Source organism: Castor canadensis, chromosome 2 (assembly GCF_047511655.1).
Source record: "Castor canadensis chromosome 2, mCasCan1.hap1v2, whole genome shotgun sequence".
NCBI classification, from domain to species: Eukaryota; Metazoa; Chordata; class Mammalia; order Rodentia; family Castoridae; genus Castor; species Castor canadensis.
Window position 1 is genome coordinate 6,882,493 of NC_133387.1, and position 72,089 is coordinate 6,954,581.

The 72,089-nt window shown below is 40.4% G+C and overlaps 1 protein-coding gene, 2 non-coding genes and 1 pseudogene across 4 annotated transcripts in view; 1 reads left to right on the forward strand and 3 right to left on the reverse strand.

Annotated features, from left to right (window-relative positions):
• Positions 1-10,590: 10,590 nt before the first annotated feature.
• On the reverse strand, positions 10,591-10,650 carry LOC141421075 (small nucleolar RNA SNORD42). Its single transcript, XR_012445763.1, has one exon. It is a non-coding gene; the product is annotated as a small nucleolar RNA SNORD42 (small nucleolar RNA).
• A 16,969-nt stretch (positions 10,651-27,619) lies between these two features.
• On the reverse strand, positions 27,620-30,050 carry LOC109698797 (GTPase IMAP family member 1-like; annotated as a pseudogene).
• Positions 30,051-49,916: 19,866 nt separating this feature from the next.
• Positions 49,917-49,976, forward strand: LOC141421076 (small nucleolar RNA SNORD42). The gene has a single exon (XR_012445764.1). It is a non-coding gene; the product is annotated as a small nucleolar RNA SNORD42 (small nucleolar RNA).
• An 8,112-nt stretch (positions 49,977-58,088) lies between these two features.
• The window catches only part of Gimap8 (GTPase, IMAP family member 8), a 19,749-nt gene continuing 5,748 nt past the window's right edge, over positions 58,089-72,089 (reverse strand). The window contains exons 2-5 of one of the 2 annotated variants that reach the window (XM_074060840.1): positions 69,563-69,975; positions 65,858-65,903; positions 62,445-63,074; positions 58,089-60,147 (exon numbers count right to left, since the gene is read on the reverse strand). In XM_074060840.1, the coding sequence (XP_073916941.1) occupies positions 59,462-60,147; positions 62,445-63,074; positions 65,858-65,903; positions 69,563-69,975 (1,775 nt within the window). In that variant the 3' untranslated portion in view covers positions 58,089-59,461. Of the gene's footprint in view, positions 60,148-62,444; positions 63,075-65,857; positions 65,904-69,562; positions 70,215-72,089 lie in introns of both variants that reach the window. The other variant, XM_020183193.2, reaches the window with a different exon arrangement.

Consider the following 72,089-nt stretch of genomic DNA (forward strand, 5'->3'; position numbering starts at 1 on the left):
AGGATATGAGAGGGCCCTTTTAGGATCCTGGAACCAGTCTCATTCTCTCTCAAGGGGCAGTCTTCCTCCATCCCTTTTCCTCTATGTCTCCACCAGCCAGCATAGGGAAAGTCAACACATTCACTTGGCTGTACCCTTAAATATTGGAAGTGCTTTGATCCTGCTAACCAAAAAGAGATGGCAAACTGTCTACACAGCCCATTCAAGATGATTTACTCTTCTTTGCATCCTGCCTAAATTAGTCTCTTGCCAGATGCAAAAACCCTGAGGTATTTTTCTGGTAACTCTGAGAAAACTAAACTTAAACTAAGTAAAAATTATTTTAAATGGTTCTATTACTAATAGTGCCTTATATGTGTATCAAAATGTTAAAAATCATTTATGGAGTTAAAAGGGTATAAATGTAAACATCTATAGTTCTTTTATCTAAGATATATTCTGTCTAATAAGGTCTTTGACATTTCTGCTCTTCATGACAAATGCTAAAAGTTCTGCCCACTATCTCCACTCCTATTCAACATAGTACTGGAATTCCTAGCCAGAGCAATTAGGCAAGAAGAAGGAATAAAAGGAATACAAATAGGTAAAGAAACTGTCAAAATATCCTTATTTGCAGACGACATGATCCTATACCTTAAAGACCCAAAAAACTCTACTCAGAAGCTTCTAGACATCATCAATAGCTATAGCAAGGTAACAGGATATAAAATCAACATAGAAAAATCATTAGCATTTCTATACACTAACAATGAGCAAATGGAAAAAGAATGTATGAAAACAATTCCATTTACAAATAGCCTCAAAAAAAATCAAATACCTAGGTGTAAACCTAACAAAAGATGTGAAAGACCTCTACAAGGAAAACTATACACTTCTGAAGAAAGAGATTGAGGAAGACTATAGAAAGTGGAGAGATCTCCCATGCTCATGGATTGGTAGAATCAACATAGTAAAAATGTCGATACTCCCAAAAGTAATCTACATGTTTAATGCAATTCCCATCAAAATTCCAATGACATTCATTAAAGAAATCAAAAAATTTACTGTGAAATTTATATAGAAACACAAGAGGCCATGAATAGCCAAGGCAATACTCAGTCAAAAGAACAATGCTGGAGGTATCACAATACCTGACTTCAAACTATATTACAAAGCAATAACAATAAAAACAGCATGGTACTGGCACAAAAACAGACATGAAGACCAGTGGAACAGAATAGAGGACCCAGATATGAAGCCACACAACTCTAACCAACTTGTCTTTGACAAAGGAGCTAAAAATATACGATGGAGAAATAGCAGCCTCTTCAACAAAAACTGCTGGGAAAACTGGTTAACAGTCTGCAAAAAACTGAAACTAAATCACATGTATATCACCCTATACCAATATTAACTCAAAATGGATCAAGGATCTTAATATCAGACCACAAACTCTAAAGGTGATACAGGAAAGAGTAGGAAATACTCTGGAGTTAGTAGGTATAGGTAAGAACTTTCTCAACGAAACCCCAGCAGCACAGCAACTAAGAGATAGCATAGATAAATGGGACCTCATAAAACTAAAAAGCTTCCATTCATCAAAAGAAATGGCCTCTAAACTGAAGAGAACACCCACAGAGTGGGAGAAAATATTTTCCAACTATACATCAGACAAAGGACTGATAACCAGAATATATAGGGAACTTAAAAAACTAAATTCTCCCAAAACTAATGAACCAATAAAGAAATGGGCAAGTGAACTAAACAGAACTTTCTCAAAAGAAGAAATTCAAATGGCCAAAAAACACATGAAAAAATGCTCACCATCTCTAGCAATAAAGGAAATGCAAATTAAAACCACACTAAGATTCCACCTCACCCCTGTTAGAATAGCCATCATCAGCAACACCACCAAGAACAGGTGTTGGCGAAGATGCGGGGAAAAAGCAACCCTCTTACACTACTGGTGAGAATGTAAACTAGTACAACCACTCTGGAAAAAAATTTGGAGGCTACTTAAAAAGCTAGACATCGATCTACCATTTGATCCAGCAATACCACTCTTGGGGATATACCCAAAAGACTGTGACACAGGTTACTCCATAGGCACCTGCACACCCATGTTTATTGCGGCACTATTCACAATAGCCAAGTTATGGAAACAGCCAAAGATGCCCCACTACTGACGAATGGATCAAGAAAATGTGGTATCTATACACAATGGAATTTTATGCAGCCATGAAGAAGAACGAAATGTTATCATTCGCTGGTAAATGGATGGAATTGGAGAACATCATTCTGAGTGAGGTTAGCCTGCCCCAAAAGACCAAAAATCGTATGTTCTCCCTCATATGTGGACATTAGATCAAGGTCAAACACAACAATGGGATTGGACTTTGAGCACATGATAAAAGCGAGAGCACACAAGGGAGGGGTGAGGATAGGTAAGACACCTAAAAAAATTATCTAGCATTGTTGCCCTTAACGCAGAGAAACTAAAGCAGATACCTTAAAAGCAACTGAGGCCAATAGGAAAAGGGGACCAGGAACTAGACAAAAGGTGAGATCAAAAAGAATTAACCTAGAAGGCAACACTCACGCACAGGAAATTAATGTGAGTCAACTCCCTGTATAGCTATCCTTATCTCAACTAGCAAAAACCCTTGTTCCTTCCTATTTTGGCTTATATTCTCTCTACAACAAAATTAGAAATAAGGGCAAAATAGTTTCTGCTGGGTATTGAGGGGGTGGGGGGTAGAGGGAGGGGGCGGAGTGGGTGGTAAGGGAGGGGGTGGGGGCAGGGGGGAGAAATGACCCAAGCCTTGTATGCACATATGAATAATAAAAGAAAAAAAAATCATGTATGGAGTTAAAAGTGTATAAATGTAAACATCTATAGTTCTTTTATCTAAGGTACATTCTGTCTAATAAGGTCTTTGACATTACTGCTCTTCATGACAAATGCTAAAAGTTCTGTCATTTAGGCCTGACATCTGACATTGGCTAGATTAACATTGTTTTATGTATATGATATGCAATTGAGAATTAAAACAGGGACTATTTGAAATTACTTCTAACCATTAAAAATTTTTGGGTTACTTACTTTACCTAACCAAAATTCAAGGTTTAAGCTGTGATGCTGCTTTGTATGTTAGGTGTTTTTGTGTTCTTCAAGTATATAAGCCTTCTAAAATAGAGTTATAACAGACACTTTACCAAGCTGGTGTCTTAACTTCTTTTACAAGTTAGTGAGTATGTTTCCACATTGTTATAGGAGAAGTTTAGTAATACTCTACTATTATATTAATTGCTAAACTGTTAGCCATAGTTATTTTAAGTTTTGTCATTACAGTTATAATCCTGCTTGGACATTTACAGACAAGCCCATGAAAAATGACTCTGACAAGTGCTTAACTGACCACCAGGACAGACATTCATTAGTACTGAGGTCATTTTGTATTTCCCTTATAAACTTTATAACTGTTGTCTGTTGACTTTACAACAATTTAAAGGTGTCAGTATATCCCCTATGGGACAGACAATTAGATCTAATTAAGTTCAGCCTATGAGCCATTTTTAATAAATCTCTTTGTTGCTTAATGTGGCCAGAAAGGGCACATTGGCACTGATTTTTGATCTGTTTGATGTGTTACTCTCCCTCCTCCGTGTGACAAATTTGACTTTCTGGGAGAAGCCACTCCTGGCTCCGGTGGACAAAACTGCCAAATTGGCAAATCTTCAGAGACGACTGTTCAGAGAAATAGTTTTAGAGGACACGACCCCCATATGTCAGCATCCCCTAATTTCTTGGAGGAAAAAGTGGTGTTCAGCCACATGAGACAGTTCAAAAGTACTACACAAATGAAGGGACTTCTCTAGATCTAAACGGAGTCAATTATGCCAGAGCTCTAAAAGCCAAGAGATTTTAAAAGGGGGGTCTTACCCATGTGCTCTAATAGTTAAACCTTCTAAGCTGCTGACAAAAGGCAAAGTCATGTCTTTGGCCAAGGCCTTCTGTTTAAGCAAATTCAACGTAACTTTCAATGGGCTCTAACTTCTGCTTAGGGACACCGGGAGTCTTCTTTCTGTACAGAACTGACTCATTGATGTCTACCCTCTAATTGAGTGGCACCTGCCCCCAGTACATGTGGCCTCTTACGTAGATATTACCTCAAATGGTCAGCCCTTATCTGCCCACTACAGTGGAAGTCCAAACAGAGGGCCAGCTGAGTTAAAAATAGCTATAGGTATAAACACGTATAGGTAAAGTAACCATAAGGTTCTCTGTCACTTTTCAAAATGAAAAGTTAGATTCTTTATCCTTCCTGCTACACCTGGCAGGGCCCCTTCTGATGCTCCAGTCATTGTTTATGTTTGGGTCATGCCTTCCAAACGAGATTTAGCTCTTCCAGAATAAAAGCCTCTAGGACACAAATCATGAGGCAACAGAGCTAATTGATCTCTGCAGACAAACGAGATCTCCATGAGGAACCTCGACTGTGCTGGACAATAATTCTGACACCTTGTGTCCAAATGAGTCCCAAGGAAAGAAATAGGAGAGACAATTTCCCCTTGTAGGTAGGGTCTGCTGCCTATTATCAGCTTGAAGCAGATACCAAAGATGGGCCACCCCTCACTTTCAGCAACTCCCAAAAAATTAGTCTTTAGAATATTGTTTCTCAGGGGGAATTTGAGGCAGGCAAAATTAGAGAAAGTCCAGTCTCACAAACCTTAATATTGCGTTTAAGATTGACTGTGCTCTGGCTCAGGGGCCACCGTCACCTGGCCTAGGAACAGCCCATACCCGTCCCCACTCATTGATCATTGGATGGGAATCAACTAGTTCTGCCCTTCCCATGGGTTTTAAAAGCAACTAGAAAAGAGAAGCACACTCTCTGCCTCCAGACTCCACATGGGTCCCAACACACCCCCTTATTATTTCCCTCTTAACTTTGAATAGACTCCATTTACATGAATGGTCCTGCAATGGATTCTTCCTGCAGGTCACAAAGAATTTGAAAGTCTACTGATCACAGACTGCACCAGTGCCAATAATACTACTAGAAGCAACACGAACCTCACAAGAAACCACAGTGGTTTTTCCTCTTGCATTTCTCAGAACAGAGAGGGGTGCACTAAACAGATGCTAGGTATAAAATCTAGCAGTAGCAGGAATGCATTTCTCCCCTAAGCCACACACATTTCCTGTTTATCACTATTCACTTAAACTGTCCTCACATAGGTTGTGGCAGTAGGCAGGCCTGTTTCTTGACCTGCAGGTTATAGGGCTAAGTTAAACTTTTAAAGAAGAATTAATACCAATACATTACAGGACTTTCAAAAAATAGAAGAGGGAGTACATCACAATTCATTCTATGAGGTCAGTCCTATCCAGAGAAAGATATTACAAGAAATGGAAACTGGAAAGTTTCCCATATGTATTTAAATATAAAAATTCACAACAAAGTACTAGTAAATCAAATGTTGCAATTTATAAAAAGAAATGTGTTCTGTGTACAAGGTGTATGTGCTTAGGATTTATTTGAGTTAATGCAATGTTAGTTCAATACATAAACACTGATGTCACGTTAACAAAATGGACAAAAATCACACGATCATGTCAATAATGTAGAAAAACACTTGACAAAATCCAACATCAGTGTATTGTAAAAACATCGACAAATTAGAAATAAATAAAGTGATGTTTTCAGCTTTACCTTTTTATGCCTTTCCATTTTCCTCACAGATTCTGGACTCCTTGGCTCTTTAAGCAAAGCTCTTCGTATTGTGGCAGGCGTTTATCTTCTCTCTGTTGCAGTCTTTCTCGGGTCGTCCATGGAAAGGTCCTGCCCTGCTTCTGCCTCATTGCTTCCCCGCAGCGGCTCTCCCCACCTTGGACAGCTCCCCCCACCCCTAGACATACACACCTGCTTTGGATGACTCCACCATTCTGTCACTCAGGCTTATGCACTGGTGCTATGCCTCATGTTCTCAAGGGAAGGTTTCTGACTCAAAGGCTGACTAGTGTGCCCCTATTTGGTTCTATCCCAATTTCTTCAAACCCAGGCAAGTGCTTATTCTAAGCAAGTGCTAATAGGCTTCGTGGTTTTCACTCCAAGTGCACGGCCTAAGCCTTGAAGAAAGAATTTCTTGAATTAAATTATATCCCAATATCTGATGTGCCCAGGGCTCTCAGTTTATAATTTGCCACTCAGATGTCAGTTGAATATCCCCGCACCCTGAGGAGTTGGTTAAATTTGGTTCAAACTATAGTTACATAATACGTAAAATATCAAAGTTCCCTTACTACATTTAGAGTTACCTTTGTGCCTTCTTCAACCTTTCTTTGGGGTCCTCCTCCCCATAATATTAGGTACTGTTTCTAGATTGGCCCATGACTCTGAAAGGTTAAACTGTAGCATTTTAACTATTCCTTCTCACGCACCATTATTCACATTCAGCGCTCTTTCCTTCCTTCTCCCCTTTCTGTTTCTGCACCTTCACTGGAGATTCTGCAGAGTTGAGAGTCAGCACTTACCCTTCCTTCCCTGTCTGGTCCCTCTTCCCTCTGCTCCCTGTCTTTTAAAAAGTTTGCATTTCTTTTGTTCATTTGTATGAGATTTGGCTCCTTAGTGGATAATAATAACATTTCTCACAGCCATTACACTGAACATGGGAAAGACCAACTTGATAAACTTTATACGTGTCCCATACTCTGAATATCGGATAAATTAAAAACAGACATCAAGTAAGGGCCTTAGTGTGTTCCAGGCACCCCTTAGGCTTAACATCAAAGCCCTCCTGCACTGATTTGTGGCATCCAACTTGGTTTTTATGAACATCTAAAGGCTCAGTTCTCAATCTTCTACCTCCTGGAGAAGGACTTTTTCTCCCTTTGAATTTTCTCCACTGACTTTTGCTGGTGTTTGCTGCTATTTCAGTTCCTTGCTTTCAGTTTCTTTCTTGCTTTGGCATCTCCCCCTCCCTCTCAAAGTCCCTTGATGTCCCTTGAGAGAAGAGGTTTTGTGCTCTGCTTCCTGTTTTGCAGCCTCCTGCTTTTGTCTTTGTTTTTCAACTGCCTCTGTTTTTCTTCTTGCACAGCTTTTAGCCTTCTTCTTCTTGTTTTAGGATTAATGACTTGTTCATTTCTTCTAATGGGACTTCTAAAGTCATTGCCATATTGGATCCTGCTTAGAACTATCTGATAAGTTACTGATTTAATGGAAATACTACATCCAGAATTTTCTGCTAGGAACACTGGCGTATTTCTGCATTTGATGACACATTAGTCTTGTGCAGGGTGGAGCAAGCACCGCTAACAAATAACACCTGGGTTGTAGTCATCTGGGGTCTCAGTTGAGCTGTAATGCCATGTGTTTCACTCACATGGTTGGAAACGGGTGCTGGGTGTCACCTGGGTGTCAGCTGGGGCTGCTGTGTCTTCCTGTGGTCCTAGGTTTTGTAAGCATGGTGCCTGGATTTTGAAAGGAACCGTTCAAAGCTTATTACAAGAGGCCCCTAATATTTTCAAAGAGAATTTCTTGTTCCTCAATTTCCAAAAGAGAGAAGATTCAAATTATTCACTCTGCGTTAGGCAGCTTTCCATTGCTGTGACAAAATAACAGTGAAAATAACCTTAAGTGGAGAAAAGGTTTATTTTTGTTCATGGTTTCCTAGGTTTTAGTCTATAGTCACTTGATTCTGTGGGTTTTGGGGCCTCTATTGAGGCAGAACATCATGTTGAGGTGAGCAAAGCTGCTCACCTCACAGCCGGCAGGAAGCATGAGGCGGGGAAGAAAGGGGTCCCAACATCCCCTTCAATGGCACGCCCCATTACTGCAACATCCACCCACAAGGCCTCACCTCCTAAACGTTCCACCACCTCCTAATTGCTCCACAGGCTGGTAGGCCATTTGGGGACATTTAAGGTCCAAACCATGACAAGCTCCTAGTGGAAGGGATGATTTGAGGGAAAGAAAATGGGGAAAACCTGCATCTGTTCAGCCATACCTCACTGCTAAAGTTACTGTGCCTGAAACCAGGAGTCAGCTTCCAAGAGCCCTGTGTCTGCTTCCTGGATCTCCCTGTACCTTTGTGGGTGTAGCCTACCGGGGGCTTCATCCTTCCTATTATAAGCTGTGCAGAGTAGGTCTGTGTCTGGAAGAGTCAGGGAGGTGTTTTCTCTGTAGGTTGACTCTTCTCAGGCTATTATTTTGCAAGTGTTACTTGAGTTGCTCTCTGGCTCACACTTCCCCATTCAGGGGAAAGGTTGGAAAGCCTCATGGGAGCTTTGAATTTTGCTGTGTTCTTTACCCCAAGTTACTAGGTAGTTCTGTGCTTTGGATATAAATGTGACAGTTTGCCTCTTGACTCCATTCTTCCTGTGTATAAGCTGCTCTGTAGAATTATGATGCAGAATTGTGATGGAAAGAAAGGACCATTGGCACTTTGAATCCACACAGTGACTTCTGGAATGTGAACAGTAGTGCAAAATTACTAACGTGCTTACCTTTTGCCTTTTCTAAGCACGTGAATAAGGCTAACTTCTGTGGAAGATTAGGGTAAGTTTAATTATAAAGGAAATTCTCTGTTTGGGTGTTGGAAACCTTCTCTTACAGCACTTAACACAGTTATAAATTTTGCTTTCCTCTTATCTTTCAATAGTGAAAAGATAGCGTTTAAATGTTAAAAAAATATGTGTCTGTGATAAGGAATAGTGAGGACTCCTTAATATTTAATTTTAAATAAACATTTACATGGTTCAGAACCTAGCACAATATGAAACAGTAAATATTAAGAGATCTTGTCTCCATCTAACTGACTTGATTCTTGCACAGTCCTCTAGAAGTGACCACTTTATTTCTTGAGGATACATACACTTTTCATTCTGAACATATATAAATCTCCTACTCCATCTGTGAATAAGATTGTAAAACACTTGAACTTGATTCTGATCTCTTATCAAATCAATTGTGACTATCTCCCAGTTTACAAAAATGTCTGAGACTGAGGAGCATGAAAAACGGTGGCCTGAGGATGTAAACCACAATTCAGAATGGAAGAGTGTCAATAGTACAAATGACCTAATGTGTTCATCAAATGCATTGTACGACAAGAGACTAGGGGTGTTCAGTTGTAGCCATGATGGAGTAACCAGGATTGTTACTTACCCTTCTTCCATAAACAACCAGAAAAATGGACAAAGTATAGAGAGGATCTTTTTTTTTTCTTTTTCTTTTTCCAGACATTGGACAATGGGCTGCTTAGGATTGCTCCATGGGCAAGGTGAGGTAGATGGAAAGTGGAAGTGGATGGTAACTGGGACTACATTAAGGAACAAGAAACCAAAACTAGGAATACTTAGAAAGATGGAAAAGATTCTATCATTTGAAATTTTTCTTTATGAGACAGTTGAAGGCTGGAGATGTAGCTCAGTGGTAGAGTCTTTGCCTAGCATGGACAAATCTTTGGGTTTGACTCTAGCACTATAAGAAAACAAACCAACGATAAAAGAGTTATCTGACCTTGAAGTTTATATTATATGTAAATGTAAAAACATGGCAGTGATAATGCGGAAGACTGGAGGAAGGAGGTACCAGTGCCATGTTATAAAACCTTTACAGTAGAGGTGAGGTGGAAGATGCTCATGGAAGGTGAATTCAGTGTGAGACATAGTTCAAGGATTAGTTTTTGCCTACTGAAGTCCAATTTCACTGGCGCCACTTCTTGAAAATGGAATCCCTTCTCCAGTACATTGACCTTGCTCCTTTTCCAAAAATCAGTGTGGTATATTTGTAAGAATCTACTTTTGAGTTCTTTATTATGTTTTGTTGACCTGTGAATGTGTCCCTTTGCTAATAACATATTGTTGGATTATTATGGATGTCTAATAAGTCTTTCAATTGGGTAGACTGACTTCTCCCATTTATTAGTCAAAACCTTCTGTTTCAAAATAGAACTATTGTAATTTATTCCTAATTTATTCTACTTATTTCTAGCTTTCATGTAAAATTTAGAAGAATCTTGTCTGTACCTACAAAAAAATCTTGCTGTGTATATATTTGGAAAATAATTGCTTTCTTTATTTTGATGGGTCTTCTGATCTATGAGTATTGCTTTGTTTCTCCAATTACCTGAGCTTGCTTTATTTCTTTCATTAGTTTTGTTTAGTGTTTAGCATGTAAGTTAGATAGTTATTTTTCTATGTTTATACTTAAAAGCTGTATTTATTTTTTTGAGAAAGGGCCTGACTATGTTTCCCACACTCAAGTGATCCTCCTACTAAGTAGGAGGGATAAGTAGCTGGGATAGCAGATGTGTGCCACTGTACCTGTGCAATTAGAAATGGTATTACGTGCTTCCATCTCTTTATCATCGCTCTGTGTTTAGTGTCTTGAGATCCTTTCCTGTAGTTATTGATAAAATAACATTGGGTGTATTTTACTTAATAATTTTTCTTTACTCTTGATATATGCTCCTTTTATTAGTATGAAGTAACTTTCTTTTTCTGTTCTGACTAATTTAGGTTTGAAGTCTACTTTATCTGATGTAAGTATAACTACTCCTGCCTGTTTTGGGGGCCATTAGCTTGGAAAATCTTTTTCTATATATGTGCATCAGTGGTTCCTTTGAAGACATCACAAGTTGGTAAATCTTTTTCTATCCTTTCACCCTAAACCAATGTTTGTTTCTGTCTGAAAGTTGGGCTTCTTATAAACAACAAATCATCAAGTCTTCCTTTTTAATCCAGTTTGCTAATCAATGTCTTTTGATGGGGAGTTGAAGCTATTGACATTCAGTGTTAATATTGAGAGGTAAGTAGTGATTCCTGCCATTTAGTTGTTTTTGTTGTGTAAGGGTTCATGTGTTTACACTTAATTCTGTGCTCTTCTCTTGAGATGGAATAATCCCCATTCTTTCATGCCTGTGTTTATTTTCATTGTTTGTGTTTAGGATTCCTTTGAGAATCTTCTGCAGTGCTGGTTTAGTGGTCATGTATGTTTTCATTCGTGCTTATCATGGAAGGTGTATATTCCTCCTTCAATTTTGAATGATAGTTTTGCTGGGTAGAGTATTGCAGGATTGAAATTGTTTTTTTCAGTGCTTTAAATGCCTCACTCCATGACCTTCTTTCCTTTGATGTTTCTGTTGGAAATCTGATGTTACTCTGGTGGGTTTATCTTTACATATTATTGGATTTTCTCTCTTACAGCTTGCAATAGTTTTCCTTTGTTCTTTGTGCTAATTGTTTTAAGAATAATATGCTACAGGGATGCACTATACAGTCATGTTGGTTAGGTGTCCTACATACTTCCTTTATGGGTATCTCTTATCAAGATTTGGGAAATTTTCTGCTGTTATTTCATTGAATATATTACCTATAAGTTTCTCTTCCACTTCTTCTCTTTCAATTCCCATGATTCACAGGTTTTGTCATTTGATGAAGTATTTCTTGTATATTCCTGTTGCAACTCTTTAGTCGTTTCTGCTAGTAATGTTCTGGTTTTTCTTTAATATCCATTTTGTCTTTGCACCCTGAAATTTTGTCTTTAGTTTGTTTCAGTCTGCTAGAATGGCTTTCCACTGTATTTTTTAATTTGACTTAAGAAGCTTTTTGTTCCCGGGGTTTCTGTTCGAATCTTCTGTTGTTGTTGAGACTTTCCATATCTTTGTTCAGCTCCTCTTTCACATCTTTTACTGCCTTCTTTATTTCAAGTATGTCTTTTTAAAAATAAGTTCCTTAGTTTTGATTCACAGTTCATCAAACTAAATTTAGAAAAGTCAAGAGAAGTACAGTTTATTGTATTTGCTTTTATTTTTTCACTTTATTTTATCTTGATTTTAATTAACATTTATTAATCATAGATATTAATAGCATTCACTGTGATATTTCAATACATGCATACAGTGTACACTGATCTCATAGTATTGCTTACTGAGTTCTTTCTTCCCTCCTTGAATTCCAGGTTCCTTCTTTTATTGTTTCCTTTCTTTTCACAGAAGCTCTATAGTCATTTTTTAAAAGTAGGTCAGCTGTTGGTAAATTCTCTTGATTTCTCTTAATCTAAAAATACCTTGATTCCTCTTTTATTTCAGAAAGCTATTTTCTGTGAATATAAGATTGTGGTGCCACTTCCTTCTGGCCTGCATAGTGTGGGCTGGGAAATCAGGACATGACTCCATTCTAGGAAGAAGGTAGAGTTTGTTGTACCTCTCAACGTTTTGCTGTTCATTTAGCTGCTGTCTCCAGGATAGTAGAATCCCTTTCCATCCCAATATATTTAGGATTAGGGAGTATAAATATCAAAGTGCTTCTGAATTTTTCCTGGAGCCCCTGCCTTGCCATGGTCACTCTGTGCTTGGAAGCCCCTCAGTTCCACGGTTGGCCTCACCCTGCTTTGTTTTTTGTCAACCCCTGTGTCACTAGGACCATGTACACCCTTGGTCATTGCTGTTATCACCATGGCATTCACCAGTGAAGGTGATGGGGGCAGCCTCAGTCCTTGGTCTACCCTTGTACATGTCACCTTCCCTTCATTCTTCTGAGTGCACCAGCATATGACTGTGAGTGCTGACCAAAGTCCTATAGAGGAATCTCAGCATAGAAGACATATTGGTCTCCTGTGGCTCTCATAACCAAGTTTCACAAATTGAGAGGTGGAGGTCAACTGAAATTCATCTGTCACAGCTCTGGAGGCCAGGAGTCTGAACTCACATTGTTGTGGTAAAACTGTGCTCCCTCTGAAGCCTCTATGGGAAGGTCTTTGTTTGCATCATCCAGGTTTTCCTAGCCTAGGTTCGTTGGCCTGTGCTGGTTTAACTGCAACATACACCTGCATTTCTCTTGGCTGCCTTGACTCTGTATGTGTTTGGGTCCCATTTTCTTTCTTATTTTATGGATATCAGGCATATTGGATTAAGGCCCATCTTAATGATGTAAACCCAATTAAATCTGCATTGTTCCTATTTCCAAATGAGGTCACATTCCAAGGTACTAGTTCTTAGCATATCAACATATATTTTCTGGGGGCACAAAGAGAGTGGAGAAAAACTGAAAAAGCAAAGGTGAGTATAAGTGCCAGTAGAGTGCAAAGAACTAAAGTGAAATTTTTTTTTTTTTTTTGTTTTTGAGACATGGTCTCATTATGTAGCTCAGATGTCTTCAAATTCATGATTCCTTTGCTTCAGCTTCCCCAGTGCTGGGAATATAGGCATGTACCACAATGTTTAGCTTGAAACTGTCTTAAGGACACATTCATAAGCCCACACCAATTTCTGGACTGTCTGTATAAATGGAATCATGCATCTGCAATCTTTTTTGTCTGACTTCTTTCACTTAGCCTAACGATTTCAGGTGTCACTTGTGTTGTAACATGTAGTTGTACTTGATTCCTTTTATTTCTTTCTTCCATCATGTTGCTTGGGCTAGAAATTCCAGGACTATATTGAATAAAATGTGGGAGAGGGAACACTCTTATCTTTTTCCTGATTTTAGAGGAAATCATTTCAGTTTTTCCCCATTTAGTATGATATTGGCTATGTTTGTCATATATAGCTTTTATAATTTTGATATATGTACCTTCTATTCCTAGTTTCTTCAGATTTTAATTATGAAAGAATGTTGAACTTTGTCAAGACTTTTTGTGCATTTGTTGAGATGATGATGATGTGGTTTTTGTCCTTTATTCTTTCTATGTGTGTATCACATTTTTTCATTTGTATATTTTGTACCATCCTTGCATCCCAGGAATGAAACCTACTTGTTTATGGTGAATGGTCTTTTTAATGCATTGTTAGATTCAGTTTGCAACTATTTTTTGAGCATTTTTGGATCTGTGTTCATCAGGGATATTGGCCTATAAATCTTTCTTGGTGTGTCTTTGCCTGATAATGGTATTAGAGAAATACTGGTTTTAGAGAATGTGTTTGGTAGTATTCTTTTCCTTTGTATTTTTTAAAAAATAGTTTGAGGTACATTGGTGATAGAATTCAGCAGTGATTCCATCTGGGCCTGACGTTTTCTTTGTTGGGAGGTCCTTTATAACTGTCTCAATCTCATTACTTGATAATAGATCTGTTTAAGTTGTTTATGCTCTCTTGGTTCAATTTTGATGGGTCATAGGTTTCATGTAATTTATCTATTTCTGGTTTTTCCAACTTGCTGGAGTATAGGTTTTCAAAACATATGATCTTATGAATTTCAGTAGTGTGTTGGTTGTCATATAGCCTTTTTAATATATGATCTTATTGATTTGGATCTTCTCCTTTCTTTATTTGGTTAGTTTGGCTAAAGGTTTGTTGATCTTTTTTATCTTTTTCAAGAATCAGCTTTTAGTTTCATTGATTCATTATATTGTTCTTTAGGTCTCTTTTTAATCATTTTCTTCCCTCACTTTATAATCTCCCTTAACTACTCTTGGGATGGTTTGTTCTTGTTTTTCTAAGAGTTTGAGATGCATCTTCATATTGCTTATTTGGAATTGCTCTAATTTTCTGATGTTGGTGTTCCTGGCTATAAAGTTCCATATAAAGTTATGACTGCCTTTGCCATGTCCAACAGGATGTGGTAAGTTGTGTTCTCATTTTCATTTAAATCTAGGAATTTGTTAATTTCTTCAATGACACATTGATCATTCAAAATTGTGTTGTTCAATCTCAATTAGTTTGAATGGTTTTTGTAGTTTTCCTTGCCATTTATTTCTAATTTTATTCCATATGGTCTGTTAGGATACAGAGAATTATTTCAACTTTTTTCTACTTGTTGAGATTTGCTTTAATTATGTAGATTGCTATTATTTTGGAGAAAGTTCCATTTGCTGCTGAGAAAAATGTGTAATCTGCTGTTGTCGGGTGGAATACTCTATAAATGTTTGTTAAGTCCATTTTGTCCATGATATCATGTAATTAATTTTTGATCTAGATGTTCTGTCTATTGATAACAGTGGGGTATTGAGATCTTCCACTGTTATTATATCTGAACCTCCAAAGCGTTTGATTTATAATCTTAGGAACACTGATGTTTGCTGCATATATATTTAGAATTATTATATCTTCTTGTTGGATTGTTCCCTTTAGTAGTAAGTAGGGACTATTATCTCTTCTGATTAACTTTTTGCTTAAAGTATGCTTTGTCTGATATGAGAGTAGTTACTCCTGCTTGCTTTTGATCTCCACATGCCTGGTATATCATTTTCCAACCTTCCACTTTTAGTTTGTGTGTGTCTTTGGTTGTAAGGTATGTTTCTGTAGACAACAGATTATTGGATCTTGCTTTTTGATCCATTCAGGCATCTATGTCTTTTGACTGAAGAGTTAAATCCACTTACATTTAGGGTTATGATTGACGATATTTTCTGATTCTAGTGTTTCTATTGCTTTTTTTTTTTCCAGGTTGAGTCTTGGGTTGATTGTTCTTTACTTTTGCCATTGTTCATTCTCAGATTTTGTTGTTTTACTGAGGTGGTCATGCTTGATACTTTCCTAGCCTCATGGCTTCATCATTTTCCCTTGGAGTTTTATTCTTTCTTGACCTCTGATTTTTGTGATTGTTTTTCTTTCTCTTCTGTGTGAAATATTTCCTTGTGTATCTTTTGTAATGAAGTCTTGATGGATATGAACTACTTTAGCTTGGCCTTTTCTTAAAGGTCTTTATTTCTCCATTCAGGTTGAAAGATAGCATTGCTGGATAATGTATTCTTGGTTGGCAAATATTATCTTTCAGAACTTGAATTACATTGCTTCTTGTTGTTCCAACTTTTAGGATTGTGTTAAGAGGTATGAGGTGATTCTTCAGTGTTTACTTTTGTACATAAACTGATTTTTTTTCTTGCAGTTTTCAATATCCTCTCATCTCTAGTTTGGGCATTTTAACTATGATTTAACATAGAGTTGTTATTTTCTGGTCATGTCTATTTGGAGTTTGAAATGCCTCCTGTATATGAGTGTTTATATCATTACATAGAGTTGGGAAATTTTCTGCTATGATTTCATTGAATAGGTTTCCTATGCCTTTCATTTGTATTCAGTTCCTTCTTCCACCCTGTGAATTCTTAGATTTGATATTTTTGTCTTTTCTCAGAGTTCCTGTATGCAGTGATCATATTTATTTGTCTTTTCTTTGTGATTGCATACAATATCCTCAATTTTGTCCTCCATCCTTATATTCTTCTTCCTTCTGTTTGATCTTGTCTGTCAATAATACTATCCACTGTGGTTTTTATTTGATTTATTGGGGTTTTCGATTTTAGCATTTCTACTTGGGTTTTTTTTTTTTCATAGTTTCCACTTACTTACTGAATTTCTTTTCCATGTTTCTGACTCTTTTATCTAGATCTTGAATTGATTTATTAACCTCATTTATCTGTTTATTATATTTCTCTTTGAAGTCATTGATCATTTTAATAGTAAGCTTTTGATTCTCTATCAGACATTTCATTAACCTTGCATTTAGTTGTGCTGTTGCAGGGATTTTGTGGGAATGTAGTGCCTTGGTTTCTCTTATTTAAATTTCTACACTGTGTTTTACATATCTGTTGGACTAAGTTTCTCTTTGACTTTCTCACAGAAGTGGAGAACCTAATGGTCAACAATTCAGAAATAAACCAAATATTTCAATGAGAAAAAAACAATCAGAGTCCTTAAACATCTCCCTCTAAGTTTATGTGGGAATGAACTCTGGTTCCTAAGGGAGATAATCTGGGAGTTTAACACTGATTGAAAAGTATTGGAGGAAGGGGAGATAGGTACAAGGGATAATAGTATGGGAGAGCACTATATAGTTATAACACACAATAGTTTGGGAAGTAATGGGAAAAAATAAGAAATAAGGCAAAAATGAAAAAAAAATTATTCTGACAATAATGATCCCAATTTAAAAGAAAGAAAGAAACAACCACAGGAAAACAAATTAGATAAAAAGAAGAACAGTTTATGTTTCTCACTGGAAAGAAGTGTTAACATTTCCTGTGTTTTGGCCAAGTTAGTCCCTCTTGCTATGGTTGTTATCAGAGCAGCTTCAGGAGAGGGGGATGATTGCAGCTCTTGTTAGCCTGGTAGGCTGATTTTCCAGTTAAGAGGTTTTTACAAGTAGCTTAGAGGTATAGGCAGGGATCTGGAGGTGGGACAGGGCATCTCATACCATGTGGTTGATACACTCCAGAGCAATTCTCTTAAAAAGCATTTGCCAGCAAAATTGTTTGGAGACAGTAGGGCATCCGTAGATGGTGGGGGAGACTTCCTGTTGAAATGTGGACAGATCTGAGTGGGCTTGGCCACTTGTTCTGTGAATAGGCCTGTCAATGGAGCTGCTGTCACTGTATGGGGTGGGGAATCCATAGATTTCTGGGCTTTTGGAAGGCTTCTACCAGGAGCCCTCAGATTGACCCTACCAAAACCTGTCCCTCTCTAAGTTCAGCTCTTTTGACAGTCTACCTCACAGACAATATGCCTAAGAGTCCCAGATTTCAAATCCCTTGGGTTGCTCAGTCTCAAAGTTCACTTGTTTGCAGGCCACCTGTGAGCAACTTGCATAACCTGAGATCCCTGCTAGCAAAGGCTAGGTGCTTCGTTTTTGAAATTTTTCCCAATCAGTTAGGGTGGGGCCACCAACACTGTGCCTTTCCCTTCCCAAGTTCCCTTAATTTCTCAGGTCACCCCAAATCCAAGCTTCCCCATCTCATGAGCCCTTTATAGCCATCCCCTCTCCTATACTGTGGCCAGGTGTCTCAAGACATCATCTGTGATTGCTCATTGTTTTCAAGACCCCCTGAGTACCTCAAAAACCCCTGAGTCTCAATCAGGAAGCCCTCTGTCAAGATGGCCCCTTGCCACATCTCTTTAAGGTATGGGAAATGAAAGATTGTCTTGTCTGATTCTGACCTATCATGCTGGGGAAGAAACTGTACTGTCAAATCCCTACACAAGGGTTAGGGTTTGTGGGACGTGTAGGTAGCTTTTATCCTTCAGCAAGGTCTGCCAGTCTGTTGTACAGGTTGCCAGGCTTATCTTTAGGTTTCCCTTTCCCCAGGAGAGCTGGGGCTAGAGCCACAAAGTGTTTCTTAATATACTCTGTTACTGAGATTCCAAGATGGTGGCTAGAGGGAGGAAGCAGAAAGCAAGCCTCCTAAAGTGAAATCATGGAGAGATGCTGGAGATACACCTTACAGAAAAAACCACCGAGAAGAGGCAAAACTTTGACCCCTCCACACTCCAGCCTGCACAGAGCATCTCCACTTCACATTGAACAGAGAAACCAGGAGGGCTCCCAGGCCACTGCCAGACGCCTGCGCTCAGACGGCTTGGGAAGACGTGGACAAGGTGAGCTAAGCGGCATGCGGTTCTTCCACAGACAACCCTGGGCCAGGTCAGCATAGCCCCCTGGACAGACCAACCCCCACCCAGGGAAAAAAGAGAAACTGAGTAATAAGCAATAAGAACAATAAAGACACATAGCAAAGAGGGTGGGGCACCCTGAGCGCCAAAGAGGGGGGAGGGGAATCCCTCACAGAACTGTAAATAAACAAGCCGGGCCTGGCCCGAGAGGGCGAGAGCAGGGGCCTGCGCCCAGCAACCAGGAGCAGGAAAGCTTGTAAAAGTGGCAGTGGGAGGAAAACTCCACAGGAGAGGGGGAAAGACCCACTTCCCACATGAACTGTAAATAAACACGCAGGCCTGAGAAAGCAGGTGCAGTGTCACCTTCCCTAGTGTGCTTGGAAAGGGGAAAGCTTGTAGCAGCAGCTCGCTCACAGGACTCTGAGTAAACAAAGCCTGCAGGGCCAGGTGAGTGCTAAGCTCACCCCTGAGATCTGCATAAATAACGCCGCCAGCAACAGCAGGCTGACAGCAGCGGCAGGCAAGCCACAGCCACAGATACCATTCACAGAACTGTCTCCAGACTCTTTTTTTCTCTCTCCCTACCTTTGATGAGAAAACAACCAAACTACACCTGCAAGCTGAAAAACTTACTGAAACTGTATTGCATTTGAACTTGGGACACTTTGTGGGTTTTTTTTGTTTTGTGCAGTTTTGTTCTATTTTATTTTTCCCTGTTGATGAGACAACCACAGAACAATATCTGAGGCATCATCTCCAGGATTGGAGGCTGAGGGACAAACATCAAAATTATTAAGACTGAAACTTCATTGCATTTGAAATTGGAGGGTTTTTTATTTTTATATTATTTATTATTTATTTTTTATTTTATTTTATTTATTTTATAAATATATATTTTTTCATTCATTTACTTGTTTTTTATTTTTATTCTTATCTTTATTCTTTTTATTTTTATTTTCAATCCTCTCTCGGTCTCTCTAATGCCTTTTCAGCTTACAGTTGATTAGTACACTGTCTCTCCCTGTTTATATCTTTGAAACTTTTTTTCTTTTATTATTCATATGTGCATACAAGGCTTGGTTCATTTCTCCCCCCTGCCCCCACCCCCTCCCTTACCACCCACTCTGCCCCCTCCCTCTCCCACCCACCCCCTCAATACCCAGCAGAAACTATTTTGCCCTTATTTCTAATTTTGTTGTAGAGAGAGTATAAGCAATAATAGGAAGGAACAAGGGTTTTTGCTGGTTGAGATAAGGATAGCTATACAGGGCATTGACTCACATTAATTTCCTGTGCGTGTGTGTTAACTTCTAGGTTAATTATTTTTGATCTAACCTTTTGTCTAGTTCCTGGTCCCCTTTTCCTATTGGCCTCAGTTGCTTTTAAGGTATTCCCAGGCGTTGCAAACTGTTTCCACTCTTTATTCGGCTTTTGGAACAAGGTGCCAGTTCCGTTTGCTTCTGACTCGTGCGTTCTCTTCCTGCAATGTGAGGCCATGGTCATTGTTTCAAGGCCAAAGAAATCTTCCTGGAGTCCCCCATTCCTTTATTTTAGGCTCATGCATATATAGTATCTTTTTGTATTAGAATATCCATAAACCTAAGAACTCGAGAACTAAGTTCAATTCTTCCTCTTCAAACTGCCTGGTAAAAGACAAAGTCTTAAATGCACAATCTCCTGCCTATACCTGTTCTTGCTCCAAGACCTTGCCTAACACCTTTAAAAAAAAACAAAGCTCTCCTTGGAGCCTTTCCCCTGTGTTTCTCTTCTTATTTTACTGAATGAGTTATATATGACCTTTTCTTAGGAGACAAGAGTGGCTGTGCTCATTTATCTAGGATACCAGATAATTATTGCCTTGAAGACACCCTTATACTTGTGATTTTCCTTGCTTTAGAATCCAATTCTAGCCCATTGAGTAGTTGCTTTGTTTCAGACAAAGCAAAATCCTAACCCTCAAAAATTTTTGTTTTGTTTTGTTTTCTACTTGTTTATTTGTTTTTCCCTTTTCCTTTAACTTCTTTCCTTTTCATCCCCTCTCTCCTTTCCATTCTAAATATCACCAGTGTTATTATTAAAAGCCAGAAAATTACTTAATTGCACACAGTACAGGGACAATAAAAACACCAAGGGCAATGACATGAAGACAGAAAAAACAAGGAAACCAGTTTCCCCACAGCAAAAAATTAGTACAGGAACCAGAGGGAAATGAAGAAAACAGATACTCAGATACAGACTAGAACAAAATGAAGATAAACTATGCCAAAGAACCCAATGAAGCCCACAAGAATAATTTAGAAGAAGACATACTACAGGTACTCAATGAGAATTTTATAGAGATGGTACTGGATATGGTCAACCAAAATGTACAGGAGACACTCAAGAAATTCCAAGACAACAAAAATAGAGAATTTGAAAAAATAAAAGAAGAAATAAAGAAAACCATAGAAGCACTGTATAAACACCAAAGTGAAACAGAGAACATGATTAATAAAGAGATATATGAACTCAAAACAAAAATAGACAACATTAAAGAGGAAACCACACAGGATATGGAAAACCTCAGAAAAAAGAATGAAACAGAACTGCAAAACAAAATAGAAAGCCAATCCAGCAGAATAGAACAAACAGAAGACAGAATCTCAGAACTCGAAGATGAAATGGTAATTAAAGGAAAAACTGAAGAACTGTTAATTAAACAACTCAAGACCTGTGAAAAGAAAATGCAAGAACTCACCAACTCCATCAAAAGACCAAACTTGAGAATCATGGGCATCAAAGAAAGAGAAGAGATGTAAGCAAAGGGAATGTGTAATATATTCAACAAAATAATAACAGAAAATTTCCCAAATCTAGAGAAAGATATTCCCATACAAATGCAAGAGGCCTCCAGGACACCAAAGAGACCAGATCAAAATAGAACTACCCCATGACATATCATCATTAAAACAACAAGTTCAGAAACTAAGGAAAGAATATTGAAGGCTGTAAGAGAGAAAAAACAAATAACATACAAAGGTAAACCCATCAAAATCACAGCAGACTTCTCAACAGAAACATTAAAGGCAAGAAGAGCTTGGGGAGAGATCTTCTGGGCACTGAATGAAAATAACTTCAACCCCAGGATACTCTACCCAGCAAAACTATCATTCAAAATAGATGGAGCAATAAAAGTCTTCCATGATAAGCAGAAACTAAAACAATATGTGACCACAAAGCCACCACTACAAAAGATTCTTCAAGGGATTCTGCACACAGAAAGTGAAACTCACCATAACCATGAAAGGACAGGCAGCACCAAACTACAGGAAAAGAAAAAGCAAGACAGTAGAGAGTAACTTCAACTTAGGTACACACAATCAAACCTTCAAACAACTAAGACAACTAAATGACAGGAATCACCACATACCTATCAATACTAACACTTAATGTTAACGGAATTAACTCACCCATCAAAAGACACCGCTTGACGAAATGGATTAAAAAGGAAGATCCAACAATTTGTTGCTTACAGGAGACCCATCTCACCAACAGAAATAAGCATAGGCTTAGGATGAAAGGCTGGAAGAAGATTTACCAAGCCAATGGCCCCCAAAACAGGCAGGAGTAGCAATACTTATCTCTGACAAAGTAGACTTCAAACCTACATTGATCAAATGAGATAAAGAAGGACATTCCATACTAATAAAAGGGGAAATAGACCAAAAGGAAATAATAATTATCAACCTATATGCACCCAATGTCAACACACCCAATTTCATCAAACATACCCTGAAAGATCTAAAAGCATATATTAACTCCAACACAGTGGTTGTGGGAGACTTTCCCAACACCCCATTATCATCAATAGATAGGTCATCCAAACAAAAAATCTATAAAGAAATCCAAGATCTAAAATATACAATAGATCAAATGGACCTACTTGATGTCTATAGAACATTTCATCCAACTTCTACACAATATACATTCTTCTCAGCAGCCCATGGAACCTTCTCCAAAATAGATCATATCCTATGGCACAAAGCAAGACTCAGCAAATATAAGAAAATAGAAGTTATACCGTGCATATGATCTGATCACAATGCAATAAAACTAGAACTCAACAACAAAAGTAAAGACAAAAACATGAAAACAGCTGGAAACTGAATAACTCATTACTTAATGAACAATGGGTCATTGATGAAATAAAAGAAGAAATTAAAAAGTTCCTGAAAGTCAATGAAAATGAAAACACAACCTACCAGAATCTATGGGACACAGCAAAGGCAGTCCTGAGAGGAAAGTTTATAGCCATGAGTGCATACATTAAAAAGACTGAAAGACCCAAATCAATGACCTAATGATACATCTCAAACTCCTAGAAAAACAAGAACAAGCAAATCCCAAAACAAATAGGAGATAAATAATAAAAATAAGAGCTGAAACCAATGAAATAGAAACCAAAAACACCATACAAAGAATTAATGAAACAAAAAGTTGGTTCTTTGAAAAAATAAACAAGATCAACACACCCCTGGCAAACCTGACTAAAATGAGGAGAGAAAAAACCCAAATTAGTAGAATCAGGAATGCAAAAGGGGAGATAACAACAAACACAATGGAAGTCCAAGAAATCATCAGAGACTTCTTTGAAAACCTATATTCAAATAAATTTGAAAATCTTAAAGAAATGGACAGATTTCTAGACACTTATGATCATCCAAAACTGAACCAAGAGGATATTAATCACCTGAATAGATCTATAACACAAAATGAAATTGAAGCAGCAATCAAGAGTCTACCCAAAAAGAAAAGTCCAGGACCTGATGGATTCTCTGCTGAATTCTATCAGACCTTTAAAGAAGAACTGATACCAACCCTCCTTAAAGTGTTCCATGAAATAGAAAGGGAAGGAAAACTGCTGAACACAGTTTATGAAGCCAGTATTACACTTATCCCAAAACCAGGCAAAGACACCTCCAAAAAGAAGAACTATAGGCCAATCTCCTTAATGAACATTGATGCAAAAATCCTCAACAAAATAATGGCAAACTGAATTCAACAACACATCAAAAACATTATTCACCACGACCAAGTAGGCTTCATCTTAGGAATGCAGGGGTGGTTCAACATACAAAAATCAATAAACGTAATAAACCACATTAACAGAAGCAAAGACAAAAACCACTTGATCATCTCAATAGATGCAGAAAAAGCCTTTGATAAGATCCAACACCATTTCATGATAAAAGCTCTAAGAAAACTAGGAATAGAAGGAAAGTTCCTCAACATTATAAAAGCTATATATGACAAACCTACAGCCAGCATTATACTTAATGGAGAAAAACTGAAACCATTCCCTCTAAAATCAGGAACCAGACAAGGATGCCCACTATCTCCACTCCTATTCAACATAGTACTGGAATTCCTAGCCAGAGCAATTAGGCAAGAAGAAGGAATAAAAGGAATACAAATAGGTAAAGAAACTGTCAAAATATCCCTATTTGCAGACGACATGATCCTATACCTTAAAGACCCAAAAAACTCTACTCAGACACCATCAATAGCTACAGCAAGGTAGCAGGATATAAAATCAACATAGGAAAATCATTAGCATTTCTATACACTAAAAATGAACAAACTGAGAAAGAATATATGAAAACAATTCCATTTACAAATAGCCTCAAAAAAAATCAAATGCCTAGGTGTAAACCTAACAAAAGATGTGAACGACCTCTAGAAGGAAAACTATAAACTTCTGAAGAAAGAGATTGAGGAAGACTATAGAAAGTGGAGAGATCTCCCATGCTCATGGATTGGTAGAATCAACATAGTAAAAATGTCGATACTCCCAAAAGTAATCTACATGTTTAATGCAATTCCCATCAAAATTCCAATGACATTCATTAAAGAGATTGAAAATCTACTGTGAAATTTATATGGAAACACAAGAGGCCATGAATAGCCAAGGCAATACTCAGTCAAAAGAACAATGCTGGAGGTATCACAATACCTGACTTCAAACTATATTACAAAGCAATAACAATAAAAACAGCATGGTACTGGCCCAAAAACAGACATGAAGACCAGTGGAACAGAGTAGAGGACCCAGATATGAAGCCACACAACTATAATCAACTTGTCTTTGACAAAGGAGCTAAAAATATACCATGGAAAAAATAGCAGCCTCTGCAACAAAAACTGCTGGGAAAACTGGTTAGTAGTCTGCAAAAAACTGAAACTAGATCCATGTATATCACCCTATACCAATATTAACTCAAAATGGATCAAGTATCTTAATATCAGACCACAAACTCTAAAGGTGATACAGGAAAGAGTAGGAAATACTCTGAAGTTAGTAGGTATAGGTAAGAACTTTCTCAACAAAACCCCAGCAGCACAGCAACTAAGAGATAGCATAGATAAATGGGACCTCATAAAGCTAAAAAGCTTCCATTCATCAAAAGAAATGGTCTCGAAACTGAAGAGAACACCCACAGAGTGGGAGAAAATATTTGCCAGCTACACATCAGACAAAGGACTGATAACCAGAATATATAGGGAACTTAAAAAACTAAATTCTCCCAAAACTAATGAACCAATAAAGAAATGGGCAAGTGAACTAAACAGAACTTTCTCAAAAGAAGAAATTCAAATGGCCAAAAAACACATGAAAAAATGCTCACCATCTCTAGCAATAAAGGAAATGCAAATTAAAACCATGCTAAGATTCCACCTCACCCCTGTTAGAATAGCCTTCATTAGCAACAACACGAACAACAGGTGTTGGCAAGGATGCGGGGGAAAAAGGAACCCTCTTACACTGCTGGTGGGAATGTAAACTAGTACAACCACTCTGGAAAAAAGTTTGGAGGCTACTTAAAAGGCTAAACATTGATCTACCATTTGATCCAGCAATACCACTCTTGGGGATATACCCAAAAGACTGTGACACAGGTTACTTCAGAGGCACCTGCACACCCATGTTTATTGCGGCACTATTCACAATAGCCAAGTTATGGAAACAGCCAAGATGCCCCACCACTGACGAATGGATCAAGAAAATGTGGTATCTATACACAATGGAATTTTATGCAGCCATGAAGAAGAACGAAATGTTATCATTCGCTGGTAAATGGATGGAATTGGAGAACATCATTCTGAGTGAGGTTAGCCTGGCCCAAAAGACCAAAAATTGTATGTTCTCCTGCATATGCAGACATTAGATCAAGGGCAAGCACAACAAGGGGATTGAACTTTGATCACAAGACAAAAGTGAGAGCACATAAGGGAGCTATGAGGATAGGTAAGACACCTAAAAAATTAGCTAGCATTTGTTGCCCTTAACGCAGAGAAACTAAAGCAGATACCTTAAAAGCAACTGAGGCCAATAGGAGAAGGGGACCAGGAACTAGAGAAAAGGTTAGATCAAAAAGAATTAACCTAGAAGGTAACACACACGCACAGGAAATTACTGTGAGTCAACTCCCTGTATAGCTATCCTTAACTCAACTAGTAAAAACCCTTGTTCCTTCCTATTATTGCTTATACTCTCTCTTTAACAAAATTAGAGATAAGGGCAAAATAGTTTCTGCTGGGTGGCGAGGTGGTGGGGAGGAGAGGGAGGGGACGGAGTGGGTGGTAAGGTAGGGGGTGTGGGCAGGGTGGAGGAATGACCCAAGCACTTATGCACATATGAATAATAAAAAAATAAGTAAATAATATATAGATACTCTGTTACCTTTCTGTTTTACCATATTTTTCAGCTGTCCCTCTTTTGTGATTCCCAGTGTTCTTCCTATCTTTTGTTCTTCTTTATTGTCTCTTCTTTGTTATCTAGACTATTATTAGTGAGTCCAACAGAGAAAGTTTCTACTCCTCTGCCATCTTGCTAACCTCCTATAGACTATTTTTATATATTAATTTGTTCCAGAGAGTTTCTGTGGCATCCTTTATCCTTTTTCACATGTCCCACCCATATACAGAAAGCCCCATAAGACCCTGCCTACAAAACACACTCTCTTGACTTGATATGGTGTAGCTCAAGCCTATAATTCTGGCTACTTTGGAGGCAAAGGTCAGGAGGCTTTTGGTTGGTGGCCAGCCCAACAAAATGTTAAAAAGTTTGCAAGACCCCATCTCAACCAATGGCTGGGAGGGTGGCGTGTGCTTGTCTTTGTATACACATGGGGAAGCACAAAAAAGTAGGATCATAGTCCAGGTTGGCCTGGGAAAAAAGTGAGATCCTATCTTAAAATTAACAAATGCAAAGTGGGTTGATGAAGTGGTTCAAGTGTTAAAGCACCTGCCTAGCAAACATGTGGCCCTGAGTTCAGCCTCCCAGTACTGCCAAAAAAACCAAAAAAGACAAACAAACAAACCAAAACAACATCCAAAACTCCACTCTCTTCCCCAACATGTCCTGGATTCAACCTTAGATGGATGTTGGTTGAAGCAGACAATTGCCTTCCAGTTTGGGATCCTGAAGGGTTCCTCCTACATTCCCACCAGCTCAGCCACTGCCCCTTGGGAACTCCTCAGACCCCATTCTCCCCAACCAAAGAGGAAGTAGAATCAAATGTTCCTTACTTGATTTGGGTCCACTGCTTACAGTGGATGCCTTGCTACTCTTGTCGTCACAATTATTTTCACCAGTGATGATTCCCTTTCTCAGCAAATTGCCAATAGCAGAGTTTTTCTGTGTATTCACTAGAAAAGTATACTGAAAAGTGAACAAGACCCAATCAGCATTCTCTATCAGAGCTCCCTCTGGGGTCTGTTGGAGATCCCTTATACACAAGTGGCCTCTGCTGCTAAAGAAGTTTCAAATCCCAGCACTTGGCATTGTAAGGTGTTTGCAATGCCTTCAGTGAGGAACGTGTGGGCCTCTATCCAATATGGGTTCTGCTATTGCAGATTATTCTCCCTTTTAACACGCCTCTTGAGTAATCTGAGGTCATCAGTAATCTGAGAACCTCTGGCTGTGAAGGCAACTGGCATGAGATTCCATAGGAGAGAGGAATGGAATCACATGGCATCACAGGTGAGCTGGAGTTTGGGTGAGATTGGTGGTACTGGGGACAAAGGAAGTGTTGGTGGAGGAATAGGAAGATATGCAATACAGGCAAACCTGCCTCATTTTACCTGGACCAGAGAGCTGACTTTCCTGGATATGCATGTGGTATTAGAGAAGCTATTTCCTATCATAATAGACCCATTGTCTCCACACAGCCCCCTTTGGGAGATAGAAATAAAAGAAAACTTTCTGACCTCAAATGGTTTTGATTTATCTCTGAGTTGAAAGGATTTTCAGAACCTATTTGTCTTGCATAATTTACCCTGTGACGATGGAAGCCAGTGAGAAAGCTGCTCCTTGGAGGCACTTTCTGAAGGCCCTCCATGGCCGTGGGAATTGATTCTCTGGTCACATTTCCCCTTGACCTGCAGTATTGTCTGCCTTCAGGTGTGGAAGGATCTGAATGGGGATGTATGAAGACATTCCCTTCTGTACACATGGAAAGTTCCATTCCAGTATGTCCTTTTGTGATGAGACATCAGGATGTGTGTGTGCCCACACACATTTGTTTCTCTGCATGTAGGGATGTCTTTGTTCAATGAGCATCTACCAATATTGATTCCCTTTAACACAACGCGACAATCAGGTGCACTTACTTATGGAAGTGACAGGTTCAATTCAAACCAACAAGGATGCACTATGTGCAGCTTTGAGCTGGTTCTCACTCTCAGTCCAGTAGGGAACACAGGGAATGGGAGGACAAAGGCCTCCATCTCTCAGGAGAGAAGACATCGGGCTTGGGTAAGGGGAAAGCTCAGGGAGCCAGGTGGCTGCGGGTCCTTGCTGAACCCTGCAGTTGGCAGATTATGGGAGGGAAAAAAGAGTCTGTGGTCCTGAGATGCAGAATACTAGAGGACAAAGAGGAATGTGAATATGAGTTGAGGGGTCAATCACATTTGACCATAGGAAGGCCTGGTATTGGAAAAGCCCTCCACCACAGCCAGTAGAGCACAAGGTAGACCAGGACGGTGCTCCCCAGCAGGACCCTCATGCTCCATCTCCAGCAGGTTTTGTAGGACTTCTGACACTGCCACAGCTGGGACAGCAACCAGGCCCACCAGGTCCTCTGCATGAAGGCCACCACCTCCTCTGCCACCTTTTGGAGACTCTCCTTTGGGTCTGCACTTCCCAGGGCCTGCACTAGGCCATACACCTGGTTGGTGTAGTGTGCACCCCAGAGCTCTCTCACCAGATCCTCAACCAGGCCCAGCAGCTCCTGGACCTGGCCCTCTTTGGTGGCTGTTGGTGGCTCACTCGGTTGTCCAGGGTACAGACGTGGTCCCCACACTCAGCCACCAGTTTCCACAAGGCCACGTTGTCCATGCAACACACATATACCTGCAGGGAGCCACCGGCCAGTCCTCCTTCCTGGTGAAGATGACGACGGTCCGCGCCACCACACCCTCACCGAACAGCTCTTTTACATTCCTGGTGCCTCCCTATCTTGGGCAGTGTAGCATCCCAGGTGGAGCAACACGGGTGGCCCTGGGGCTGACAGCATGTAGCAGCGACCTTGCTCCTAGTACTCAGTATCCCTCTGGTCCACTTGGGCGCTGAAGATGTCAAGGGTGTCTATGACTTCCAGGTGCCACCCGGCCTGCCACCTGCTGACAGAGGTGCAGGTCCTAGTCACAGATGTGGCTCCGAGCTTGCAGACGAAGGTCTTGTGGCCCAGGATGCTGTTGCCAGTGGCGCTCTTCCCGGGCCCAACCAGGAAGCATGAGCCTCAGCTGGGGCTCCTGCGGGCACCAGGTGTCCTCTTCTGGACCTGTGAGGGTAAATACCACAGTCACACCAACTTTCCTTTGGAACTGGGGTCTTCTGGCCTTCAGAACAAAGGGAATGACACACACTTCATTGTCCCCTAAACCAGACCTTTGCAGCCACATCTGCATCAAGCTTTCTGAGTCCCTGGGCGATTTGTCCCCATCTTTCCCTTCTGTATTGAACTTTATCCGTGCACTGCAGATGGTCCCCCACTATGTGAAGTTTCAGAAAACACTCCTTTTAATTCCTAACACTGGCTCTCTGACTTTATGTCTGTCCTCTGCACACAGGCAGACCTGTTAATATTTGTGTCTGCAGGACTCTTCAACAAGCCAGCTGAGGAAAATGGCCTGGGCAGTTCTGCCAGTGGCTAAGAGCTCTCTACAGACTTCCCATGCCTTCCTTGTACAACCTAGGAGAAGAGCTGGGTCTAAGCTCCATCTCTTCTGCAAAAATGGGGATGATACAGGGTGCTGGGGGTTGTTAAGGGGTTGGATAAGATCTGTTCTCCTCTTCTTTCTTCTCTTCTCTGCCTTAAAGCTGCTGCCTACAAAGAATACCTGTTTTAACCCTCCATCCTTGTTCTCAAACACAGGCCAGATGACGCGTGATGTTCAACTCTGGTACCTGATTTGACACCCTCTACACCCTGTTTCTGGAGACAGGAGTGGGTTATGATCCTTGCTTTGTGCTGAGGGAATGCAGGGTCCCACAGCATGGTGGGGCAAAGAAGCAGCCAAAATGCAGGTCCCAGGTTCTTGCTGTTTCATCCAGGCCCTAGGCCCTCTGAGACTTTCCTCTGTCTTTCCTGGTAAGCCCCATGGCTTTCTTACCTTGAGCTCAAACACAAAGACGTGCGTAGAAATAAGTTCTTACCAAAGGCGTTCTCCTCATCTCGTGCGATCTTCCATCCTCCCATTGCTTCCCTGAAAGAGACCCTGACACGGTTTGCTCACTCATGTCTTCATTCCTCCAAATGGGCACAACCACCTACAATGTGTCAGGGAAAGTCCCCTCCTCAGAGCTGGGGACCCTGAGGTGACAAGACAGAACTCCTGCCTACAAGGATCTGAGCATCTAGCAGTGTGCTTTGGGGGAGGGGCTGGCAGTTGCATTTGGTCAACAATAACATATTGTGTTCATTCTTTTTAGGGACAGCGTCAGGATTTTCAAGAGTAACCTCAGTAGGATCAGCATCCTGGCCTTGAGTTAGAACCATGGTGTGGGAGTGTTTGATGAGCTTGGATTTGTCTTTTTAGGGAGTCCAAACACAAAAGGCCAGGGGAAGGTCGTACTATTTATTCCATGCAATGGGCAGCTTTGGATGCGAACGTCCCCAGGGAGTTCTAGGCAGTGGCATAAGCTTGGGACAGTAAGTTTTCCCTGGGATTCAGCAGCCAGGAAAGACTTAGGTAGACCCTGAGAACTGGAAAATGCACTCAGGGACCTAGAGACACACTTTAGGGAAATAAACCAGAAGAAAGCTGGAACCTTCTTTTGGAAACTGGAAAACAGACACATCTAAGTCCATCTGGAAAATCTGTGCCTCTGTGGTCTTCCAGCCAAAGCCTTGTCTTGTCTAAATGTGTCTAGATGTGTGCCATGTGCCAGAGGGACTGGGACACTTCTCTTCAGTTGATGATGTCCTTCTACCAAAACCTCAGGCTTGTCTAATAGTGTGACTATGCCTAGTTCCAACATTATTCAACACAATTGAACACTGTGACCAAGCTCACCTGATCCCCCAGTCCCTGAGCACAAATGCACCGTCTCCCCTCCATCTCCCCTCTGTCTACTTCCCCAGCTTCACTTTCAACTAATCCCACTTGGCTAGCCATTCCATGAAAAGCAGGGATCAGTGCCTCTCCAACCCCTGTGTGCTTTCTCTCCTGTGACCACTGATCCCCTCCCTTTTTCTCCCTGAGTTCTTTTCTGCACTTGGCCAGCATTTCAAGTTCTGCCTCTTTATGTTTTCCACCCTGGTTCCTCCAGGTGTTGGCACCTCAGAAAAAGAAAGCAGAGGAAGAGGGCTGAATAACTTGTCTCTGGCTGAGGGCCTTTGAGAACGAGTCTTGCCTAGCATTCAACCCCAAGGTGTTTCTGTTCTTCAGTAGCTCCCTCTGCCACCTCCCCAAAGTCTTCAGTCTCGTGTGATTACTTATTTTGTGTGTAGCAATCAACAGACTCCCATAACTGATCCAAAATAGAAATGAATGGCCACGAGATTCAGAGCGGAGAACAAGAATATAGCTGAAGTTCAAAGTCCTGTTCAAGATGAAAATGAGGGTGTGCTGACAGGAACCACAGTACTCTTGTGTTGGCCACTGCGGCTTTTCAGAGATTTTGTGATGGAGGTTTGAAAGTGAATTTAATGCTAGTAAAAGCAGACATCTGGGGTCACAAAAGGTGGGTAGGTGTTGGAGAAAGTAAAACACTTGTGATCCTTTGAGCTTAAATCTCTAAGGCACCTTCAAATTTATGCAGCGATCTCTTTCCCAAATTGCTACCTTTTGCAATTATCCTCGGGACTCTTGAGAATAAAAACCATATTTATTATAGATTGTGATTCACAAATCTGTATTTATTTTTTTTTCTAGTAGTATTGGGGTTTGAACTCAGGGCTCACTCTTGTGAGACAAGCTCCCTATTGCTTGAGCCACAGCTCCAGCTCACAAATCTGCATTTCTAATAAGCTGTATCTCCATCCCTCCAGGTGACTTTAATGCAGCCTGTCCAAGGAGCCAAGTTTGGGAATTGGTCTTTGAGTCACCTCGTCATTCTACAAATGAAGAAAGTCAAATAGATCAGAATACCCTGGGTTGCTTGGATTGGGGAGAACTTTAGGGGTAAGGCAGAACAAGTTTGAAAACCATGTAGGTACCTTTAAATGTCTGCTGAGGGACCTCACTGTGGACAGTGCTGAGAAGAGTAGAGTACTGCAGATACAGCTACAAAGAATTCTCACTTTGGAAATTGCTCTGAGGGTGGACTCACTTAAACATCCTCAGAAATACCTTTCACCTTTGCTGAGTGTGCATTTAGGTAGTGTTGCCTGCCTTCTCTGTTGTATTTTCCCCTGCAGTACTGCTAGGAAGCCCCTTTCTTACTCACTAGAGGAGCAGGCAAAGAGAGAAGGGTTAGTCCTAAGTCGTTATGCAAGCGCTCCAGAGCTGGTGAAGATATCTGCTGCTGCTTCTCAACTGACTTCATCTGAAACTCAGAACGTCCCTTGGATCCTAGAAGCATGAAGCTATTGCTTCTCCGTCTCACTGTCTTCCTTGTTCCTAGTAGAACACAGAGGCTCAGCAGCCAGCTTCACTTGCTTAACACTGTCATCAAATGCTTCCTGCTCTTCAGATCTCACCCCTGGCTGCTCCCTTTGCTGGCTCAGACTCACCTTCCTGATGACTGAGAAGCAGCTTCCGAATCCCTGCTTTCCTTTCTTCTGTGATTTCAGGAGGCTCCTTCCTCTTGGCACAGACAGAAAGTCACCCATACACAGTTCCAGGTGCTCAGGAATGGCCTGATGAAAACAGTTTATAGTGACAGAAATCTTCACCAGTGAGGTTGTGGGCAAATGTTTCTACTTGCTCTCTTGACTAAGGTGACAATTTCAGAAGGTCCCAATGACACTGACATCTTGGCCCCAGCAGGGGCGGTATCCTAAGAGGGGAAGAACATTCTAAGTCGCTCAGGTCTGTTTTTATTTCTAGCAATTTTATTGCTACTCACCTTTTGCTTTTTAGCTACTTTCCTAAAAAATTGGTATCCAATGAGTCTCTTTTGCTGATTAAGCACTGGTGGGGATGGTGCCACCATCTGCACCTACTAGGTGGGCCTGCCAGGCACATCACATGCAAAATCTCATCATTCGAAAGGAAAAGGAAGATTTTTCCAGCTATTACAGCTACAGTAGCAAGTAGAGAGTACATTCAAGAATGAAAATCTTCACACTCCAAGGCTCCATCTAGCCATCTCCACTGGCGCCTGTTTCTCCTCTCAGGAGAGTCATGGGAAAGATAAGTAACAGCCCGATGCAGTGTGAGAGAAGGCTACACAGGTCATAATGATACAGGCCCTGCATCTTGTCAGGTCATTAACTGGTGATCTTCCTCATTCGTTTACACATCCCTGTGTAATGTGGGGGTTACTGAACCTCAAGCTAATTGCCCGTGGCTGGTTTTCACACATTCATGAGAGCTCATTATCCATAGGGAAGATTTTTTTTGAGAAGTTTTAGGTTCACGTAAAATTGACAGTGAGATACAGAGCTGTCTCCTATACCCTCTACCTTCACCATACATAGCCTTCCCTATTATCAACAGGCCCCAACAGAATGGAACATCTGTTATAATTGACGAGCCTACAACATCATTATGAACTAAAGTCTGCAGTTTACCTTAGGGCTCACTCTTGGTGTTGTGCGTCCTCTAGGTTTGGACGAATGTAAAATGGCATGTATCTACCATCATACAAAATCCCGTGTGCTCCACCTACTCATCCTGCCCTTACCCCAGGCCTTGGCAAATACTGATATATTTTTTCTGTCTCCATAGCTTTGACTTTTCCAGAATGTTCATCAGTTCATCAGCCTTTTCACTGCTCAGTTTTACTTAGTAATATTCATACTTAATATTCCTCCACATGTTTTCATGCCTTGACACCTCATTTATTTTTAGTGCTAGATAATGGTCCATTGTCTGGTTATATCATAGTTAATCCCTTCACCTACAGAGGACATATTGGTTGCTTCTCAAACTTATTGATTATAAATAAAGCTGCTATAAACATCTGTGTGCAGGTTTTTATGTGAACCTAATTTTTAAATCATTTGGGTAAATATCAAGGAATATAATTTCTGGATCATGGGGAATGAATATATTTAATTTTGTAAGAAAATATCGGACTCTCTTCCAAAGTGGGTGTACTGTTTTGTAATGCCATCATTGCTGCATCCTTGCCAGTGTTTGGTGTCGTCCGTGACTGAATTTTGGCTATTCTAATACTGTTTGTGGAATCTCATTGCTTCATTTTGCATTGCCTTGATGATGTATGATGTGGAATATCTTTTCATATGCAGTGTTTTCTATCTGTACAATTGTTGGTGAGGTGTCCCTTAAGGTCATGGGCCTATTTTTTATTGAGTTGTTTGTTTTCTTACTACCAAGTTTTAAGAATTCTTTTTATATTTTGCATTATAGTCTTATCATGTGTCTTTTGAAAATGTTTTTCTCCCATGTTATGGTTTATCTTTTCATTCTCTCCATAGCATGTTTTGCAGAAAAGAAAATTTTAATTTTAATGACGTCCAATTTATCAATTCTTTCTTTCACAGATTGGGCCTTTGGACTTGTATCTAAAAAATCATTGCCAAACTCGTGGCCATCTATATTCTCTCATGTTGTCTCGGTTTTATAGTTTTGTGCTTACATTTAGATCACTGATCCACTTTGAGTTATTTTTTCTGCAGGAAGTCAGATCTGTGTCTAGACTCTTTTTTCTTTCTTTGCATGTGGATTTCCAGATGTTCTACTGCTGTTTCTTGAAAAGACTATCTTTTCTCCATTGTATTGTCTTTGTTCTTTTGTAAAAAACCAATTGACTAGATTTATGTAAATCTGTATGTGGGCTCTTCTGTTCTGTTGATCCATTTGTTCTCTCACCAATGCCATGCTGTCTTGACTAGTGCAGGAAGACTTGAAGCTGGGTGGTGGCAGTGCCCCAGTGTTGCTCTCCTCCTTCAGTACTGTGCTTGCTATTCTGAGTCTTCACTTCTCCATGTAACTGTAGGAACCATTTGTCGGTATCTAAAAGCTAACTCTCTGGAATTTTTATTGGATTGCATTGACTCTACAGATTAAATTGACAAGAACTGACTTCTTGACAATACCGAGCATGGAATATTTCTCCATTTATTAGTTCTTTGATTTCTTTCGTCAGGATTTTCCTTGTAGTGATCTTGTATATATTTGTCAAATTTATACCAAGTATTTCATTTTGGGAAGTGTAAATATAAATGACATTGTGTTTTTAATTTTAAATTCCACTTGTTCATTTGCTGGCATAAAGGGAAGAATTTGACTAATTGACTCTTATGTATTAACCTCATATCCTGCAATCTTTCTGCAACCATTTCATGGTTCGAGGAACATTTTCTTTTTGCCAGTTCTTTCATATTTTCTTCATAAACAATTATGTTATTATGACATCATAAAGCAGTTTTATTTCTTCCTTTCCTATCTATATATATTTATCACATTATCTAGGACTTCTAGAATGATATTGTAAAGGAGTGGTGAGATGGGGCATCCTTGCCTTGTTTCCAATCTCAGCTGAGAAAACTTCTAGTTTATCACCTGTAAGTATGATGTTATCACTAGGGTTTTTTATAAATATTATTTTTCAAGTTGGTGATGTCCCCGTCATACCTGCTTTACTGAGAGTCTTTGTCATGAATAAATGTGGCGTTTTGTATCTGTCGATATGATCATGTGATTTTTATCTGTTAGTCTGTTGATGTGATGGATTATGCTAATTGGTTCTCAAATGTTGTGCCAGTCTTGCATACTAGGACAGATCCCACTTGGTCATGATATATAATTCTTCTTGTACATGGTTGGACTTGATTTACTGATATTTTGCTGAGGATTTTTGTATTTATGTTCATGAGAGATACTGATCTGCAATTTTCTTTTCTTGTAATCTTTGTCTGGTGTTGGTAGTTGGATGACAATGGCTCAGTGATCCTGGTTTGGAAGGCTGATAATTGATTTAATTTCTGTAACAGATATAGGCCTATTCAGACCACATATTTCTTCTCCTCCTGCTCCTTTTTCTCCTCCTCTTTTCCTTCTCTTCCTCTTTCTCCTCTGCTGTAACTATATAGCTCAGTCTAGCTCCAAACTTCCATTCTTCCTACCACACTCTCCCAAGTGTTGAGATCATAAGTGTGTACTGACCATGCCTAGTTGTATATTTCATCTCATGTGAGTCTTTGAAGGAATTGAGCAATTTTATCTAGATTATGAAATTAGTGGGCACAGAGGTGTTTATAACATTCTTTTTTTAACTTTTTAATGCCCATGGAATCTGTAGTGATGTCCTTTCTTTCATTTCTGATATAAGTAATTTATACTCTCTCTTTTTTCTTTTTTCATTATAAATTGTTATTAGGATATATTCATTATACAAGGGGATTCATAGTGGCAATTCTGATTAGACTTATATTGTACATTATTTACATTGCCACCATCGTCTCTCCCCCTCAACCCCCTACCTATCCCACTTAAAGCAATTTCAAGAGGTTTCTTAGTTTTATTTCATATAGGTAAATGAAGTCCATCTACCATATATCCTCACCTTAATCTCCTTCCTTCACCCTCCCCTCTCCTACTAGTCCACTAGTACACACACACACACACACACACACACACACTGTGCCTATTTTTAAGTTCTGGTTTTCATTATTAATATTTAAGTTGATGTTCAAAGGAGTGTCTTAATGTATGCCCACTGTGGGTGTGCTTTACTTTGGTCCATTCAACCCCTTTCATTACTCTCCCTTACCTCTTTACCTTGCACCCCCCCCCATTTTTCAACATCTTTCAATACACATCCTTATATCCTCTACCTTCACATCTTATGTTATATGATATTACTGATGCTCTGTCATTCTCTTTTCCTTTCTCTCTTTCCCCAAGTTCCATAGATTAGTTCCACTGTTACAAACATGTTCTACAACTGAGTTTGTGTATGCTCATGCTTGTTTTGTGTATATGTTTATCTTTGGATCTATCTTCCACATATGAGAGAAAACATGTCTTTTGTGTTTCTGATCCTGGTTAACTTCACTTAACACGATGTCCTCTAACTGCATTTATTTACCTTCAAACCCCGTGTCATTATTCCTCATGGCTGAGTAATACTCCATTGTGCAGATATACCACAATATCATGATAAACCCATCAGTTGTAGGGCATCTGCATTGTTTTCAGAGCTTGGCTATTGTGAAGAGTGCTGCAATGAACATTGGCATATAGGTATCTCTACTGTATCCTGTCTTAAGTTTTTTGGAGTAGATACCCAGGAGTGGTATCACTGGATCATATGGCAGTTCTAGCTCTAGTTTTCTGAGGAATCTCCATACTGCTTTCCATTGTGGCTGTACTAATTTGCATTCCCACCAGCAGTGTATAAGGGTTCCTGTTTCAGCACATCCTCACCAGCATTTGTTGTTGTGATTACCCTTGATTATGGCCATTTAAACTGGGATAAGATGAAATCTAAGTGTGAAGAAATGTGCCCATTTCTTCATTGGGGTGTTTATCCTTTGGGAGCTGAGTTTTTTGAGTTCCCTATAGATTCTGGATATTAGTCACTTGTTGGATGAGTAGCTGGCAAAGATTTTCTCCCATTCTGTGGGCTGTCTCTTGAGTCTGGTGACTGTTTCCTTTGCTGTGTAAAGCTCTTTAGTTTAATGCAGTCCCATTTGTTCATTCTTTCTCTTAGATGCTGAGCCTTTTTCATTCTGTTTAGGAAGTTGTTTCCTATACCTATATGTTGCATTATATTTCCTACTGCTTCTTAGAGCTGTTTCAGGGTTTCAGGCCTTATATTAAGGCCTGTGATCCACTTTGAGTTAATTTTGGTACAGGGTGAAAGACACCCAACTAGTTTCAGTCTTGTGCATGTAGATATCCAGTTTTCTCAGAAGCATTTGTTGAACATGCTGTCTTTTCTCCATCGTGTGTTCAGTTGGTTATAGATATGTGAGTTTATGTCTGGATCTTCTATTCTGACTTCATGTCTGTTTTTGTGCCAATGCCATGCTGTTTTTAATGCCATAGTATAGTTTGAAGTCAGGTATTGTGATGCCTCCAGCATTGGACTTTTTGCTCAGAACTGCTTTGACTATTCAAGGTCTTTTGTGTTTCCATATGTATTTCATGATTGTTTTCTCTATTTCTGTACAGAATGTCATTGGAATTTTGAGAGGGATTGCATACAACATGTAGATTGCTTTTGGTAGTATGGCCATTTTCACAATGATGAGTCTACCAATCCACGAGCATGGAAGGTCTTTCCCTCTTCCAACGTATTCTTCGATTTCTCTCTTCAATGGTTTATAGTTTTCATTAAAAAGGTCTTGGGTTTCTTTTGTTAAATTTATTCTGAGGTACTTTATTGTTTTGAGGCTGTTGTAAATGGCATTGTTTCCCTGATTTCTTTCTCAGTCTGTGCATTTTTGGAATATAGAAAGCTATGATTTCTTTATGTTAATTTTGTACCCTGCTACTTTGTGAAAAGTGTTTATGATTTCTAGTAGTTTTTAGGTAGATTAGGATCTCTCAGAAATATGATCAAGTCATCTGCAAATAGGGATAGTTTGACTTCTTCCTTCCCTATTTATTTTATGCTCTTGTCTTATTGCTGTGGCTAGGAATTCCAAAACTATATTGAATAGGAGTGGAGAAAGTGGATAGCCCTGTCTCTTTCCTGACTTTAAGGGGAACATTTTCAGTTGTTCTCCATTTGGTACAATGTTGGCTTTAGATTTATTATACATATAGCATTTATTATGTTGAGGAACATTCCTTCTATTCTTAATTTCTTCATGAAAGGGTGTTGGATTTTTGTCAAAGGCTTTTTCTACATCTATTGAGAGGATCATGTGGTTTTTGTCCTTCCTTCTGTTTATATGCTATATTACGTTTATGGATTTATGTATGTTGAACCATCCTTACATCCCTGGAGTGAAACTGACTTGGGCTTGGTGAATAATCTTTTTGATGTGTTGGTGAATGCTGTTTGCCAGAACTTTGTCGAGATGTTTATGTCTATATTCATTAAAGATATTGGTCTATGATTCTCTTTTCTGGTTATGTTTTTATTGGGTTTTGTAATGAGTGTAATGCTGACTTCATAGAATGAGTCTGGTAGTGCTCCTTCCCTTTCTATTTCCTGGAAAAGTTTGAGGAGTGTTGGTGTTAGTTCTTCTTTAAAGGTTTGGTAAAACTTGGCTATGAATCTATCAGGTCTTGGGCTCTTCTATGTATGGAGACTCTTTTTTTTTTCTTTTATTATTCATATGTGCATACAAGGCTTGGGTCATTTCTCCCCCCTGCCCCCACCCCCTCCCTTACCATCCACTCCGCCCCCTCCCTCTCCCCCAACCCCCGCAATACCAAGCAGAAACTATTTTGCCCTTATTTCTAATTTTGTTGTAGAGAGAGTATAAGCAATAATAAGAAGGAACAAGGGTTTTTGCTGGTTGAGATAAGGATAGCTATACAGGGCATTGACTCACATTGATTTCCTGTGTGTGGGTGTTACCTTCTAGGTTAATTCTTTTTGATCTAACCTTTCTCTAGTTCCTGTTCCCGTTTTCCTATTGGCCTCAGTTGCTTTTAAGGTATCTGCTTTAGTTTCTCTGCGTTAAGGGCAACAAATGCTAGATAATTTTTTAGGTGTCTTACCTATCCTCACCCCTCCCTTGTGTGCTCTCACTTTTATCATGTGCTCAAAGTCCAATCCCCTTGTTGTGTTTGCCCTTGATCTAATGTCCATATATGAGGGAGAACATACGATTTTTGGTCTTTTGGGCCAGGCTAACCTCACTCAGAATGATGTTCTCCAATTCCATTCATTTACCAGCAAATGATAACATTTTGTTCTTCTTCATGGCTGCATAAAATTCCATTGTGTATAGATACCACATTTTCTTAATCCATTTGTCAGTGGTGGGGCATCTTGGCTGTTTCCATAACTTGGCTATTGTGAATAGTGCCGCAATAAACATCGGTATGCCTCTGGAGTAACCTGTGTCACAGTCTTTTGGGTATATCCCCAAGAGTGGTATTGCTGGATCAAATGGTAGATCGATGTCTAGCTTTTTAAGTAGCCTGTATGGAGACTCTTTATTACTGCTTCAATTTCATTGAATGTAATAGGACTATTTAGGTGGCTAATATCTTCTTGATTCAAGTTTGGTTGGTTATTTGCGTTTAGGAATTTATCCATTTCATCTAGATTTTCCAGTTTACTTGAATAGAAGTTTTCCAAGTATTCTCTAATGACTGTCTGGATTTCAGTGGTATTTGTGGTTATATCCCCTTTTTCATCTCTGATTTTATTAATTTGGGTCTTTTCACTACTACATTTTGTCATGTTGGCTGAGGGTTCTTGATCTTGTTAATTTTTTCAAAGAGCCAACTTTTTGTTTCATTGATTCTTTGTATACTTTGTTTGGTCTCAATCTCATTAATCTTGGCCCTGATCTTTATTATTTCTCTCTGTCTGCTGGTTTTGGGTTTGGTTTGTTCTTGTTTTTCTAGGAGCTTAAGATGTGTCATTACATTGTTTATTTGAGAGGTCTATGTTTTTTTAATGTAGGCACTTATAGCTATAAACTTTCCCCTTTCCTCTGCTGTGTCCCACGGATTGTGGTAGATTGTATTTTCATTGCATTCTAGCAACTATTTTATTTCTTCCCTTATTACTTCAGTCACCCATTGGTTTTTCAGCATTGTGTTGTTCAGTCTCAAAGTATTTGGATAATCTGGGGGTTCTTTTGTCATTGAGGTCAAGTTTTATTCTGTTGTGATCTGATATGACAGAGAAGGTTATTTCAATTTTCTTAAATTTGTTGAGACTTGCTTTGTATCCTAAAATATGATCTACTTTGGAGAAAGTTCCATGAACTTAAGAAAAGAACATGTATTGCCTAGTTGTTGTGTAAAATACTCTGTAGATATCAACCATGTCTATTTGGTCTAATGTGTGGAGTACATCTGAAGTTTTTGTTGAGTTTTTCTCTGGATGGTCTATCTATTGGTGACAAGTGTGGGTTTCAGGTCTCCCACTATCACTGTGCTAGAGTTTATCTGTACTCTTAGGGCATTAGAGCTTTTTATTTTTTTAATGTCAATGGGTGCCCCTGTGTTTGGTGGAAATATGTTGAAGATTGATATTTCCTATTGAGGAATTGTTCCTTTCATTAATATGAAGTGACTTTCATTGTCTCTTCTGATTGATTTTAGTCTGAACTCTACTTTGTCAGATATGAGTATAGTTATTCCTGCCTGTTTATGGGGTCCATTTGCTTGGAAAACTTTTTTCCAGTCTTTGACTCTAAGCCGGTGTTTATTTTTTTTGGCGTGATGAATCTCTTGTAAGCAACATATGGTTGGGTCTTCTTTTTTAACCTGATTTGCTATTCTATGTCTTTTGATTGGGGCATTGAGGCCATTTACATTCAGTGTTAATATTGAGAGGTGCCTGTTGTTTTCAGTCAGTGTTATTCCCCCGTTGTTTAGTTTTACCTATTCCTTGTTCACTGGTCTGCTTTCTCAAAAGGGTTTATTCTTTCTTGAGTATTCCTTTCTCACTCTAGTTTCTCATTCTAATTTAAAAGTCCTCTAAGTATCTTCTGTAGTACTGGGTTGGTGGTCACAAATTTCTTTGGTTTTTCCTTGTTGTGAAAGATTTTAGTTTCTCCTTCAAATAGGAAGGATAGTTTTGCTGGGTAGACTAGTCTAGGTTGACAGTTGCTTTCTTTCAGGGCCTGAATTGTGAATTTCCATGACCTTCTTGCATTTAGAGTTTGAGTTGAGAAATCTGCTGTTTTGGGTTTGTTTTTTAAAATTCATTATTTGATAGGTCTTCCTCTATGTAGGTGCTTGGATCCTTAGTGGTGGAATTGGCTTTTGATGGAGAGCAGTTATGTTGCTGTTTCATTCTGTATTAGATTTACGCATCTAGAGTTGTTTTTGGCTAGGGTTTTCATCTCTTGTGCCCCTATAGTTGGTGTTTTGAGTTTTCTTCTCCTGGTGCTCCATCAGTGTTTCTCAGAAAGGGGTATACTGGATATGTTACCCTTTGCAGGGTTCTTGTTCACGTGCTGATTACTACTTTTCTCCCCTCAGTGAGGGGCCTGTAGTTCCCTCTCTTTGATGGGGGTTTGGGGTCTCTCCAATGGTTGCAGTGGTGAGTTCTGGGTCTCTGTACACTGAGGGGGATGGAGTGACAGGCCTCCTAGCACCAGCAGAATAGCAGATTGCCTCTCAGTGGAGAATCTGGGATTGGCTCTTGAACAGGAGAGATGTGACTCTCTGCATAGAGGTGCAGTATGAAGTGCTGGACTTCTGTGTACCTTGGAAAAACAGGGCTTCTGGTGCCACCTGCAGAGTAGCACTTTATATCTTTCCTCCACTCAGTGGGGAATCTCACATTCTTGCTCTTTGATGGGGGAGTGAAGGCTCTCTTGCTGTCAGGACAGTGGTGAATTCTGGGCCTCAGTGCTCTATGGGGAGGGAAGCCAACTGGCACCAGCAGAATAGCAAGGCCTGGAGCCTGGGGTTCACTTGGGTGTATAGTGGCAGTTCAATGGCGCTTCTACCAGCTTGGGAGACCAAAGCCTGCTGGCAGCAGGAGCTCCCACACAGGCCTCAGGGAACACAGTTCTGTGGCACTGCTACTCACTTGGGAGAACAAAGCCTGTGGGCAGTGGGAGTTCTGGGGCCTGATTTCTTGCCTGGCCATCAAGGAGTGCAGTCCTGTGGAGAAAAGCCTACTATTAACATGATCAATGACCTCAAAGAGGAATTCAGATAAACAGAAAATGCAGTTAGAAAATCAATTGAAAATCTAGACAAGAGAGTCAGCATCATGGAAGAGAAATTCAGCAAGGAAATGGAAAGTATGAAAAAAAACCCAAGTAGAAATGCTAAAAATTAAAATCTCAATAAATCAAATAAAAACCACAGTGGATAGTATTATTGACAGACAAGATCAAACAGGAAGAAGAATATCAGGATGGAGGACAAAACTGAGGATATTGTATGCAACCACGAAGAAGAGACAAGTAAATATGATCACTGCATAGAGGAACACTTGAGAAAAGACAAAAATATGAAACCTAAGAATTCACAGGGTGGAAGGAGCTGAATACAAATGAAAGGCATAGGAAACCTATTCAATGAAATCATAGCAGAAAATTTCCCAACTCTATGTAGTGATATAAACACTCACGTACAGGAGGCATTTCAAACTCCAAATAGACATGACTAGAAAATAACAACTCTATGCTAAATCATAGTTAAAATGCCCAAACTAGAGATGAAAGAGAGGATATTGAAAGCTGTAAGAAAAAACACATCAGTTTATATACAAAAGTAAACACTAAAGAATCACCTCATACCTCTCAACACAATCCTAAAAGTTGGGAAAACAAGAAGCAACATAATTCAAGATCTGAAAGATAATATTTGCCAACCAAGAATACATTATCCAGCAATGCTGTCCTTCAACCTGAATGGAGAAATAAAGACCTTCAAGACAGGGACAAGCTAAAGCAGTTCATATCCATCAAGCCTTCATTACAGAAGATACACAAGGAACTATTTCACATAGAAGAGAAAGAAAAACAATCACAAAAATCAGAGGTCAAGAAAGAATAAAACTCCCAGGGAAATTGATGAAGCCATGAGGCTAGGAAAGTATCAAGCATAATCAACTCAGTAAACCAACAAAATCTGAGAATGAACAATGGCAAAAGTAAAGAACAATCAACCCAAGACTCAACCTGGAAAAAAAAAAAGCAATAGAAGCACAAGAAACAAAAAATACCTCTCAATCATAACCCTAAATGCAAATAAATTTAATTCTTCAATCAAAAGACATAGATTGTCTGAATGGATCAAAATGCAAGATCCAATAATCTGTTGTCTGCAAGAAATATACCTTACAACCAAAGACACACACAAACTAAAAGTGGGAGTTTGGAAAACGATATACCAGGCATGTGGAGATCAAAAGCAAGCAGGAGTAACTACTCTCATATTGGACAAAGCATACTTTAAGCAAAAACTCAGTCAGAAGAGATAATGGTCCCTACTTACTACTAAAGGGAACAATCCAGCAAGAAGATATAATAATTCTAAATATATATGCAGCAAACATTGGTGTTCTCAAGATTATTATCAAATGCTTTGAAGGTTCAGATACAATAACTGTGGGAGATCTCAATGCCCCACTGACATCAATAGATAGAACATCTTGACAAAAAATTAGCTACACAATACCCCAGACAAAATGGACTTAACAAACATGTATAGAGTATTCCACCCTACAGCAGCAGATTACACATTTTTCTCGGCAGCAAATGGAACTTTCTCCAAAATAATAGCAATCTACACAATTAAAGCAAATCTTAACAGGATTCCCTGTATTTTAACAGACTGTGTGGAATGAAATTAGACATAAATAGCAAGGAAAACTACAAAAACCATTCAAACTAATTGAGATTGAACAACACAATTTTGAATGATCAATGTGTCATTGAAGAAATTAACAAATTCCTAGATTTAAATGAAAATGAGAACACAACTTACCAAATCCTGTTGGACATGGCAAAGGCAGTCATAACTTTATATGGAACTTTTTATGGCACTTTATAGCCAGGAACACCAACATCAGAAAATTAGACTGATTCCAAATAAGCAATATGAAGATGCATCTCAAACTCTTAGAAAAACAAGAACAAACCATCCCAAGAGTAATAAATGAAGAGTATAAAAAAGGTTAGAAAATAATTAAAAAGAGACCAAAAGAACAATGCAATGAAACAAAAAGGTGATTCTTGGGAAAGATAAATAAGATCAACAAACCTTTAGCCAAACTGACCAAAAGAAAAAAGGAGAAGACCCAAATCAATAAAAGCAGATATTAAAAAGGCTTTATTACAACACACACCACTGAAATTCATAAGATCATACATTTTGAAAACCTATACTCCAGCAAGTTGGAAAAACCAGAAATAGATAAATTACTTGAAACATATGACCCACCAAAATTGAACCAAGAGGAGATTAACAACTTAAACAAATCTATTAACGAATAATGAGATTGAGACAGTTATAAAGGACCTCTCAACAAAGAAAAGCCCAGGCCCAGATAGATTTACTCTGAATTCTACCAGAACTACAAAGAAGAACTATTGCCAATGTTCCTCAAACTTTTTTTAAATAATCAAAGGAAAGCAATGCTACCAAACTCATTCTACAAAAACAGTATTACCCTAATACCAAAATCAGGAAAAGACACATCAAAACAGATTTATGAGCCAATATCCCTGATGAACATAGATCCAAAAGTACATAATAAAATATTTGCAAACTGAATCCAATAAGACCATACAGCATAATCAAGTAGGTGTCATTCCTGGGATGCAAGGATGGTACAACCTATACAAATGAATAAATGTAATGCACTGCATAAAAAGAATACAGGAAAAAAACACATCATCATCTCAACGAATGCACAAAAAGTCTTTGACAAAATTCAACATTCTTTCATGATTAAAGCTCTGAAGAAAGTAGGAATGGAAGGAACATACATCAAAATTCTAAAGGCTATATATAACAAACATAGCCAATAATCACACTAAATGGGAAAAAACTAAAACCATTTCCTCTAAAACCAGGAACAAGACAACAGTGTCCACTCTTCCTAATTTTATTCAATGTACTGGAATTCCTAGCCAGAGCAATAAGTTGAGAGAAAGAAATCAAAGGAATTCAAGTGGGGAAGGAAGAAGTAAAATATCTCTATTTGGAGATGATATGATCTTATGCCTGAATGATCCTGAAAACTCTTTGATCTCATAAACATGTTTAGCAAGGTAGCAAGATACAAAATCAAAATAGAAAAAATCAATAGCATATCTATGCACCAGGAATGAAAAGTCTGAGAAAGAAGTCAGGGAAACAATGTCATTCATAGTAGCATCAAAAAATTAAAATACCTAGGAATAAATTTAACAAAGAAAGTGAAAGACCTATGCAGCAAAACTATAAATTACTGAAGTAAGAAATCAAAGAAGACATCAGAAGATGGAAGAGGATCCCATGTTCAGGAATCAACAGAATCAATACTGTGAAAAATGGCTATACTACCAAAAGCAAGATATATGTTCAATGCAATCCCCATCAAAATTTCAATGTCATTCTTCACAGAGACAGAAAAATCAATCCTAAAGCTCATAGGGAAACACAAAAGACCTCGAATAACGAAAACATGCTGAGAAAAAAAAAGCAATGCCAGAGGCATTACAATACCAGACTTAAAACTAGACTACAGGAGCATAATAATAAAAAAGCATGGTACATGCACAAAAACAGGCATGAAGACCATTAAACAGAACATGTAACCCATGCAAACACATGCAGCTACAGCCATTTGATTTTTGACAATGGAGCCCAAAACATGTCTTATAGAAAAGATAGCCTCTTCAACAAATCATGCTGTGAAAACTGGATATCCACCTGCAGAAGACTGAAACATGATCCCAGTCTCTCTAGTATTAATTCAAAGTGAATTAAAGATCTTCATGTAAGATTGAAACTGTGAAATTGCTGCATGAATGAATATGGAAAACACTGGAAATAATAACTTCCCAAATAGAATTACAATAGCTCAACAATTAAGGGAAAGGACTGACAAATGAGACCACATCAAACTAAAAAGCTTCCACACAGCAAAGGAAATACACCAAAGGAAACACCAAAAAGACAACTCAATTTTAAAATGGGCAAAAGATTTGCATAGACATTTCTCCAATGAAGATATAATGGACAATAAACACCTGAATACATAGGTAATCAGTGTCATTACATTAGGGAAATGCAAATCAAGACCAAAATGAGATATCACTTCATATAACCTAGAATGGTTATAATTTTTAATGAAATAAGTTTTGATGGGTACGTGGAGAAACTGAACCCTCATACATTTCTGGTGTGAATATATAGTAGTGTGACTACTATGAAAAACAACATTACATTTCTTCAAAATAGTAAACCTAGAGTTACCAAATTGCCCTGTAATTCCACTCCTACATATGTACCCAGGAGTAGAGACATTGGTTTATCCAAAAACTTCCACATGAATGTTCTTAGCAATATCATTTCATAACCCAAAAGTAGAAATAACACAAGTATCTATCAACTTACAAACAATACAATGTATCAACTGAATAGAATATTATTTACCTATAAAAAGAAATGTAGTACACACACATGCTACAACACAAATGACCCCTGAAATCATTAGGCTAAGTGAAAGAGGTCAGACACAAAAGATCACACAAATGAAGATTCTATTTATAAGAAAAGTCCAGAATCAGGCAAGCTCATGAGAGCATCCCTAAGATGGTTTTAAGCTAGACATGGTGGCACATGCTTATAATCACAGCACTTGGGAGGCCTAAGAAAAAGGATAGTGAATTTGATGCCAGCTGGCCTACATAGTGAGACCATGTCTCAAAAACAACAAAAAAGAAGATTTTAATTTTAGTTCTTTGGACTCTATTGGCACTTATATTCACCTTAGCTTTTTAACTTTTTTCTCCACACTCATAAGTTGAACTGTTCTCCAAAAACTGTATGTTGACATCCTAAGAACCAGTATCTTGGAATGTAACCTCATTTGGAAAAAGGGACATTGCAGATTTACTTGAGTTTAGATCTTTAAGGTGAGCCATAATCCAATATGCCTGGTATCCTTATAATAAGAGAGAAAATGGAACCCAAACACATACAGAGCAAAGACATCTATGTGAAATACAGGCAGAGGTTGAATTTAAACTGGCACACACCAGCGAAACCTGGGCTACCAAAACCTGGAAGAGGCAAACAAAGATCATCCCATAGAGGTTTCAGAGAGAGCACAGCTCTACCACAACATATGAGTTCAGACTCCTGGCCTCCAGAGCTGTGAGAGAAGAATTTCAGTTGATGTCAGCCACTCAGTTTCTGACACCTGGTTATGAGAGCCCCAGGAAACCAAACCATTGTCCATGCTGAGATTCCTCTATGAGACCCTGGTCAGCACTCACAGTCATATCCTGGTGCACTCAGAAGAATGAAGGGAAGGTGACATGTACATGGGTAGACCAAGGACTGAGGCTGCCCCCATCACCTTCACTGGTAATGCCATGGTGATAACAGCAATGACCAAGGGTGTACATGGTCCTAGTGACACAGGGGTTGACAAAAAACAAAGCAGGGTGAGGCCAACCGTGGAACTGAGGGGCTTCCAAGCACAGAGTGACCATGGCAAGGCAGGGGCTCCAGGAAAAATTCAGAAGCACTTTGATATTTATACTCCCTAATCCTAAATATATTGGGATGGAAAGGGATTCTACTATCCTGGAGACAGCAGCTAAATGAATAGCAAAACGTTGAGAGGTACAACAAACTCTACCTCCTTCCTAGAATGGAGTCATGTCCTGATTTCCCAGCCCACACTATGCAGGCCAGAAGGAAGTGGCACCACAATCTTATACTCACAGAAAATAGCTTTCTGAAATAAAAGAGGAATCAAGGTATTTTTAGATTAAGAGAAATCAAGAGAATTTACCAACAGCTGACCTACTTTTAAAAAATGACTATAGAGCTTCTGTGAAAAGAAAGGAAACAATAAAAGAAGGAACCTGGAATTCAAGGAGGGAAGAAAGAACTCAGTAAGCAATACTATGAGATCAGTGTACACTGTATGCATGTATTGAAATATCACAGTGAATGCTATTAATATCTATGATTAATAAATGTTAATTAAAATCAAGATAAAATAAAGTGAAAAAATAAAAGCAAATACAATAAACTGTACTTCTCTTGACTTTTCTAAATTTAGTTTGATGAACTGTGAATCAAAACTAAGGAACTTATTTTTAAAAAGACATACTTGAAATAAAGAAGGCAGTAAAAGATGTGAAAGAGGAGCTGAACAAAGATATGGAAAGTCTCAACAACAACAGAAGATTCGAACAGAAACCCTGGGAACAAAAAGCTTCTTAAGTCAAATTAAAAAATACAGTGGAAAGCCATTCTAGCAGACTGAAACAAACTAAAGACAAAGTTTCAGGGTGCAAAGACAAAATGGATATTAAAGAAAAACCAGAACATTACTAGCAGAAACGACTAAAGAGTTGCAACAGGAATATACAAGAAATACTTCATCAAATGACAAAACCTGTGAATCATGGGAATTGAAAGAGAAGAAGTGGAAGAGAAACTTATAGGTAATATATTCAATGAAATAACAGCAGAAAATTTCCCAAATCTTGATAAGAGATACCCATAAAGGAAGTATGTAGGACACCTAACCAACATGACTGTATAGTGCATCCCTGTAGCATATTATTCTTAAAACAATTAGCACAAAGAACAAAGGAAAACTATTGCACGCTGTAAGAGAGAAAATCCAATAATATGTAAAGATAAACCCACCAGAATAACATCAGATTTCCAACAGAAACATCAAAGGAAAGAAGGTCATGGAGTGAGGCATTTAAAGCACTGAAAAAAACAATTTCAATCCTGCAATACTCTACCCAGCAAAACTATCATTCAAAATTGAAGGAGGAATATACACCTTCCGTGATAAGCACGAATGAAAACAATACATGACCACTAAACCAGCACTGCAGAAGATTCTCAAAGGAATCCTAAACACAAACAATGAAAATAAACACAGGCATGAAAGAATGGGGATTATTCCATCTCAAGAGAAGAGCACAGAATTAAGTGTAAACACATGAACCCTTACACAACAAAAACAACTAAATGGCAGGAATCACTACTTACCTCTCAATATTAACACTGAATGTCAATAGCTTCAACTCCCCATCAAAAGACATTGATTAGCAAACTGGATTGAAAAGGAAGACTTGATGATTTGTTGTTTATAAGAAGCCCAACTTTCAGACAGAAACAAACATTGGTTTAGGGTGAAAGGATAGAAAAAGATTTACCAACTTGTGATGTCTTCAAAGGAACCACTGATGCACACATAAAGAAAAAGATTTACCAAGCTAATGGCCCCCAAAACAGGCAGGAGTAGTTATACTTACATCAGATAAAGTAGACTTCAAACCTAAATTAATCAGAACAGAAAAAGAAGGTCACTTCATACTAATAAAAGGAGCATATATCAAGAGTAAATAAGATTATTAAGTAAAATACACCCAATGTTATTTTATCAATAACTACAGGAAAGGATCTCAAGACACTAAACACAGAGCGATGATAAAGAGATGGAAGCACGTAATACCATTTCTAATTGCACAGGTACAGTGGCACACATCTGCTATCCCAGCTACTTATCCCTCCTACTTAGTAGGAGGATCACTTGAGTGTGGGAAACATAGTCAGGCCCTTTCTCAAAAAAATAAATACAGCTTTTAAGTATAAACATAGAAAAATAACTATCTAACTTACATGCTAAACACTAAACAAAACTAATGAAAGAAATAAAGCAAGCTCAGGTAATTGGGGAAACAAAGCAATATTCATAGATCAGAAGACCCATCAAAATAAAGAAAGCAATTATTTTCCAGATATATACACAGCAAGATTTTTTGCAGATAAAGACAAGATTCTTCTAAATTTTACATGAAAGCTAGAAATAAGTAGAATAAATTAGGAATAAATTACAATAGTTCTATTTTGAAACAGAAAGTTTTGAATAACAAATGGGAGAAGTCAGTCTACCCAATTGAAAGACTTATTAGACATCCATAATAATCCAACACTATGTTATTAGCAAAGGGACACATTCACAGGTCAACAAAACATAATAAAGAACTCAAAAGTAGATTCTTACAAATATACCACACTGATTTTTGGAAAAGGAGCAAGGTCAATGTACTGGAGAAGGGATTCCATTTTCAAGAAGTGGCGCCAGTGAAATTGGACTTCAGTAGGCAAAAACTAATCCTTGAACTATGTCTCACACTGAATTCACCTTCCATGAGCATCTTCCACCTCACCTCTACTGTAAGGGTTTTATAACATGGCACTGGTACCTCCTTCCTCCAGTCTTCCGCATTATCACTGCCATGTTTTTACATTTACATATAATATAAACTGCAAGGTCAGATAACTCTTTTATCGTTGGTTTGGTTTCTTATAGTGCTAGAGTCAAACCCAAAGATTTGTCCATGCTAGGCAAAGACTCTACCACTGAGCTACATCTCCAGCCTTCAACTGTCTCATAAAGAAAAATTTCAAATGATAGAATCTTTTCCATCTTTCTAAGTATTCCTAGTTTTGGTTTCTTGTTCCTTAATGTAGTCCCAGTTACCATCCACTTCCACTTTCCATCTACCTCACCTTGCTCATGGAGCAATCCTAAGCAGCCCATTGTCCAATGTCTGGAAAAAGAAAAAGAAAAAAAAAAGATCCTCTCTATACTTTGTCCATTTTTCTGGTTGTTTATGGAAGAAGGGTAAGTAACAATCCTGGTTACTCCATCATGGCTACAACTGAACACCCCTAGTCTCTTGTCGTACAATGCATTTGATGAACACATTAGGTCATTTGTACTATTGACACTCTTCCATTCTGAATTGTGGTTTACATCCTCAGGCCACCGTTTTTCATGCTCCTCAGTCTCAGACATTTTTGTAAACTGGGAGATAGTCACAATTGATTTGATAAGAGATCAGAATCAAGTTCAAGTGTTTTACAATCTTATTCACAGATGGAGTAGGAGATTTATATATGTTCAGAATGAAAAGTGTATGTATCCTCAAGAAATAAAGTGGTCACTTCTAGAGGACTGTGGAAGAATCAAGTCAGTTAGATGGAGACAAGATCTCTTAATATTTACTGTTTCATATTGTGCTAGGTTCTGAACCATGTAAATGTTTATTTAAAATTAAATATTAAGGAGTCCTCACTATTCCTTATCACAGACACATATTTTTTTAACATTTAAACGCTATCTTTTCACTATTGAAAGATAAGAGGAAAGCAAAATTTATAACTGTGTTAAGTGCTGTAAGAGAAGGTTTCCAACACCCAAACAGAGAATTTCCTTTATAATTAAACTTACCCTAATCTTCCACAGAAGTTAGCCTTATTCACGTGCTTAGAAAAGGCAAAAGGTAAGCACGTTAGTAATTTTGCACTACTGTTCACATTCCAGAAGTCACTGTGTGGATTCAAAGTGCCAATGGTCCTTTCTTTCCATCACAATTCTGCATCATAATTCTACAGAGCAGCTTATACACAGGAAGAATGGAGTCAAGAGGCAAACTGTCACATTTATATCCAAAGCACAGAACTACCTAGTAACTTGGGGTAAAGAACACAGCAAAATTCAAAGCTCCCATGAGGCTTTCCAACCTTTCCCCTGAATGGGGAAGTGTGAGCCAGAGAGCAACTCAAGTAACACTTGCAAAATAATAGCCTGAGAAGAGTCAACCTACAGAGAAAACACCTCCCTGACTCTTCCAGACACAGACCTACTCTGCACAGCTTATAATAGGAAGCATGAAGCCCCCGGTAGGCTACACCCACAAAGGTACAGGGAGATCCAGGAAGCAGACACAGGGCTCTTGGAAGCTGACTCCTGGTTTCAGGCACAGTAACTTTAGCAGTGAGGTATGGCTGAACAGATGCAGGTTTTCCCCATTTTCTTTCCCTCAAATCATCCCTTCCACTAGGAGCTTGTCATGGTTTGGACCTTAAATGTCCCCAAATGGCCTACCAGCCTGTGGAGCAATTAGGAGGTGGTGGAACGTTTAGGAGGTGAGGCCTTGTGGGTGGATGTTGCAGTAATGGGGCGTGCCATTGAAGGGGATGTTGGGACCCCTTTCTTCCCCGCCTCATGCTTCCTGCCGGCTGTGAGGTGAGCAGCTTTGCTCACCTCAACATGATGTTCTGCCTCAATAGAGGCCCCAAAACCCACAGAATCAAGTGACTATAGACTAAAACCTAGGAAACCATGAACAAAAATAAACCTTTTCTCCACTTAAGGTTATTTTCACTGTTATTTTGTCACAGCAATGGAAAGCTGCCTAACGCAGAGTGAATAATTTGAATCTTCTCTCTTTTGGAAATTGAGGAACAAGAAATTCTCTTTGAAAATATTAGGGGCCTCTTGTAATAAGCTTTGAACGGTTCCTTTCAAAATCCAGGAACCATGCTTACAAAACCTAGGACCACAGGAAGACACAGCAGCCCCAGCTGACACCCAGGTGACACCCAGCACCCGTTTCCAACCATGTGAGTGAAACACATGGCATTACAGCTCAACTGAGACCCCAGATGACTACAACCCAGGTGTTATTTGTTAGCGGTGCTTGCTCCACCCTGCACAAGACTAATGTGTCATCAAATGCAGAAATACGCCAGTGTTCCTAGCAGAAAATTCTGGATGTAGTATTTCCATTAAATCAGTAACTTATCAGATAGTTCTAAGCAGGATCCAATATGGCAATGACTTTAGAAGTCCCATTAGAAGAAATGAACAAGTCATTAATCCTAAAACAAGAAGAAGAAGGCTAAAAGCTGTGCAAGAAGAAAAACAGAGGCAGTTGAAAAACAAAGACAAAAGCAGGAGGCTGCAAAACAGGAAGCAGAGCACAAAACCTCTTCTCTCAAGGGACATCAAGGGACTTTGAGAGGGAGGGGGAGATGCCAAAGCAAGAAAGAAACTGAAAGCAAGGAACTGAAATAGCAGCAAACACCAGCAAAAGTCAGTGGAGAAAATTCAAAGGGAGAAAAAGTCCTTCTCCAGGAGGTAGAAGATTGAGAACTGAGCCTTTAGATGTTCATAAAAACCAAGTTGGATGCCACAAATCAGTGCAGGAGGGCTTTGATGTTAAGCCTAAGGGGTGCCTGGAACACACTAAGGCCCTTACTTGATGTCTGTTTTTAATTTATCCGATATTCAGAGTATGGGACACGTATAAAGTTTATCAAGTTGGTCTTTCCCATGTTCAGTGTAATGGCTGTGAGAAATGTTATTATTATCCACTAAGGAGCCAAATCTCATACAAATGAACAAAAGAAATGCAAACTTTTTAAAAGACAGGGAGCAGAGGGAAGAGGGACCAGACAGGGAAGGAAGGGTAAGTGCTGACTCTCAACTCTGCAGAATCTCCAGTGAAGGTGCAGAAACAGAAAGGGGAGAAGGAAGGAAAGAGCGCTGAATGTGAATAATGGTGCGTGAGAAGGAATAGTTAAAATGCTACAGTTTAACCTTTCAGAGTCATGGGCCAATCTAGAAACAGTACCTAATATTATGGGGAGGAGGACCCCAAAGAAAGGTTGAAGAAGGCACAAAGGTAACTCTAAATGTAGTAAGGGAACTTTGATATTTTACGTATTATGTAACTATAGTTTGAACCAAATTTAACCAACTCCTCAGGGTGCGGGGATATTCAACTGACATCTGAGTGGCAAATTATAAACTGAGAGCCCTGGGCACATCAGATATTGGGATATAATTTAATTCAAGAAATTCTTTCTTCAAGGCTTAGGCCGTGCACTTGGAGTGAAAACCACGAAGCCTATTAGCACTTGCTTAGAATAAGCACTTGCCTGGGTTTGAAGAAATTGGGATAGAACCAAATAGGGGCACACTAGTCAGCCTTTGAGTCAGAAACCTTCCCTTGAGAACATGAGGCATAGCACCAGTGCATAAGCCTGAGTGACAGAATGGTGGAGTCATCCAAAGCAGGTGTGTATGTCTAGGGGTGGGGGGAGCTGTCCAAGGTGGGGAGAGCCGCTGCGGGGAAGCAATGAGGCAGAAGCAGGGCAGGACCTTTCCATGGACGACCCGAGAAAGACTGCAACAGAGAGAAGATAAACGCCTGCCACAATACGAAGAGCTTTTCTTAAAGAGCCAAGGAGTCCAGAATCTGTGAGGAAAATGGAAAGGCATAAAAAGGTAAAGCTGAAAACATCACTTTATTTATTTCTAATTTGTCAATGTATTTACAATACACTGATGTTGGATTTTGTCAAGTGTTTTTCTACATTATTGACATGATCGTGTGATTTTTGTCCATTTTGTTAACGTGACATCAGTGTTTATGTATTGAACTAACAATACAGTAACTCAAGTAAATCCTAAGCACATACACCTTGTACACAGAACACATTTCTTTTTGTAAATATTTCTTTTTATAAATTGCAATATTTGCTTTACTAGTATTTTGTTGAGGATTTTTATATTTAAATTCATATGGGATACTTTCTAGTTTCCATTTCTTGTAGTATCTTTGTCTGGATAGGACTGACCTCATAGAATGAATTGTGATGTACTCCCTCTTCTATTTTTTGAAAGTCCTTGTAACGTATTGGTGTTGATTCTTCTTTAGATGTTTAACCCAGCCCTATAACCTGCAGGTTAGGAAACACAGCCCTGCCCACTGCCACTCACATCCTATGTGAGGCGTGTTAAGTGAAGAGTGATAAATAGGAAATGTGAGTGGCTCAGGAGAGAAATGTATTCCTCATACTCTAGCTAGATTTTGTACCCAATATTTGTTGAGTGCACCCTCTGTATTCTCAGAAATGCAGGAGTAAAAACCACTGCGGTTTCACATGAGCAACATCTTGCCTCTAGTGGGAAGAGAGAGATGAGGCATGGAAGGGACTTTATGGAGGGGGGGGGCGGGCAGTGAGGCAGTGCTAGAGGCAGGGTCAGTGGTTTCATGAACAACCAAGACTGATGACGAGATAGGAAGGTGAGGGGTTTATTGAAAACAATGCCAATTCTATTTGAGGTAGGAGGACGGGGGCTCATAATCGAGTGGCTTTGGGATTCTTCCCAGGAAGGGAGCTTGCTCACAGGTTTACAGATCACGCCAGCACTCAGGCTACTCTCCTTTAAGGATTTAGCTTATTTTTATGGGAGTCGTCTGTCTTTTGTAATCTGTTTTTTTTTTTAACTGTTTAGGCTCAATTCTGCATGAAATCTAGATTTTTCGGTGTCTTTCTCAGTGCAGAAGGAGAGAAAAGAGAAGTCAGGGGGTTTCACTGAGGAAGGAGGGGGGATGCTAGGGGAGCTAGATGACCCAGTGAGAAAGTAGCACATGCCTGGTGCATTGAGCACACAGGCAAGGCGAAGAGTGAAACGGCACATCCCTCGCAGTTAGCTCTCCTGCTCTCTGACACAGACTTCCGGGCCATCTGGATGTTCTGCAATACAATGCGTTCATCCATTGCATCCGAGTCTGTCAGCATCCACACTTCCGACCTGTGGGGTCAGACTTTTTTGTTGTTGTTGTGGAGGACCGTCCAGTGCATTGCATGGTGACCACCAGGAGTTAACCCTACTCCTGGAGCTTCCCTTCTATGTGCCAGGAGCACCACCCCCTGTTTTCACATTAAAAGTGACTCTTGGAAACACGAAGTGCTCCCTGCAGGGCAAAATTACTCCAGTTTGAGAAACATTGCATTACATCAATGCATCAACTGAAGAGGCAGGATGGACAAAGGTGGCCAGCATTGGGATAGCCTTGCTGGAGAGAGAGGAAATCAACTCTGGACTGCCAGCTCAAGGGAATCCTTGGTAAGGAAGTGGTGCCACCCTCTGGGATGCAATAGACACAGTGAATCAGTAACCTCTACGTGATGTTGTGTCCCCAGCAGGAAGAAGACTTTGAGAACCCAGACGAAGAGCAAGCAGGAGAGTCATGCTTATCATTCCAGTTACCTTCCGGAGTATTTTGTGATTCCTGTCCTGTAATGCAGATTGGTTTCCCATCCACAGCAAAGGTCCCATTGAACTTGAGCTGTGGCTGCCACTTTGGTTCCTATGTCTAGACACCAGCAGGCATGAAGAGCAGTCTCCTCCTGGTGGTGCTAACTGACCCTGATCAGCTGTCATGCGATGGGGCCTTAGAGGAACACACGAGGACCTCCATTTCTGCATCTCTGGACATTCCCTTGAACACTTGTAACTGAATGGGCAAGTACAGCAACCCAGCCTAGGAAGAGCAAGGTCACCAGGGATCCCAAGTCTGATCCCTTGGGAGTGATGCTTTTGGTCACACCAACAGGTAAGCAACAAGACGAGCAGAGATGACAACGAGGTGAAGGGAGTTGAAAATGGACAGGGGAGAAGGAAGACGGTGAGCACCAGATGCAGTCCCAGATGCAATGCAGTGAAAAGGCCCATAGTCCATCTTGGAAAACTTCCTCTTTTACTTGCCCCTCAGGAAAACCAGAAACCTGAAGTAAGGGATTTTCCAAACATTTATGGAGAAATGGAACTGCATGGAGCATACCAGCTCACAGTGGCAACCATGGGGGTGCACCACTCTTGACACTGCCCCAAGAAGAAACTTTCCATTCAGCTCCAAGGACTTCAGTTAGCTGGCAGCCTCCAAAGGCAATGCTTTCAGGCCCCACCTCAGCTTTTGAGACAAAAAAGCTCCTCCCAGGACGTTCCTGACCCAAAGCTCAGCACAAAGAGCTCCCAGTGTCTCCCCTATGCAGGCCCCAGCTACTGGTCAGTCTTCACCCAAGGGTTTTCTGTTGAGGTGGCACAGGCTTTGCCAGTTCTGAGGGTCTCCTGCCCCTCCCACGTTCCTTTTATGGAACAATTCTGCAATTCTTTGCCTGCCCAATTCTAGTCCCTCACAGGCACCATCCCCCGGTAAACCTCTCACTCTCCTGCTTCCCAGCGTATACTTCATGTTGGAACTGATGCAGCTGTACTGGGGGACCTAACAGAAAATAGTGATGGATGTTGGGTCTTCCTGCGAGAAGGCTCCACATTGCTTAACCCACCCACTCCCACCTCACGCAGGTGCAAGTGTCACTTGTCAGCCATGTGTAGCACAGTGGGATTTGTTCATGCTTTCAACACGAAGGGCAGAGGCCTGGAATGCCTTCCAGAGTTATTCGTTTCATGTTCCTGGCTCTTCTACTGCTAACATTTCTTAGTCCTTGTAGTGAAATGTCCACAGTGACAGATTCCCAAGCTGGCAGACATCTGCCACCCATAAGTCTGTCACTCATTGAAAGATCCTCAGGCACCAAACATGAAAAGCTTACCTAAGCCTAGGTATCTATGCATCTCAATTGCCTCTTTGTGGAGGCGTGCTCTTTCCCTAAATCAGAAATGTTTCCCAAGCATCAGAATGAGAATGACAATGTATAGTCTAATTCATCTTTATTGTTTGATTCAGCTCAATACATTTACATACACGTTTTCTAGGAGTTATGTTGTGACACACACGGGTTGTGTTATTACACACAGGTTTTCTAGGACATTAATGATGACAGCCTATGGTCTTATACACAGGTTAATCTTGAAGGCAACCTTATATATTATCAAGGGGAAAATCCATGTGACATGAATCCTGTCCTTGAAGCTGGTATAAATTGGCTGATACTGAAAACATTTGACCCTCTAACTACCATGGAGAGCATGCTGTATTTCTCATCTCACATTTTGCACACCCCAGGCAGCTTCCAATAGAATCTGCTCAGCTATGGATAGAAGGCCACCATCTTGGAAACAAGAAGCAAACTTGAGTGAGCAACTACTTCCCATTGAAATTGGGGAAGAAGACAGAATAAAGCTGGATTTTTGGTGCCCAAAAGCTCCAGACGACATAGTCCAAGACTTCTTGACATGATACAATACACTCTAATATATTTAAGCCATTATCATTTGATTTGTCTGAGTTTTAACATATATCCTAACCATCCCTCAAAGATATAAAAAGGGGGATAGAGTGCAAAAAGAGTTTCCAATAAACTTCTCCACAGGAAATCTATTAAAGTTAGAATTTTAAAACTTTCCAGCAGTTTCTAATTTGGGTAATTTTATTGTGCTTCTGATTTTTGTTCTATTCTATTTCACTGTGATGTTTACTATAAAATCTCTTGAAATCCTCATTTCCTCAAGAACAAAAAGGAAAGAGAGACTGTATTTCACTTTACATCTAGGTGTGCAATGAGAAGAGCACTGAAAAACAGCTACAATATGCAGAAAGAAACAGGGTAGCCCCGAGTCCTGCCCCAAAGGAGGAAGGAGAGCTCATGGAACCAGTGGGAGTGGGCCTGGCAGACAGACTGGGCAACAGAGAGGCCCATGCCAGTGCCCTTGTTCTATGCATCTGGATACCCTGCTTCCTATGGAACTCTCTACATTCATTCTGACCCCATGCTGACCTGGAGCATGGTCACGGTGTCTATCCTGACTCAATCTTGTCTATGTTGGTGAGCTGATTTTCGTGACTTGATTCTGAACCTAATATCAGCCGAATGTTCATAACTTTTTTTAGATTCCTCCACCTACTTCCCTCTTGGTCCTTTTATAATTCCCTACTACTTTTCCCAATCTACAATTTATTTACCTAAAATAGCCATAGCATCCTAAGTGGGATGCATTTGCCTTTTAAACTTTCAAAGCTAGGGACAATCCCAGCCTCCCCCAGCCTGATTTCAAGTTAAGGACACCCTCCCCCAGCCTGATTGTGTTGTGTCCTTAACTTGAAAAGACCCCAGGCCTTTCAGCCACTTATCTTAACTTATCTTTTAAATTCCTTAGCATATTTTTGGGATTGGACTTTTCCAGGGCATTTTTAATTCGATGGAGTATATCCTCCCATGTACAGGAATACCCATGCCCACTACAGTTATTTCTCAGATTATTGGCCATTTGCAAAAGTTCTTTCACCTGGGTCTCCTGAGATTGGTCAGTCTCTCTGTTACTAAAAGCACAGACTCGCCACCCACACTTTTTAATGATTTTCTTAAGGTCTTTGTTATCTGTATTCTTAATGTAATCTTCAAGCTTCTCATCCCTAAGATCTTCCTTCCGGGTGAACAGCACAATTGCATATTTCATAACCTCCTCTCCAAAGATGGCTTCCAGGTGCTCTACTGCTGCTGTGTCCTCTTGGGTGAATCGTCCCAGCTGGACCACAAGGACAAAAATCTTGGTTCCTTCTTCACAGAGGGAATAACAGAATTGGACCTCCTTCTCTGACCACGATTGCTTTTCACCATCAGATATTTGGGTGATTGATGGAGTGTCCACAACCACAACATCCTGGCTGTCCAATGTCCTCCTGCCACTCTGGCAAGTCTCCGTGACTGGTCTGGCTCGAAGTTGAGATGGGAAGACCGGTTTCCCCAGGATAGTGTTCCCGGTTGCACTCTTCCCGGTTCCACTCCTCCCCACAAGGATAAAGCTGATGGTTTCTGTGCAGAGGAAATTGAGAAAGACTGATGATCATGAGTTGGTATGCTATTCATCTTTCCAGGTTATTCATAGAGCATGGTTACATCAGTAAGCAGAAAGGATGTTCCAACAATACCAGGGCCTCCCACCCAACAGGTTCATCCTCACGCAGGAGAGTGTCCCAGATCACACAGTCTGTGAACCTAGCAGCAGGACTCAGACAATTGTCTCTGTGCAATGCTCACTTATGTCACTGCTCCTGTCTCTTAATCCAGTCTGCTCCTTTCTCCCAGGACCTCCTCAGCCTCCCTAGCACTTATGAGAGCCACTGGCCTTATCTTTACCCACCTCAACTGGGTCCAATCTATACATCTCATTTCTGTCTTCTCTTCCTGCTCCCACTTTGTCTCCCTCTTGTCAACTACTGGTAATCATAGCACAATCTCTTTGAGGTTTTGAAAAACTGTTCTATATAATTGACTTTTCATGATAAGTAACCACATCTACCATTAATGAATTACTAGTTCCATTGGTTGAATCACAATGAAATTCATTTCTCATTGGAAGCACATTGAAGCTCAATGTGTTTTTCACTGATGAGCCAAAACTTCATGGTAATGATAATGAATGTGCACTAACACTGTTGTGTGTAGTGATGGTGATGGAGAAGGAGAAGAAGTTTCCCTGTAAGTGGAATTTGCAGAGGCACTGAGATCTGACAACGTGTGTTCTTTGGGGGTTTCCCTGATGCCTTTGCATTGGCACTGTGCCTCCTCACAGTGGTCCTCCATTGTGAATTCCTTGGCAAGTTACTAACATCCACCTCAAAGCAAAAAGGGAGGAAAGCCCACTTGTGCTCTTCCAGAAGAAATTGCTGAGCTGCTTATGCTGAAGCCACAATCTCATGTTCATGCTAATATGAAAAACAGATTAATCGTCTGACACCCCAATGTTTGTCACATACTTCCATCCTTCCTTCTGTGCCTACACAGGGTCTGACTCCCAAGCATCTCTGAGATCTATTCCATCCTCCTCCCTGTCCCATTGTTCTGGCACTGTGAACTCCTATCTCCATCAATACCACTGTCTTTTGTCCCCTGATGAGGGGCACGCTCAGCCGCTTCCACTCCTTTGCCTCAAGTTTGCAGTGTAATCTCTTGGGTAACTCCCAGCTTTCTACCCCACCACCCAAACCCTTCTCATTCTCAAAACCTGTTTCAAATTGGGCTCTCTCCATACATCCTTTCCTCACTTTCTCACACACCTGTATTTCCTCCTCATAACCTAGCCCTCCAGGGGGTATGAAATGGGCAGTAAACTGTGACACTCCTGCAGCTCCAGTTGTTTTCCTGAGTGAGGCCATCTGAATCAGAAGAGAGTGAAATGAGTAAGAATGGGCAGGATCTCAGCGCATGTCAACAGAGTGGGCAGCATGGAGTGAGTGAGTCCTTCACAGAGAGAGAGCAGTGTAACTGGGCTACTGAAACCCAACTGCACCACGTGGGGCCCATCCACCAAGAGCACTGGGGCTCCCTGTCCTTGTCCAACCTTGGCGCCTGGCTATCTTACTATGCTAAATGTTGTTGCCACTTGTACTTTCTTTACAATGGCCTCATGCCTCCTACAGAGTGAAGAGCAAAGAGCCCACAGAGAAATGGGCTTTAGATGAACAGCAGAGTAAAGCAACGATGCAGAACTATCTCATTCCCAGAACTGAGTGCCAAGCAACACCATGCAATGGAGAAACAAAGCTGACAGGGCAAAGTGGCACACGCCTTTAACCCTATTCAGAAGGCAGAGATCAAGAGTGAGTTCAATGCCAGCTTGGGCAAAAAGTTAGTGAGACTCATATCTCAACAAATAAACTGGGCGTGGTGGTGCACACCTGTCATCCCAGCTACACAAGAAGTAAACAGGAGAACTGTGATCAAGGACAGCCCAGAACAAAATGCAAGACCTTATTTAAAAAATAACTAACAAAAACAAAAAAGGCTGGATGTGTAGGTCAAATGGTAGAGTGCCTGCCTAATCAATGTAAGGCCGTGAGTTTAAACTCCAATACTGCCAAAAAAAGAAAACCAGAAAGTCAACAACTTTTCTCTCAAGACCATTGGCATCTGAGTTGCAGAAAAGAACTAAGGGTCATAAGCAAATTAAAGACTGGTTCAGGAAGCATTCATGGAAAAGTCATAACTTTAGGACAATATGAGAATGGGGACAAAGAAAGAGTTGTCAGCAGATGGACTTTCTAATCGTCTCTAGTCCCTTCAAAATGTAAAAGTTCTAGTATGATATTGATATATATGCACGGTTTTACCTTTCTCTCTGAAGATGCAAGGCACATTGCCATTCTGGTGCACCATGTTATCCACATTCTGCAGAAGTTTATCCACCTGGATACGCTTCTCCTCCACCTTTGCCTGGTTGTTGAAAGTGCTGTATCTCTCTTGACACTTCTGGATAAGGTCATTGAGACGTGCGTTTTCTCTTAAGAATGTAGCTATATCCTGATCCGGACTCTCTAAATCTTCTTCCCTGGTCAGGAGAATGAACATGTGCTTAATGTACTTGTCTCCAAAGTTGATTTTGATGGACTGTACCACCATCTCATCTTTCCTGTTGAAAGAGCCCACCGGTATCACCAGCAGGAAGACATGAGGGCCTGGAAAGATGTGCTTCCTAAGCTCAGACTCAGCATCCTTCATTGAAGAGATGTCTGGAGCATCGATGACCAAAACTTTCTTCCCTCTCCAGACCCTGCTCTCAGACCTAAATGTCTGGGTTACGGACTCCTCGCTGAATTGAGTCTTAAAGGCGTGCCTTTGCAGAATGATGTTTCCAGCTGTGCTTTTTCCAACACCGCGCTTCCCCACAAGAAGGATCCTCAGTTCTGGGATCCCTGAGACCTGTTCAGGTCCTGGGGTCTGCAGCTGTCTCTCCCCCGAGCCTGAGGGACAAAAGAACAGAGTCAGAGTGTTCATCTTCAGTTAAATACAGATGAGGACAGGTTTTATGATATTCTACGATGTACCCTTCTCCATCTGTCCAGGGAATGGCAACACTATTCTGACCCAGCAAAACTCTAGTCCCAGTCAGAAGCCAGCCTTCCAGGTAGAAGCCATGCACCAGGCAGGAGAAAATCAGGAGACACATGGGGAGCCTCAGACTTCCCAGGATCGTGAAGATGCTAAGCTAGGCTTTCACTGTTCCTGGTCCTTCAAAGGTAAGTATTGCAGCATGAGGTCCCTGAACTAAGGTGGGAATGGGGAAAATCTGATTTTGAAATGTTCCTTAGTGTTACATCATAGAATAAAATGCTACCCAGTAATTTTTTTAAAAAGAAAAGACTAGATATGCAACATAGATGGAACCAAAAGCATGCTAAGTGAAAAAAGCCAGACATAAAGCCTACAAACTATATGACTCCATTACACAAAGCTCAATAAAGACAACATTAATCTATGTTCTTAGAAGTCTTGGCAGTGCTTGTCTTTGGGAGGAAGCTGCAGAAACTTCTAAGGCAATGAATGTGCTCTATACCTGTGTCTACACAGTGGTCACTGTGTAGAGATGCAACACAATCCAGCAACAAATTCAGGTTTTTGTGTTTACTCCAGGTAAATTGTGCCTCAATAAATTGCTGTAAACCCTGCAAACCTGGCTGACAGGGTGGCTCAAATGGCAGAACACTTGCCCAGCAAGCATGAGGCCCTGAGTTCAAACCCCCGTACCACCAAAAAAACCCAAAAAACCTGCAAACCTGTACACACGTCCTGACCCAATGCTTCTCCTTTGAGCTGAGGTCAACACCAGAAACATGTACTAAGCAAAAGAAGGGTCAGCAACTATGGGAACAGTCACCCAGCCTGAGTCCCCAAGGGACTCAGCAAGCTGAGGAGGTGAATCAAGCACGGCATTTAAGGCAAGGCAGAGCAACTAGGATGCTAGTGACACCGGGTCCTTGTGGTGCTGTCTTGGACAAGTTGCTTCCTTGTGAGTCTCAGACAACCCATGAATAGAAATCTCAGACTGTTGAAAGCCCTGAAGGAGATAGCATGTCCTTTGATTTTGATGGGCCCAGCAGTGACCACAGAAGGCTTCACAGGCAAGAAAGAACTTGAATCAGGCCTGGGAGCTTCTCCACCCCATGCTCCCCATCTTCACAACCTTGGTACATACAGTAGTTATTGCTTTCCTCACCTTTTAGTCTATCAACTCCTCCTGCTAATCCAGCCTCCTATGTGAATATAACTGATTCATGACTCCTCCAAAACTGTTCCCCCAAAGCCATACAAATCAAGTGCCATATATTTTCCTTTATGACCCTTATCAAAATAATAGTTCATTATTTCTTTCTAATATCAGCTTTCTTCAGTACCGGAGACACCATACAGTGAGGTGGTCAAGAGTGGGTACTGAGGAAGAAGACAGCAGGCCCTAGACTCAGGAGTGGTCTGGTGTCCCACAGCTCGGTCACAGCAGCCTCCTGGTCTTCATCCACAGTGTCACAGAGCTCAAGGACTGCCACCCTCTGTAACATGTCGCACACAGATGAATTCAAGAGGGTTGCCAAAATATCCTTATTTTAGCTAAAAGGGCAATAGCTTCAGCATCACTCCACCCTTACCTTTTCTGAAATAAGAAATTTAAAAACTCCTCACCTGTCAGTTACCTCCTGACAGCACCCAGTCCAGTGCAAAGTCACTCTTCCTCACAATCACATAACACAAGCCCACTGCCCATAATTACATGACACAATACCCCCGGTCTGTGGCGCACTATGGGTCTCCATGGTGGATTTGCCCTCAGTGCCTCCGATCAAGAAACCTAACTTCATGCAGTCACACGTATGTTCCTGGGGGTCTCAGCAGAAGGGCATTGATCTAGTTTTGAATTATCCATTGCCTGAGTTCACATCTGTAAAATCATAGTGTTTATAAGACACCTTCTTTAGATGGTTGTTAGGAGGACTAGAAAGATAGATAGACAGAAACAGATATAGATTGGTAGTAAATATATATGTAATTTTATATGCCATGAAGATTATATGTGTGTAATTTATACACGTATATGTATATAAGTTATCTCCCAGCACAAAACATCAGTTGTAATTCTTATCATTATTACTAAAATCATAATTTTGTTATTTGGATGTAATCTATGAGGATAGGGACCTTCTCTTTGTTATGCACCACTGAATACTCAGTTCTTGCAGAGGGATGGTGCAGAAATACCCTAAAAATGCATCAGTGGTTGCCTAGCTGTGTATGTACACATGGAACAAACTGCAGCTACTCTTAGTTGCTGATTGCACATCTGTGCAGATGCGTCATTGATGGCAGTCAGTACATGGAGACTGCACTCTCTTGGTGAGTGATGAAAGTTGGTGTCGTCTATAAGGAGTGAGTTCTGCTTTTACATCAGGAGAAATGGACTCAGGGCCAGGAAAAAGAGGCTGAGTTAGGGAAGAAATGTCAGGAGGCAAGGCTGGCTCTACAGCAGGTCAGAGCAGGTGAGGGTTGCACACACTGTGCCCAGGACCTTGGCTGGTGCAGCACTGATCACAAGTGTTAGGAGATCCCTGGATACAGGTGCGGATGTCCACCCAAGCAAAGCCTCCAGGTGCATTCTGGGTCTGATTCATATGGAAATTTTTTTCCTTTCACTTTGGCTGCACAATGCATTGAAAGAATGCAGATATGAGCTTAAAATTTTTAAGGGTCAACTTACCACAAAGTTCATCCCCTTCCTGGTGTGTAGCTTCATCCATGGAATCCTAAAAATAAAAGGAGCAAATGATGCATGCAGATTTAAAAGTTCATCTTTTCACAAAATAAAGAAATTTTAACCAGAGTGCTAGGCCAGAGGCCCAACTCTGGGAGTTTTGCCATGTCCAGTCTGGCCCCTCATTGAAATATACCAGTTAAAGAGATGAGTAGTGGTGAAGAGAAGAGAAAGGAGATTCGCTATCTGGTATGCCACAGAAAGAGGAAGAGGAAGCATTTCAGCCCATCTTTAGGGCACTAACATTGGCTTTAGGTTTAAATAGAGAAGGAACTGGGAAAGGAGGTGAGAGGCATAAATAAGCAGTCCCATGCAAAATGTGGCCTGGTTGATCATTATGTCAGTTCTGTTCATGTCTCGAGAAGTTGTTACCACTGTCATCTCTTGAGGGGAACAATCTGGTTCCTGTAAGATGATTACTCCTGCTCAAGGGCCAGCGTCATCGTTATAGGTGGTTGTCATTTTGAGGAAAGTGACAGCATGCTCACTGTTGCTTTAGGGATAGTTTTGGTTATCATAAAGGTGTTATCAATCAGTCCTGTCCTTCCTGCAATCCAAGGTGACTGCAGAAGAGAATGGCTCAGAACAGAGGAGACAGATGTAAAGTCAAGGCAGGGATACCTAGCTTTTCTCCTGCTTTCAGTTAACTTGTGAGCTAGGTGAGGAGGAAGTACCTTTTAGCAAAAGCAGTCTCTAAGTAGTGGTTATAAAAATGGAGACACAATTATGTAGTTCACAGTAATCTGCTGATTAGAATGTGGTCAAATTCAAGGCCTCATTGACCTCTGTGGATCTGTCCAGAAAGACAGTCAATCTTCAGATGCCACTGAGGCTGCTGTGATGAGGTCCCAGAGATGGAGACATCTCCACTGTCTCCTTCCTTTGCTGCTCCCCAGTTTAGAGAAGGAGCCTCTGATAGGAGGTCCAGTTATATTTGCCCCCACAGGCAGGGAACTGGAAACAAGGTAGAAACAATGCATAATTGATACCCTCTTCTCCTGCCTGGGGAAGACTTATACTTGCTCTCAAAATGAAGGCCTGTTCATCTTAAAAACTTCCTAGACTTCATTCTTACCTTATCTTTGCTAACTCCCCATGCCAACCAAGGAAGCCTCCTCATACTTTCTTATCTGGCCTCATCCAATGTCTTGGATACCTTCCATCATCTCTCTCCCTGGATCTATTCCACTCAGAACTAATTATCAGATTTCTTTCACCCTACCTAGTCCAGCTCAAATACTGTGGTGTGCTTTAAGTGCAAAAGATAGCTTCATGTAAATGTCCATGACATAACTCTTTCTTCCTCCAACCCACCAGCAAAGGGACAGTTGTTAACTGACACACGTCCTTCTGCGTTTCTCTGGGTTTTTACAAATATACACAAGCATATACGAACGTAGAAGAGACTTAGTAGGCTTTTATTCAGCAAAAGTCAGTGTAGATGGATCTGCCTCATTCTTTTGGTTAGCCCATACTATGGACATACATAGCTAATGCAGCACCCTTCTGTTCATTGGTCGTCAGGACATTTCTTTGTTACTATTTCAAAATGCTAGGATAACTCTCCTTGTGTTTATAGCTTTATTACATACACATGCTTTCCTCTGGATTGCTGAAGTCCTTAATGTCTTTTAATTTTATTGGCCTTCATACATTTCTATAATAGTGACAGCTAATAACTGTTGAACACCTGCCAAGTTCACGTATTATAAACAACTTTGTTAGCATTTCATTTAAACCCCACAGAAATCCCTGAGATGTGTATTATTAGCATTATTCCACTGGACAGAAGGATAAACTTAACATACAGTGATCAACAGGACAGATTTGCTCTCTGTCCTCGTTGAGTTTGTGGGGAGGAATTCATTTCAAATGGATCCACAGGAATCCCGTGACCTGGTGGTGACTAAATGTGAGGGGTGCCATGAGGGCAGAAGAGTGGGGGGCTCACACCAGGGACTGAGAATGAGACCATGGAGACAGAGGAAGTGGGTTGAAGCTGAGACAGAAGGATAGATAGAAGCAGAGCTGAAGCAGGGTTACACTGGGAGACAAATATCAGCACAAAGAGAATCACAGGTGTAAAGCTCCAGAGTGGACATGAGTGTAACTCAAGGACCAACGGGAAGACCACTGAGACAAGCACACAGAGAGCAGAGCGAGGGCCAGGCCGAGTCCATGCTCGTGAACTTCATCTGAAGATCAGTGGGCAGTCACTAAGCATTTGGACAAGCTCATTTGTAGCACGCTCATTCTGTGCCCCTTCTGTCTTTGCTGACTTCCCTGAACCATGTTGCCCTGAAGGGACAGACATCTTGTCGTGAAGGAGAGCAAGAGCAGGACTAGCAGAAAAGACTGCAAGTTGCTGAACTTTTCCTGAGCGCTGGCTTCCTCATCTGCAGAACATCTGTACGTGGAGTTGTGAAGACCTAGCCATGTATGTGTCTGGTATTCCATAGGTGCTCACTAAATGCTGCTTCCTCTCTTATTTTCATCCTGCTTGGGCTTATTATTCATTGCTTCTAAGAAGCTTCTTTGACCAAAACTTTCCTGGGTTCACCTGTGCTTGCTCTTCATTCCCCTGCACTTGGACTGCAGACTCCTCTTTGTCAACGTCCCTTTCCACCCGGACCCTGGGGGCATCTGGTTTCTGTGTATAAGTCATTTGATTGCAGTATCAGCTCCACCAAGGAAACGTCTGCCTTTCTGTAACTTTCTGAGTTGCACAAAGCTTTTCCTCTCACATTAAAGAAGTAAATGCAATGACTACCCTGACTGTTGTATCTGAAATGGAGTGGGGGGATTTGGGGGGTGGGTAAATCTCAAGAAAATATGAAGGGAATGTTGTTACTATGTTAAAATAGTACAGGCAAGAAAAGGTGCGGACCTGGAGCAGATGGTGTTAGTGGGGATGGAGAGAGGTAGGTGGAGTCCAGGAACATGGATCACACAGGGCTAGATGATTTAACAGCTGAGAGGTAGCAATGGCATCAAAGCTGACATTTAGGCTTAGCCATGAAGACTGTGGTGAACAACACAACTATTGCTGAGTAGTGAGGAAAACGGAAGTCTGAGAGACTTAAGAAGGAACCATGTCTGGGTATGGTAAGTGTGGATCTGTGTAAGAGAGCACAGTAGACATATCAAGTGACAATTGGGTAAAGGAGTCAGACCTGAGAGGATGATGCTGGCCTAGAGTCACCCATTTGGGGACTGTCAGCAACAGAAGGATCTCAAAGTCATAAAAAGGTGAGATCACCTGAGATGAGTGTAAAGACTTGAAGAAGGGGTAGAAGTTGTGAGAACACCAACTTCTAGATGCCAGAGTATAGAGGAGGACTCATCAGTCTTAGAGTAGCCACAAAGAGTAGAGGGAAAAACAAGAAGAGGGTGATTTTATAAAGCCAGGGAAGAATCTAAAGACTCATATGTGTGTTCAATAATATGAGGGACCATAAACAAGGGCTTCATTTGTCCACTACCTTGCCAATGAACTTCAAAGCCCTCAGGCTGATACTTAAGGTAACCCACAGTCTGGTGCCTCATTACTCCATCTTATACTCAAATATTTCCTTAAACACAGTATATTCCTCACGCAGTGCGGTATTCCATTCACTTGTACTTACCTTCATCCCACTTGCTAATTCTTACCTGGAATCTGCTGCCTTCCACTCTGAAGTCCACACAACCAGAACTTGGATTCAGCTCCACCAGACGCTTGATCTCTCGGAAGAGATCTGACACCTGGGAGGCCCGCTCAGCCTCATCTGCCTTGTTGTTGAAGACGCAGTACCGGCCACCGACATTCTGAACCAACGCCTTGAGAGACTCCTTGTTTTTAATGTAGTCTTGCAGTAGTGCAGCGCCTAGGTCATCCTTCTGAGTGAAGACAATAATGATACGCCTCCAGGCTTCAGCTCCAAACACCTCCTGGATGCCCTTCATGGTCTCCTCATCCTCTTTTGTGTAATGGCCAATGGCAATGACCAAGATAAGCACACACAGTGGGGAAGCAAAGAGATCCAAGCACTGTTTTATGCTGCATTGCTTGACTTCAGCACTCTCTATTGGGGAGAAAAGGTCAGGGGTGTCAACGACCACAGTCTCCTTCCCTCTCACGATCCCACTCTCTCTCTGGCACATTTTGGTCACCATCTGTTGACTGCACTCAGACTTGAACATAACTTTGCCCAGAATGGTGTTTCCTGTGGCGCTCTTTCCTACACCCTGTTTCCCCAGCAGGAGAAGCTGCAGTCGGGGCATGCTGTAGCTCTGCTTGGACAGGTTCTCTTGGCTCCCACTGCTGTATAAAATAAAATAAAGTAGTTACATGTAGAGCCAATTAACAAATACATGGTATTCATGATACTCTGAGAATAGTGTCCCAAGAGGCAAACTAGGAAGCACTCCCTTACGGAACTCATGAGCATACCACGCATCATATAGCAGAGAAGCATGGGGTGGGGGATATGACCGTGGCCTCAGAGTCCAACCTGGCTCACCTTCCACTCTGCCACTCACTAGCTGAGCTCTCGAGAAGTCTTAGCCTCAGTGTCCTCAGCCATAGGCAACACTAACTTCAAGGATATTTTTGTAGGACTGAAATGAGATGATGTACATAAAAGTGACTTGTCCACCAGGCTATAAAAATGTAAACATTACTAATAATCAGGGAATGTAAACAAAAACCACAATAAGATACCACCCCACTCAAGTCAGAGATAAGCGTTGGGGAGAATGTGAGGTAAAGGAAAGCTTTTCACACTGTTGGTGGGCACGTAAATCAGCACAGCCATTATGGGAACTAGTGCGAAGGTTCCTCGAAAAGTTAAAAATAGAACTACCATGTGATCCAGAAATCCCACTCCTGGGCTTATATCCCAAGAAAATAAAATCCGTACGTAGAAGAGACATTTATACTCCCACATTTATTGCAGCACTACTTACAATAGCCAAGAAATGGAAACAACCTAGGTCCATCAACTGTTGAATGGATGAAGGAAATGTGGTACATACACACAATGGAATACTATTCAGCTATAAAAAGAATGAAATTCTGCCATTTGCAGCAACACAGATCATTACATTAAGTGAAATAAGCCAGACACATAGATACAAACACCACATGATCTCCCTCATCTGTGTAACCTAAAGAAGTTGGCTTCGTAGATGTTGAGAGTAGAATGGTGGTTACTAGAGGCTAGAGAGAGTAGGGAGGAAGGAGGGATGGAGAAAGGTTGAACGATGAGTGCTAAGTTATCCTGAGGAATAAGAAGTTCCAGTGTGCTGTGCTATAGATAACAATGAAGAGTTGCATATGTCAAAAGCTACACGACAGTGAGTATCTTCACCATGCAGAAACAAGAGCACTGAGGAGCTGTGTTGAACCTCATTCGAATGTTACAGGATGTCTGCATGTATCGTAACATCACAAGTACCCAGTAATACATAACATTATGCATGTATAGGTCAGTTAAAATATCTTCGATGCTGTTTTTTAAACTTTTTAAGTATTTTCTGAGTTTCCATGCCGCACCTAAATGCAAGATGGTGCTACTTTGGTTTACAAGTGTTGCTTAGATTTCATTTCCTCCTCTCAAAGGCTTCCACCTGCCAGGTGATTCATACCTAGAATCCTTCGCTAACACACACATCCCAGCCAGGATGCTCAGCTCTAACTATGGCTGTTCCCCTAAACAACTGTGTGCTTCAGCCAAGTGAATTGCACAGTACTTATTTATTCATGCCCTACCTTGTTTGACATGTTTTGAGCTGATTTGCTTAACTGTTCAACCCTCCTACCCTCCACATTTTCTTCTAGATTATCCGAGAACCCCTTGGCCTAAAATCAAGTGAGATCTGGAGAATTCAAGGCAATGAGGAAGCTGTAAAGAGACAGCTCCAGGACTGGAGATGTATCTAAAGTGGTAGAAAGCCTGCTTTCAAGTGTGAAACCTTAAGTTCAAACCCCAGTCCCAAACAAAACAAAAAAAAAGAGACAGCTCCCCTCTGCCATGATCATTTGCATTTTGAAACTTGTCAGTCATTGGGTTGCTACTCCCAACACTGGGCTATACCTCTGATCATTTTCCTTCCCTTTAAATACAAGCTTCTGAGACTGCAAACCTGACCACAATGCCCTCATGTGCTCTCCTCCAGGAGAGCAGGGCTCGCTCCA